Below are 72089 nucleotides of genomic sequence, written 5' to 3'. Positions count from 1 at the left end.
ACCTAAGTTGATCAAGAAGTCTAACTATATTGAATCCGAGATGAAATAAAATTTCAGGGTTGGTGTTGTTGGTAACCGATAAATTATTACTCCTTTTAACCTAAAAGTTGGGTCTGTCGGTGGTATTCATATAGTTGTATAACATCAAGTGACATAATTGTAGTATGTAGTCAACCTGGCAAACAGATCGGGTCATACCGTCGGGTTCTCGGGTCATACTATCGGGTCCGGGTTCGTGTCACGTGTAATAAACGGGTCACGAACCCTTCAACCAAAGTCCGACCCAACTAAATCTCGTGTCGTGTTCTTGACGACCAACTTACATATATGAGTTATCAAGTCTCAATTCAAATCCGTTAATTTTATGTTGAGTCGTGTCGTGTTTTAGTATCATGTTAATTTTTGGAAAGTTTAAATATATTTATGTAATAGTGTAACACCCCCATACTCCAAGTGCCTTACCCAGACCACTTAAAGCATGGAAGTGTTACCATCTCAGTTACCCGAGGCAATGTATATCAAATAGACAATAACGAAACGTACTTTATTAAATATATTTCAGGCGATACAAGTCCAAAACCAAAACTGTTAAAATGAAATACAACTGTTCCAAAAAGCTAACTCAAATGAAATAAATAAATGTTTAAGACACAGCGGAAGACTTTTAGACATCTCGTGGCAACTCAACCCATCTATCCCATGCGCATCATCTAATACCTGCTCAATAACTGCTCACCATCCTCGAATGGATCACCACAGTTTTCAAAACATTTAAACGGGGTCAGTTACTGATTACACAAAAACAATACAAAAGAAACAATACACAATCATCCAATCCTCCAATCATAACTCCACACACCTGACTACACACTAAGTGTGTAGTCCTGCCAGAATACCCGTCGCAACAAGTATTCCACACCGCTAGTGGGGGACCGCAGCCGTTCCCACCTAAGCTCCGCTCATCTCATCCGAGCGATAACCCATGTTCCTTAATGTGCACATCCCCTTATGTGGCGGGTTCCACAGAGGGCGAATCAAGGGCGTGAAGCCACTCCCGCAAATGACTCCACTCAGCCGAGGGCGCACCTCGCGAACCACAGACAAACAATCACAACCAACTATACAATCAACAATCACCAATTCCAATTCCAATATGATATGAATCAACAACAATACACAACATTATGTAATCAATAACCGAGTAGGGAAACCCTACGTCCCTACCTGAAATAGCAACCACAAGACCGTCACAACAGCTAATCAGTAATGCTCCTCTACGAAACCTCCTCCTATATTCACATATTCATACAATTATCACCTAATCAACATAATCCTCCCAAAACCCCCAATTCTACCCAATTAGGGTTTTAATGAAACTCAATGAAACAGTATAAAAATTATACAAGAATCTTACCCTTGACACGACGAACTCAACGGCGTAAAGAACAAGACAATCCGACGATCCTAGCCCTTGGGATTTGCTAATAACGCGAAGAACAATGCAACGTAACTCTTTTCTCTCTTTGAAAGGTTTTAGAAAGGTGAAAAGTGATTAAGAAAGATGACGAAACCCTTAAATATTAATCACGCGTTATTAACAAAACCCGGCTAAAACATCACGTATTGCCAACTTACTCGATCGAGTGTCACACATACTCGATCGAGTACCCGTCAGGTATCCTACTGTTTCGTATAAAAACATACTTACTCGACAGAGTAAGCCCCACTCGATAGAGTACCCATAGACATAGAAAACCGTATTATTACAGTCTTCCCTCCTTAAAAAGAACTTCGTCCCCGAAGTTCAGCCCAAACACAAAAACAAAACATACTAACTCAACACACGACACAACAACGCAACTAAAACTCAAAACAAAACTCCCAACCACAAATCAACCCGACTCAAAACAACTACTAACTATGCAAAACCAACATAAATCATACCAAAACCTTATGCGATCACTTCCTACCCCCCCTAAAAGAAACATGGTTACGTCCCCATAACCACACATACCTGATAAAAAAGAGACGGATACCGCTCCCTCACAGCCTCTTCCGCCTCCCAAGTAGCTTCCTAAACCTCATGGTTAGACCATAGAACCTTAAGCAACACTGTTTCCCCGTTCCTAGTTTTTCGAACCATGCGATCAAGAATCTGTTTTGGCACCTCAAGATAAGACAAGGACTCATCCAACTCTATGTTCTCCACCTCTAACATATGTGAGGGATCTCTCACATACTTCCGTAACTGAGACACATGAAACACATTATGCACCCTATCCAAAACCACTAGTAACGCTAACTGGTAAGCAACCTCACCCACACGATCCTAAATCTCATATGGTCCGATAAACTTCTGGCTCAGCTTCCATTTCTTACCAAACCTCATAACCCCACGCATAGGAGACACTTTCAAAAGAACCTTGTCCCCAACCTGAAACTCTATGTCACGACGATGTAAGTCTGCATTAACAAAACGAAGGTAAAAACACCATTAACAAGAAAAGTACCCGTGATTACGTGAGCATCATCTTAAGCAACTTTCTTGTCCATCGTGAAGAGCTTGCCACCGGTCTTCTGTCCACCTCCCTGGATAGTACTAGCAGAAGTAGACGGCTTGGCAGCCGACCCCTGGTTGTTGTTCGTTGCCGCTCTGATATGAGTTACCGCCATTGCGGTTAGCCCCACCGTTGTTGTTACTCTGACCACCCTGATTGTTCTACGACCCAGCCGGCCTGTTACTAGCATAACTCTGAGACGGACCCTGAGAGAAACTCCCCTGTGATGGTCTCTGAAAACCCCTGCCCATAGCACTGGTGCACTCATGTCTCTTGTGGCCCATACCGCCACAGTTAAAGCAAGATATCCCCCAGCTGCTACTACCACCACCTCGGCCACGCCCAAAGGAAGCTCCACCACTGAACCCCGATCCCGACGAATAAGCCCTTGCCTGTTTATGGCCACCCCTCTTGTAACTGGACTGACCACCACCCTCACTCTCAGCCTTCCTCTTCTCGGAACCCCTCTCCCTATTCTCCTTAGCCATCTCTACCAATCTCTCAACTCTTCCCGCTCTCTCATACACCTCCTTAACATCTGTAAGGACCCCAGCCGGTAACTTCTCCATAATCTTATATGTCAGACCCTTATCAAACCTCAACGCTAAGTTCTCCTGACTCAGCCCCATATCCTCTGCGTACCTAGACTTCTCATTGAACTTGTGATAGTACTCAGCCACTGTCATATCCGGAGCCATCTTGAAATCATCAAACTCCTCTCTCAACTTACTACGGACATGTTCCGGCACAAACTCTCGACGCATAGCTCTCTTGAACTCATCCCAAGATATAGCTGACTTCCCCTGTCTCACATACATATCTAAGGCACTCTCCCTCATCTTATCCCACCATTCTCCGGCCGCATCTCTCAAGTAGAACGCAGCTTATTCTACTCTAAAATCCTCAGGGCAATGCACCACATTCAGAATATTCTCCATCTCTCTGTGCCAATTATCAAGCAAGATTGGCGCACCTGTACCCATATACTCCTTTGGGTTGAAATGAGCGATGTTGATGCTCATCTTAGCAAAATCCACCTCAGCCTCCTTATCCTTCCCAAACTTCTTTAAGGTATCTGTAAGCGCGTCTTGATGCTCTAGCATCTTAGCTATCTCATCAATACTCATCATCTCAGCCCTAACATACAACGCAGTTCTCTTCGGCGACATCTTTGAACTATATAAGAGAAGAGGTAAACATAAACACACATCCCATAACTTAAACACGTAAACGACCTGAGCTGCTCACACTCGACCGAGCACATAACCCACTCGATCGAGTTGCCACCTTACTCGATCGAGTGCCTTGACTCCAGAACCTGACCAGAAGACATCAAAAACCTCACTCGATCGAGTAGACCTCGCTCGATCGAGTCTCCCATCTTACTCGATCGAGTGCCCAAAAACAGCATACTGTCCAGAAACGATATACACCCCACTCGATCGAGCTCCTCACCTACTCGATCGAGTTCCCCCCACTCGATCGAGGCATGCTGACTCGTACACTACCCGCATGCTCAAATCAACTACTTCCACAACAATTATATATGAAACGATATGTATAGTATATATACCATAAACAACATCCTATTTCACATGTTTCTATTAAGCCACATCATAAATCAATTACCATGCAATTACGTTTTCATATCAACATATAATCATGCTACTTACTCACCTTTCGCCACCACATTCTCATTCTCCACATTCAATTATCCACCGATTCATACCACACATTTCAACATAGATATGCAACACAACATAAATAGACACATAGCGACCCCCAAGACACACCCCATAGTGATCGGTTCAAAGTTGTAGGGCGAGATCGCGACTTTAGGACGTCTCCCAAGCCTTTGCATTAGCTCCTAACAACTCCTACCCGGGTTCATTTAATTTTGACTCCCTAGATTCATTAGGTTCATTAGTTACAGGTTCCAAATCGTCGCTCTGATACCACTTTGTAACACCCCCATACTCCAAGTGCCTTAACAGGAACACTTAAGGCATGGAAGTGCTACCATCTCAGTTACCCGAGGCAATGTATATCAAATAGACAATAACGAAACGTACTTTATTAAATATATTTAAGGCGATACAAGTCCAAAACCAAAACTATTAAAATGAAATACAACTGTTCCAAAAAGCTAACTCAAATGAAATAAATAAATGTTTAAGACACAGCGGAAGACTTCTAGACATCTCGTGGCAACTCAACCCAGCTATCCCATGCGCATCATCTCATACCTGCTCAATAACTGCTCACCATCTCTGAATGGATCCCCACAATTTTCAAATCATTTAAACAGGGTCAGTTACTGATTAAACAAAAATAATACAAAAGAAACAATACACAATCATCCAATCCTTCAATCATAAGTCCACACACCTGACTACACACTAAGGAGGTGTTTGGTTCGAAGGGAAGGAATGGAATGGATTGGAATCTCATACCATTGTGGTATGGATTCTAAATCCCATACTTGGTTTATATTGTTTGGTTGAACCTTGGAATGGAATGAAATGTTAAACATTATGGAATGGAGTTAGAATCTTGGATTAAAGGTTGGGTATGAGATTAGAGGGGGTTGGAATGGATTTAGAATCCATCCGGATTCTAACTCCATTCCAAAATAGCTCAAACAAACACTAGAATGGATTAAATCCATTCCATTCTATTCCAACTCCCCCAACCAAACACCCCATAAGTGTGTAGTCCTTCCAGAATACCCGTCGCAACAAGTATTCCACACCGCCAGTGGGGGATCGCAGCCGTTCCCACCTAAGCCCCGCTCATCTCATCCGAGCGATAACCCATGTTCCTTAATGTGCACATCCCCTTCTGTGGCGGGTTCCACAGAGGGCAAATCAAGGGCGTGAAGCCACTCCCTCAAGTGACTCCACTCAGCCGAGGGTGCACCTCGCGAACCACAGGCAAACAATCACAACCAACTATACAATCAACAATCACCAATTCCAATTACAATATGATATGAATCAACAACAATATATAACATTATGTAATCAATAACCGAGTAGGGAAACCTACCTGGAATAGCAACCACAAGACCGTCACAGCAGCTAACCAGTAATGCTCTTCTACGAAACCTCCTCCTATATTCACATATTCATACAATTATCACCTAATCAACATAATCCTCCCAAAACCCCCAATTCTACCCAATTAGGGTTTTAAACAAACTCAATGAAATAGTATAAAAATTATACAAGAATCTTACCTTTGACACGACGAACTCAACGACGTAAAGAACAAGACAATCCGACGATCCTAGCCCTTGGGATTTGCTAATAACGCGAAGAACAACGCAACGTAACTCTTTTCTCTCTTTGAAAGGTTTTAGAAAGGTGAAAAGTGATTAAGAAGATGACGAAACCCTTAAATATTAATCACGCGTTATTAATAAATCCCGGCTAACCCGTATTACCAACTTACTCGATCGAGTGCCCCTTACTTGATCGAGTGCCCCTTACTCGATCGAGTGTCACACATACTCGATCGAGTACCCGTCAGGTATCCTACTGTTTCGTATAAAAACATACTTACTCAACAGAGTAAGCCCCACTCGATAGAGTACCCATAGACATAGAAAATCGTAGTATTACAAATAGATTAAGAAAAAATAAGGTTAATATAGTAAACCGGATATTCGTGTCGGGTTTGTATTTAGAGAGTTCAACCCAAACCCGACCCAATTAAATCTCCTTCATATTCGTGTAAACCCACTTGCATAAATGGGTCATTAACCCTCAACCCAAGCCCGTTAATTTCGTATCATGTCATTTTTTCGTGTCGTGTGATTGTTTGCCAGGTCTAGTTACAGGCTCCACCATTCTCGTAAAGGTGGTGTAGTTCCCAAAATTAATCCTTGATAACCAAGACAACCCTTTGTGAGAATAACAAATTAAATTAATCTACAACAATAAGTAAAATTGAACAGTGTTAAGTAAAAATATGTATCGTAATTATATGTTTAGTGTGTTTGGAGAAAATGTTAAATCTTTACAACAAAATTTTGCCTTAACTATCTACAATTAAGAGTTTTTTCTCCCTATAAGCTTCTCGCAAATATATATTATCATAGCTAATTTAGTAAATTTGTGAAAATTTATTTGTAAATAATATTTCTTATATGGCCCTAATACACTTGTTTTCTATCATCAATGTAAAATCCCTCTGATTATTCCTTGACGCAGCTAAATAAAGCTAGAGTTGACTGTGACAAAGTTAAAGATGATATATTTTCCATAATAATATATCATAATAATACTCGTTTAGCTTCTGTTTTTTTGCTTGTCATCTTGGATTAGATATGGACACTCTTCTAGAGTTGCATTTTTTTCTTATAATTTCACAATGTAATTTGACAAATTTAGCACGTGAATGGATTCAAACCCTTCAACCAAATATCTCTTAATTGTTGCTACTAAGTATGAGTAGAATTAATCCTGTAAATATAGTTATTTGTTGTTTATCTTATTCAAACCTAAATTAATTGAATAGTGATAATGAAAAATACAATCCTTCGTACTCTACTCTTTGAAGCTAGAGTATGAATTTTTCAAAAGTAATAAGTATGGGATATTGGTATAGTACTAATCGAACTCTATTACTTTGTCTAATTGTTCAATGCGTGAGATCAAGCCCCTTAAATTCCAATTGGAGTGATTGGACCCCTTAACTTATATAAAAAGTGAAAACCAACCCCTTACTCATCAAAATCTCTTAATAAATTGAATATCTCATAAAAAAAATACAAATATCTAATCCAAAACATAATTAAATTAGGGAAAAAAATATAGTATAAGTTATTTTAATTGAAAAATTGATAATTTAGACGAAAATAAAATAGACTGTATAACTTAAAACGAATTTAAAACCTAAGAATTTTTCACAAAAATTAAGAAAAACATAAAAATATTAAAGAAAATGCCCTATTCTTAAAAAAATATTTTGTAACTAATGAGCTTTTTTTTTATTTGGTAGAAAGTACGAATTTCATTAATAATAGAAAGACCACATACATTTTTATCAATCTACACAACAGATTTTCGAATTGGTGCAAAAAAATAAAAATAAAAAGGGATATGCAGGTAGTTGGATTTGAACCCGGGTCACTAGGCTGGAAACCAAAGCCTTTACCATTGAACCACAATGTATATTGTACACTTAATGAGATAACATTTACTTATTAGCTATTCAGCAATATTTGGGGTAGCAAAAATCCGTCTTCTAAACCAATTTTTTAAAGTTTGGGGTAGCGACCGCCACCCCTTACTACTAGGTGGCTTCGCCCCTGACCAAGTATTAAGCTACAAGCCATTCTAATGCTCTCCTATAATTTTCCTGACATTTCTTACTTACTCGAAAAATTACATCGTTCTTAATCCTCTTGTATATAACTTCAGGAGTCCACATCACTTGGTTAACTCGGCAATTGTTCCGAGCCCACCAAATGTGGTAAATCAGGGCCAATAAAACAGCTGCCAACATATCCGTGCTCCTATTTTTGCCTTGTCTACTCCACCATTCCAAAGCATGCTGCTGGGTGATGCGTGTATTTTATATAAGGTTTTTTGTAACACCCCCTCATACCAAGGTGCCTTACCAGGACCACCCTACTATGAAAGTGTGTTACCGTCTCGATTGCCCGAGGTTAGTACATATCAAAAGCGTCTGAACTGAGCACATTTATTAAAGTACTGTAAAGTATAAAGTTTACAACATCCAAATCCAAATACTGATTCAACAAAATACAACTCCAATGTCCGACAATAAAAGAAATCAAACTAAGACTCGAGACGGTGATGCTATGATGGTGATGACAACACTCCCATATTTGTCCCCAAGCTCACACTAGCAATACCTGTCAAGCCTGCTCACCATCCCCGAATGGATCACCGCAGATTCCACAAACAACAACGGGGTCAGTATTACTCAAATAATAAGACAAACAAACAAAGTAATCAACTGATCATCTCCAATTCCAATCTTTCGTTCTCGCACAGTAACCGACTACACACCGAAGTGTGTAGCCCTGCCACATTACCCATCGCAACAGGTAATCTTCGCCGCCAGTGGGTGACCGCAGCCGATCCCACCTAGTCCAGCTCCTCAACGAGCGACAAACAATCCCTGTCCCTTAATGTGCACATCCCCTCCCGTGGCGGGTTCCACGGAGGGCGAACTAGGGTGTGAAGCCACTCCCGCAAGTGACTCCACCATAATCACAATCACACGACATCACAGCCGTCACAACACCCTCACACCAACATCGTCACGACAATCTCCATACTTCGATGATCAACAGATACCAATAATCACACAACAAACATGTCTTAACAAAGAACAGTAAACTGAGTAGGGAAACCCTACCTTAGCAATCAACAGTGGAATGAACTCGAACAATCAGAAAGGCTCCTCTACGAAGTCTTCTCCTATACCATAATCACATAACACAATTACACATTGCACAACCCCCATATTCCCAATTCCGTAAATGTACACAGTAACCCCAACGAATACGAATAACATAGAGATAGAACTTACCAACAGTAGAATGAGGAATTATACGCAAGAACTCCGACGATTACACACACAACAATGCTATGGGATGATTAGGAAGTGATTAAGGAGAGATTAGGGTTAACGTAGAAATGATGAAGTTTGAAATGATGTTTAGAAACTGACGCGGGATATAAAAATAATCTTAAACACTCCCTAATCAAACCGTCAAAATAACACTCGCCAGACCGGATACTCGGTCGAGTAAAGTTATACTCGGCCGAGTATCCTCTACTCGGTCGAGTATCCACTATACTCGGCCGAGTATTCCTCGGCAGAACCAAAACAACCCACGACAACAGCACTACTCGGCCGAGTAGGCTCTACTCGGTCGAGTAGTCACCAAAGAAAATCCGTAGTATTACAGTCTTCCCCCCTTAAAAAGAACTTCGTCCCGAAGTTCACACTCCACTCTGAAACAAGGCACAACACAACGCAACAAGACTATACTAACCACATGTAACAACACCAAAGAACTACACAAGTCACCACAAAATTCACTACCCCGACTCAAAGCAAAACAACCAAACAAGACAAAACACGACCCCGTAACCAAACATACCTGATCAAAAAGGTTAGGAAAACGTTCTCGCATAGCTTCCTCGGGTTCCCATGTGGCTTCCTCCACATTATGATTAGACCAAAGGACCTTGAGTAAGACCGTCTCACCATTCCGGGTCTTACGAACCTTGCGATCAAGAATCTCCTTAGGAATCTCGGCGTAGGACAAGGATTCATCAAGCTCGATGTTCTCCATTTCAAGGATATGCGACGGATCGCTCACATACTTCCGAAGTTGAGATACATGAAAAACATTGTGTACCCTATCCAAAGCTGGTGGTAACGCTAACCTGTAAGCTACTTCGCCAACACGGTCCAAAATCTCATAAGGACCTATAAACTTTTGGCTTAGCTTACCCTTTTTCTCAAACCTCATAACACCTCGCATAGGTGACACTTTCAAAAGGACCTTGTCACCTACCGCAAACTCAATGTCCTTGCGGTGTAAATCGGCATAGCTCTTCTGACGATCTTGAGCTGCTCTCATCTTTTGCCAAATTAATTGGACTTGCTCAACCATCTCTTGTACCAGCTGTGGCCCTAAAACCACTGTCTCAGAATTATCATCCCAACAAACTGGACTTCGGCATTTCCGGCCATACAAAGCTTCAAAAGGTGCCATCCCGATGCTTGTATGATAACTGTTATTGTATGAAAACTCGATCAGATCAAGCCTATCTTCCCAATCGCCCCCAAACTCCATAACACATGCCCTCAACATGTCCTCTAAGGTCTTGATGGTCCGTTCGTCCCGACCATCGGTTCTTTGGATGAAAGGCTGTACTCATCTTCAAAGTTGTACCCATCAACTCTTGCAGTTCTTGCCAAAACTTGGATATGAACCTCGCATCACGATCAGAAACGATATCTTTAGGTATACCATGTAACCGAACCACATGCCTTCTGTAACCCAATGCCAGCTGCATCTTAGACCAAGTATCTTTCATGGGAACGAAATGGGCTGACTTGGTTAACCGATCAACAATCACCCAAATCATGTTGTTACCTTGCTGTGACCTAGGCAACCCCACAATGAAGTCCATGGAGATCGACTCCCACTTCCACTCGGGTACTTCCAAAGACTGTATTTTACCTTGTGGTCTCCTTTGTTCACCCTTGACCCTTTGACAGGTCAAACATCTGGCTACAAACTCAGCTACATCTCTTTTCATGTTTGGCCACCAAAAAGTCTTCTTAAGGTCTTTGTAAAGCTTGTCACCACCCGGATGAACTGAATAAGGAGTGCAATGAGCCTCCGTAAAGATCGCTCTCCGCAACTCTGCATCCTCAGGAACACACCATCTCCCATCAAAACGAACACTCCCATCTGTATGGATAGAAAACCTGGAAACCGTTCCACTCTCTACCCTTGACTTCCACTCCTGAATCTTAGGATCAAGCTCTTGCTTACTCTTGATGTTTTCATACAACTCTGGCTCGATCGTCAAATCTCCGATGGTATCCCCCTTTCATATCATAAAGATCCCCATCCTAGACATCTCATCCCTCAACTTCAGCAAGGACATAGCTGTACATAGCGAATGAACGCTCTTCCTACTCAGTGCATCTGCAACAACATTAGCCTTACCCTCGTGATAGATGATCTCCATATCATAATCTCCGATCAGCTCCATCCACCGTCTCTGTCGCATGTTAAGCTCCTTCTGAGTGTAGATATATTTTAGACTCTTATGATCAGAGAACACCTTAAAAGTTGCTCCATAAAGGTAGTGCCTCCAAATATTAAGAGCGAAAACAACTGCACCAGCTCCAGGTCATGAGTAGGGTAGTTCTCCTCATATTGCTTCAGCTGTCTCGAAGCATAAGCTATGATTTTCCCTTCCTGCATCAAAACACAACCAAGACCATTCTTTGAAGCATCGGTATATACCTCAAAGTTTTCACATCCCTCTGACAAGGCTAGGATAGGGGCTGTGGTCAAGCGTTCCTTTAAGGTCTGAAACGCCGTCTCACAACTCTCATCCCAAACAAACCTAACTTCCTTCCTCATCAAAGATGTCGTAGGCCGCGCTATGGTAGAGAAATCTTTCACGAATCTCCTGTAGTAGCCAACAAGGCCTAAGAAACTCCGAATCTCAGCAACGTTCTTCGGCGATTCCCACTTGGTTACGGCCTCAATCTTACTAGGATCCACAGAGACCCCCTTCTTAGATATCACATGGCCTAGAAAAGCTACCTCCTCTAACCAGAACTCGCACTTAGATAGCTTGGCATAAAGCTGATTCTCTCTCAAGGTCTGCAAGACTATCCTCAAGTGCTCCTCATGCTCTTCCTTAGTCTTAGAATAGACTAAGATATCGTCCATGAAAACAACCACAAACCTATCCTAGAACGGTGTAAAGATCCGATTCATCAAATCCATAAAAGCTGTTGGTGCATTGGTCAACCCAAAAGGCATCACCACGTACTCGTAATGACCATATCGAGATCGGAGTATTTGTCTTAGGAATATCCTCATCTGCTATCCTCGGTGGTGATATCCCGACCTCGATCAATCTTGGAAAACACACCTGCTCCACTTAGCTGATCAAACAAATCATCAATCCTAGGCAACGGATACTTGTTCTTCACTGTGACACGATTGAGCTCTCTATAATCGATGCACAGTCTCATACTCCCATCTTTCTTCTTTACAAAAAGAACTGGAGCTCCCCACGGTGACACACTAGGCCTGATGTAACCCTTGCCTAGCAACTCATGTATCTGCTTTTTCAACTCTGCCAACTCTTTAGGTGCCATACGGTAAGGTGCTTTAGATATAGGACCCGTTCCCGGCTTAAGCTCCACGCTGAAATCAACATCCCTCTTGGGAGGCAAACTCGGTATCTCCTCAAGAAAAACATCTTCGAACTCTCTCACCACAGATATCTCAGAAGCTGTCGGCGGCTCTACTCGGTGGTCTCTCACATGACAGAGAATCAAGGGACACTTCTTCCTCAAACACGACTTTAAAGTCATCACAGCTATGAACCTACACTTAGGCTTTACCACAAACCCTCTATAGGACACCCTAACACCCTTGAGACCCTTTAAGGACACCCTCTTTTGCCGACAATCTATCCTGGCATCATACTTACCCAGCCAATCCATCCCGACAATCACCTCGAACCCATCCATAGGAAACTCTAACAGGTCTACTGGTAAATCTACCCCTCCAACTACCATGGATACTCCCTTATACAACTTGAGACACGACACAGACTCCCCCGAAGGTATGAACACATCATCTTTTACAACCTCAAACCTTCCCAAACCCATAGACACAGTATGACTCTTAGACACAAAAGAGTGTGTAGCCCCTGAATCAAACAAAACAAAGGACGGTACATTATGAACAAGAAAGGTACCGGTAATTACATGAGCATCATTCTGTGCTTCCTGCTTGTCCATCATGAAAAGCTTCCCACTGTTTTTCTGTCCTCCACCCTGAACTGAAGCATTGGAGGTACTTGGCTTGGCTGCCGAATCTTGGGTGGTGCTGTTGTTCTGGCGCTGATATGATCCACCACCACTGCGGTTGTAATCGCCCTGGTTGCCCTGTCCAACTCTGTTGCCCCATGAACCTCCCGGTCGGTTACTAGCAAAACTCCGAGTCGGCCCCTGAGAAAAATTCCCTGACCGAGCTCCTAAACCAGTGCCGGGCTTGTAGCTCGTGCATTCCCGTCTTTTGTGGCCTATCCCACCACAGTTGAAGCATGTAAGGTTAGAGTTGTCACTCACACTCCGACCTCCATTCTTTCCCCAGCCACGAGATCCTCCCGAGAAACCAGCTCCACCAGAAAAAGCCTTAGCATGGTTGAAGTTCCTCTTCTTGTTGGCCGACTGACTGTTGCTTCCACTGTCAGCCTTCCTCTTTTCCGCAGCAGTCCTCTCATCGATCTCTCTTGAGAGATCTACCATTCTCTCAGCTTGACCCGCTCTCAGATACACTTCCTTGAGGTCAGTAGCAACCCCGGCTGGCATACGACTCACGATCTTAGCAGATAAACCCCTCTCAAAACGGAGAGCCAACCCTCTCTGTCCTAGCTGCATGTCCTCAAAATAACGAGATAGCTCCAGGAACCGATGATAGTAGTCGGTTTTGTCATCTCATCGTCATGGTAAAGGAATCAAAGTCGGATCTCATCTTGTGTCGGATATGCTCCGTCACAAACCGCTCTCCTCATAGCACTCTTCAACCTGGACAAAGAATAGCTCCTTCACTGGTAAAAAGCTCTAGCATCTTCCTTGACGTTTTGCCACCAAACTGCAGCTTCACCTCTTAGGTAGTACACTACTTGCTCGACGATCATGTCTTCGGGGCACTTAACCATTTCCATGAGAGCTTCGATCTCACGGTGCCACTTCTCGAGTAGCTTTGGTTCACCTACCCCATCATATGTGGGAGGGTTGAAGCGAGCAATGATGATCTTTGAGTGAGTAGCATCCATCGACTTCTCGTTCCCCTTTCCCACATTTTTGAGAGCTTCAAGGAGAGCCTCTTGTTGCTCAATCATGCGAGCAACCTCATCAAGAGTCATCTCAGAAGCTTGGATCTGCGCGGGAGTTCTTTTGGGCGGCATTTTGAGCTGACAAGAAACAAGGAAACGTAAACACAAAAGCCTACAGCTCCAAATGTAACAACCTTCCGCCAAAAGAACACTCGGCCGAGTATACAACCATACTCGGTCGAGTAACGACTACTCGGTCGAGTATCCTAGATACTCGGTCGAGTATTCGACTCCAGAAGCAAACGTCAAAAACTCAGAAACAACACTCGGTCGAGTAAAACAACACTCGGCCGAGTAGTCACTACTCGGTCGAGTATACTTACTTACTCGGTCGAGTTATCACATCTGAGTAGCCACGCTACTCACCGCCAAACAATACTCGGTCGAGTGCTTGGTTACTCGGCCGAGTGCTCCTACTCGGCCGAGTACCCCCGCTTCGGCCGAGTCACACAATAGACGGGTATACAGTATAAAGTTCTCTATCATGCTCACTATTCCCGCAGCAAACACATAACATCAAGGACTTAAACGCCACGTTATAATCATACCAACATACAATTCATGCATATTCTAATTCCAACATAACAAACATTCACAAACCCGTCACCTCCACCATTTCTCCAATCACCACACTTACAAATTTCAACACATACCCTTTCAATTATCAACTATTACCAACATGCATCTTCACATACATGTACATACAAAACCTAACTCTCATCACACTTCCCCATGTTACCGGCTCGAGTTAATGAGGGCCAATTTGCGACTCCGGACGTCTCCGAGTCTTTGCGGTAGCTCCAAACAACTCTCCCCGGGTTCATTTTATTTAGACTCCCTAGGTTCATTAAATTCATTTGTTTAGGTGCCGGAATCTTGGCTCGATACCACTTTGTAACACCCCTCATACCAAGGTGCCTTACCGGGACCACCCTACCATGAAAGTGTGTTACCGTCTCGGTTGCCCGAGGTTAGTACATATCAAAAGCGTCCGAACTCAAGACATTTATTAAAGTATCTTGTAAAGTATAAAGTTTACAACATCCAAATCCAAATACTGATTCAACAAAATACAACTCCAATGTCTGACAATAAAAGAAATCAAACTAAGACTCAGACGATGATGCTATGACTGGTTATGACAACACTCCCATGACTGTCCCCAAGCTCACACTAGCAATACCTGTCAAGCCTGCTCACCATCCCCGAATGGATCACCGCAGATTCCACAAACAACAACGGGTCGAGATACTCAAATAATAAGACAAACAAACGAAGTAATCAACTGATCATCTCCAATTCCAATCTTTCGTTCTCACACAGTAACCGACTACACACCGAAGTGTGTAGCCCTGTTAGATTACCCATCGCAACAGGTAATCCTCGCCGCCAGTGGGTGACCGCAGCCGATCCTACCTAGTCCAGCTCCTCAACGAGCGACAAACAATCCCTGTCCCTTAATGTGCACATCCCCTTCCGTGGCGGGTTCCACGGAGGGCGAACTAGGGTGTGAAGCCACTTTCGCAAGTGACTCCACTACAATCACAAACACACGACATCACAGCCGTCACAACACCCTCACACCAATATCGTCACGACAATCTCCATACTCCGATGATCAACAGATACCAATAATCACACAACAAACATGTCTTAACAAAGAACAGTAAACTGAGTAGGGAAACCCTACCTTAGCAATCAACAGTGGAATGAACTCGAACAATCAGAAAGGCTCCTCTACGAAGTCCTCTCCTATACCATAATCACATAACACAATTACACATTGCACAACCCCCATATTTCCAATTCCGTAAATGTACACAATAACCCCAACGAATACGAATAACATAGAGATAGAACTTACCAACAGTAGAATGAGGAATTATACGCAAGAACTCCGACGATTACACACACAACAATGCTATGGGATGATTAGGAAGTGATTAAGGAGAGATTAGGGTTAACGTAGAAATGATGAAGTTTGAAATGATGTTTAGAAACTGACGCGGGATATAAAAATAATCTTAAACACTCCCTAATCAAACCGTCAAAATAACACTCGCCAGACCGGATACTCGGTCGAGTAAAGTTATACTCGGCCGAGTATCCTCTACTCGGTCGAGTATCCACTATACTCGGCCGAGTATTCCTCGGCAGAACCAAAACAACCCACGACAACAGCACTACTCGGCCGAGTAGGCTCTACTCGGTCGAGTAGTCACCAAAGAAAATCCGTAGTATTACATTTTTACCCTATATTTATACGCATTTCTATGTTATTTATGTGGCATCTAACTACAAATGTCCCCCGAATAGTCCACTTTGGTTTGTCTTGCATTATTTGCAGGTATGAACCAGAAAGGAGCAAAATCGAGCCTGAACCTGTCCCAGTTGCAGGCATTTGGAGAAAGAAGAATCGGAGCTTGGAATCTGTCACTTAGAGATATGTGAAGTGGCTTCGGAATGTGTTTTGAGTTCATCCACGCTAACTCAGCTCGATCGACTAAGTTGGCTGCTGAAGACTGGTCGATCGAATGCTTTTTCTGCTAAAGATTCTCGATCGATTAACTACTGTAGTCGATCGAGAAGGGCGTTTTCTAGGTTCCTCGATCGAGTACTTATTGTCCTCGATTGAGTTGTTTGATCTTGATTTTACTCGATCGAGTGGTTTCATTTTACTCGATCGAGTAGTTTCTGCCGTGAGAATATTTTTACCCAAGGATATTTTTTTTTCTATCTTAGAATAAATAGGACGACGACAGTAGAACAAGATATCTCTTCTTTTATCTCTTACTTTTGGATCTGAAACTTTCATCTCTCATCTTTATTCTCTATTCTTGAGATCTAGAACTTGGCACTTTTGGAACTCATTGTATTCGGTATTTTCGTTCTTTAAATTAGATCTTTATTCTATTGCACTTATTTCTTATTTATTATCTCTTCTATCGTCTACATTAATTGTTGTTTCTATTAGTAATTAGAATGTTCAATTTAATTGTCTCTTTTATCGTTATTAATTTCCCAAATCTCTTTATGCGTAACTAATCTTTTATGCTAGGACATAGGGGACCCATGGTAATTAGGGAGATTATGAATAGGTGATTAGGGCTTGGTACAAATTGGGTCTGTGTTGTTAATCATTGCATTTAATAGCGATTAGTTGCTTGAGTCGACGCATTTAGCTAATTGATTTGGTACATCTTGACCTAGATCGAAAGATTGGAAGGGGTAAAACTTGCAATAAACATTAGGGCATTCTAATGAGGGTGAAAGTTAAGTTAGTAATGCTTTAGGGCCAATAGCGGACCGAAAGGACCTTTTCATTAACCTGCGCACCAAGTTTATGCTGACCTATGACCCTGCTTTGAACTCCTAGAAAACCATGGTGAACCGACTGTCCTAGCTATTTCTCTCTATTTGTCAATTTCCTTAAAGTTTAGTCCTTTTTCCCTCTCTGCTCTCCTCCCTTATATCTTCGTAGTTTAGAACCAAAATAATCAAAACCCCAAGAAACGGTTACTTAGACAGACTTAGTTAGCATACAAAATTCCCATCTCCCTGTGGATTCGATACCCGACTGCCTCTGCTACATTTTATAGAGACCGGTTGGTTTTATTTTTGATAGGGTTGCGACAGCCGTGTCAAATTTTGGCGCCGTTGCCAGGGAGGTGGTGTCATTTTGTTTGCTTTACATTTAGTTTGTCTCTCGTCTCAAGGAATTTATTCCTTGAGACTGATCTCATATTTTTCTCTAACGCTATAATTGTGTTGCAGGTAATCTGTCCTAGAAGAGGGCACTATTATATCTGCTGTTCTTACAACTTCGTTTGCTAAAAATGCCGAACATCGCCAGTCACTCAGAACCTACCATAGATTCTCTGCCCAAAGGTTTCTTGCTTCCCACTATAGATTCGGGCACCTTTGGAATTCATCCATCCTACATTCAGTTGGTTGAGAGAAATCTCTTCAAGGGGGTAGCTGGCGAGGATCCGTGTAAGCATATGGAGTTGTTTACTGAGTATTGCTCTACCATTCCTTTAGCTTCTGGGGTGACACAGGATATGGTCAAGGGAGTTCTTTTTCCTTTTTCTTTGACTGATGACGCCCGGGAGTGGTTGAGAGATTTGGACAGGGAAGCTGCTGGTGTTACTGACTGGAATTCCCTAGCTTTAGCCTTTTACAGAAGGTACTTCCCACCACAGCGCACTAATGCACTAAGAGGCCAAATCACTACTTTCACACAATTGGCCACTGAAGATTTGAGTGAATCTTGGACTAGGTTCAAGAATCTAGTTCGCTCTGTACCTCATCATGATTTCCAACCATGGTTCTTATGCACCGAATTTTACAATGGGTTGTATGCAGATCAAAGAGCCATATTGGATAATGCAGCTAAAGGGAGATTCCAGAAAAATGTTGAAGATAATAAGGGATAGCATCTGATTGAAGATATGGCCATTCATGTAGCTGAGTATGGGAATCCCAGAGGAGGTAGGCGAGTGATTGAAATAGAAGGTGAATCACTTGTAGCCGAGGTGGAAATACTTGATGCCGGTTGTGACAAATCAGAGAGCCCGACGATGGGTGAACATGAGCAGGTCCGTGCTATGATTGAGCAAAAGGTGATTTGTGGTAGATGTGGTGCGGAAGGACATGATCCTATCACTTGTATGGCAGAAGTAGAGCGAGTCCGTGCTTATCAACAATACAAGCAAGGAATCTCATTCTCTCAATTCTATGAAGATGTAGCCGTATCAAGTACTTCTAGTCCTATTGATCCAATGCCGCAACAAGATGGATCTTCTTCTACAAATATAGAAATAGTAGAGCTGAAATCCTTGGCACTCCAAGTCCAGAAAAATGCAGAAGAAAATGAAGGTTCTATGAAGAAGTTGCAGGATCAATTCACACAATTTGCATCTGAGCAAATGAACCAAGCAAGTCAATTACCTCCTTGTGATCTGATTAACGCGATTAACCTTCGAAGTGGTCTTACTTATGATGGACTAGAAATGCCGGAAAATGCTGATTTATCTGTTAATGAAATTATGGAGACTGTTTTGGAAGAACAAATTGACGACGTCGCTGCAGAACATCGTCCAAGTCCTCGATCGAGTGAATCTGGTCCTCGATCGAGTGGCTTTTTCTCTGAAAGTCCTCGATCAAGTGATCTATATTCTCGATCGTGGAGTGCCCAAATTGATGATCTCGATCGAGAGGTTTGTGTTCCTCGATCGAGCATATCCCACGAGAAAAGCTCTCGATCGAGTGAAAATTGTGCTCGATCGAGTACATGCAACAGTGGAGACGCTGTTTCGAAGTCTAAACACGCTGCTGGGTCATCTTCCTCTGCTGCGGAGATGCCACGTTTAGACAAAGGTAAAGAGAAAGTCACAACCCCACTTACTGTTACCATAATTCCTTATCTAGGACGTCTGAAAGATGCTAAGGTTGAGCGACAGTACGGTAAGTTTGTGGATATGGTCAAGTGTAATACCCCGTATTTTATATAATCAATTAAAACGGATATTATTATATATTAATTAGTATGTATTTTATATCACTAATTATGTCGGGATAATAGTTGAGTCGATAATTACATTAAGCTATCGTAAGTTATTTGAGACGGGTTTATATGGAATTCGAAATGTGAGCTGACCCATTTGAGTTGGCCCATTAGCTGTTTAGCCCAATTAAACCCTAAAGCCCAACTAACCCTAAACCCTAACCCTAATTATAACCTAAACACTACCCTTAACCCTTCCCTCACCCGCCTCCCTCACGCCTCCCTCCTTCATCAACACCAAACCTCAGCTTTTCACACATAGAGAGAGAGAGAGAGAGTGAGCTTGGTTGTCGTCAGTACTGCAAGGAAGTGCTAGGGGCGGTTGTCGACGTTCATAGGCGGCTATGGTGGCGGTGACGGAAAGGTAAGGATTCAACCTCCCTCCTCTGTTTTCGCATTTATGTCGGGTTTTGTGGGTGGTTGCGTGTCTGATAGGGGCATTTCTGGTGGTTGTTGACGGGGTATATGGGTAGGGTGGTTAGTGACGAGTGTAGTGGTGGTGGTTAGGGTGGTTATAGGTGGTGTTAGTGGCTGTGCAAGGCGGCATCGACGGGGGGGGGGGGGGGGGGGTAGTAAACGTGTTTAAGCAGGGGTTTTCAGGCGGTTTAGATGGTTAGGTTGGGGTGGCACCACCGTGGACTCGGGGAGGTCGAAATGGTGGTGCCACGGTGTCCTGGGTTCGTGGGGTGACGGCGAGGGGACTGTGGTGGTGTGGGAGTTATAGGTGTTGGTGCGGTGGTAGTAAGGAGAGAACAGAGGGTGTTTGGTGAGGCTTGGCGGTGAACCAGGCTAAATGGCAGCCCTGGTTCGACTCGCTCACGGTGCGCATCGATCGACTAGGGCTGGTGGTGGTTTTTGGTGGTGGGGTCGAAGTGGGGAGCATGGTTGGTGGTTGTCGTGGTGGTGTAGGTGGCGCGGGAATGGTGGGGGTGAGAGTGAAGGCGTGGGTTGTGTTTAATCGGGTTATTCAAATTGTTTTGAGTTTTGAAACGGGTTTGTCGGAGATTTAATCGTTATATTTCGTAATGGGTCGTATTCTTAATTAATTAATTAATTTAATTCCGAGTTATTTAAATAATTAAAGACGAGTTTAAGTCTGGTCGTTGAGTTGTTCAATATTTGATTCGGGTTTTCTTAAGCGTATAATTCGTTTAATCTTTATTTATCATATTAGTTATTTAACTTAAATTCCCGAGTCTTTTAAAATATTTCAAGTCGGGTTTTGAGTCGGGTTTGTTAAAAGAGAAAAATTACTATATCGGGAAAGTTTCCATTTTAAGAAATTCTACTTTAGTAACCTTCTATTTTGGGAAGTTAGGTCAAATACTAATCGGGTTATTTTAGTTATCAGTTGGGCATAAGTTTGGTGTCGGGATTGTATTTCGGGAAAGCTTCTATTTTGGGAGATTCCTATATTTAGTAGTTAGTAATTATAAATATCATAATTGTTTTAGGTGACGGATTCGTGAAGGATCGATAATCGATTCGTTGCTTTATTTTTCGGATCGCTTGAACTACTTAATTGGATTTGCTGGCACTTTGAGGTAGGGAAATACACTTGATCTATTATCGTTGTTGTTGAATTGTGTTGATTTGATTCGTGGTTGTTGATTTACGTTATGATTCATATACGGGAAGGTGATTAACTGAATTGATCGTGTTGAGTTTGTTATCACAACATTCGGTAGCTGGCATGATTTCATTCATTAATATATATATTGTGTTGCATTAATTTCTGTTGAGCATTTCATATGCATTGGAGTTGGAGGATGGTGTAGAAGTGACGATGTTGAGATACGATGTGAGTTGTGATAAGGCCCGAGCGGGTTGCGCAGACTTGCCCTGGTGTCCTCGGTGCGGAAAGCGCAGATCGGCTACGGTCGATATATATAGTCTACCGGGGATCGGTATGGCTGGGTTGTCCGGGGTATGAGATATGAGATATGAGTTGAGATGGAGATGGAGGTGACGGAGGAGCATGCATATCATATCTTGTTGTTTCATTGTTTTCCCTACTCAACCTCGTGGTTGACCCTGTGTATTCGTGAACACCTGTGATGACCCAAATATTGGCGAGCAGACTTGACAGGTTAAGAGATAGAACGGGAGCTGGATGGGCGTGAGACACTGGATCAGACAACTTAGTAGCTAGATCATCATCTAGAAGACTTTCACTTTTATTTATGTTAGTTCTTGTAATTTGACGTAAAGAGGTTTTGTAATAATTAAGTTAAAAATAATTATATAAATTGCTTTGGAGTTTAATTTGTTATTCACTACCTCGGGAAACCGAGATGGTAACAGTCCGGTTTATTAGGGAATGTCTTGACGAAGGCTTCTTTTATAAACCGGGGTGTTACAAAGTGGTATCAGAGCGAACGATCCTCAGGCCTAAACCAATGAACCCAATGAACATAGGAAGAGTCTAAATAAAATGAACCCCGGGATAGAACTGTTAGGAGCACACTAAGGTAAGGTATGAGTTAGGGGCCCCCTCACACCGAAACGGCCCTCTCGGTTTGACCCGGAAACCCTGAGTGTATATGAGAGAAAGGGTAGAAAAGTTGCTTGAGGTTGAACATGAAATTCAAATATCGTTGCCTAAGTATTAACTGATTGATACATTGATTATTGCATAATCGAGTTGATGTATACCTTGAGACCCATATATTCTAACCATTCTGCAGGACAACGCTACGGTAAGTATTTTGTATGAATGATGACGTGATCATATAATGTTGTGGAAATGAGAAATAAAATTTCGAGTTCTGGTTAATAATCAATGAAGTGTTGTACTAGTCGTGAGCATGAAAATAATTGCGAGTCGATGATAGTTACCTAGGTGGATGTTGAATGATGTGCTGATAGTACTATTATGTCTAGTAATATGCGGTTATGTGATCCCAAAGCCATGCTAGTATAGTCTTGTGATAGTAATAAGAAACACTATTGAATTGCATGTTTTAGTCATAGCAATCGTGATTAGATGTAAGGAGTAGATCGAGATGCGAAGGGATTCTATGGGATAGATGTTCACGTAAGTACAGTGTGAGATTTAAGTTAGGATGAGTTAGTATCGATAGTATGGTTGTAAGAGTTTGGAACATAGAAAATGAATGACATAGTGCTGAAACTCGTGTAGTTTGATGTTACTCTTTAATTGACCTTACTGCCATTTTTTTTTCTGTCTATTGCCTATGGATGAACATTATATGAGAGATAGCCTTTTGAGTTAGTGTTCATTTGGCGTTGGTTTCATGCTTATATGATATACGGATTAGGAGTAATAAATATTTTAGTGAGCTGTGGTTAGGAAGTTCCTGTGCAGTGATGTTTGATATTAATAAATTTTGCATAATTCCAACTCCATCGATCAAAAGAGTCGCATAGGCTTTCAAATTGATAAGCCACGAAAATTCTTGATGTCTCTATATTAAACGGTAGGTTTTGCAAACTGACCCAAGTTTTGGACCAATTGCTGTCACATGTTTGTTTGGACCAACTGAGTTGTAAAATTCTTTAAAAATGAAATTCTTGTGCTTTAGACCTAATTCTTTTTCCCCTGTGTTTTTAACTCTCTGTGTTTTATAAAAATAATATGAATCAAGTTTTAATCGAACGGTTATTTATTCGTGATCTTTGAAAGTTACAACGTGAAACATGACTTGTAAAATGTGTGTTCTAGGTTGAGTTTCATACAGTTGTTTGATTAATTCATGAGCCTTAGTAATGTGAATTTATAATGCTTTATATGACGATAGTAGCACGCATGTTCAGTAGTTATGTATCTTAACAAGTGATAAAATTTAAAACTTAGTTGATAACATTGTTGGCATGATAGCATGAGTAAAATTGGATAGCTTAATTTGATTCTTAATCGAGGGTGAAATGTTTATACGGGTCCAGTTGTTTGCATACTTTATGTACATTTGGCATGTTGTAATGTCTCTGGTGTGTTCATCATATCTGCATAGTGGTCGGATATAAATAAATATAAAACTCTATTGACATATCTTGGTAAAGTTGATGGCATTAAAAGTTAATTTGATGGTTCTAATATACTCGCATGAATAATTATAATAATTATGTTTAAATGTTTACACATGGATGGTAATAATGAGTATGTCTAAATGTTCACACATGTAGGATGCATCTGAGTTCTAATGTCTTTCATATGAGTTGTGTGCCCATAGTTATATTTATTACCTTCATCGCATTAAATTATTTCAGTTAAACCTAAACCTATGACATGATAATAAACAGTGTGTTCTTTCTTATTGAATATGTTCGTTATCATATTGTCATTAAATGCTAAAATGATTTCTGCAATTGTATGGGCGTGATATAAAAGGGAACTGTTTGATATAACACGACATTTGGCATATCTATATTCCCGAGTCGTTACTATCAATTATTTAAAAAAAAAAAAATTGTTGTTCATGATAACTATGTTGGCAATTATAATGGGATAACCCTTTGATGATTCACATGATATGCATTGGTTTAAATGATAGTCGTTATAGTTACGTTTAATTGAGCCTACGAGTTGCCTAATTATTCAAACCCTACAAATCAGAGAAGTTGTTCAAGTTGCTAATCTTTTATCATAGCTAGTGTTCTACAAAGTATATGATGGCAAATGTATATGTTAAACTATTTATACAATATCTTTTGTTTTGCTGAAAATGAATTATACTAAGTTGCTGGACACAATTGAATGATATGGTTTCTAAGATGCTAAACACATGAGGGATATGGAAGTAATGTTGTCGTTGTCATAGATCATATGTTGTTACTTTTATTGGGAAACATGTTTTCAGATTTGATATCGTGCAAACAATCTTGATAATTTAAAATATGAATGATGAGTATGTTGTTGATTGCTTAAATTCATCGGCCTAATTCGTGACCTAAATCAGTGAGTGAGTAAATGGTTGTACGAACATGTCAATAAGATCCTGTGATTGTGAGGGATAGCAGTGGTAGATCTGTTTTCTGTGATATGTTTACAAATGTGAGAAGTTCTTAAATTGTTTTGTTGATTTTGCTCTCTCTCGTTCATAGTCTATAATTGATCATCAAATTTGTTTAGTTGTGAAACTGTGTAAACCTTGGTTCCTTTCTAGTTGTTCTTTTAGTTTGATGTTGTGTTTTTAAGTTAAGCATGAGCTAGTAATAAATGATACTTGTTGACAATCAGTTAATTCCTTAATAAAACCTTGTTTCGACCTTAATGTTAATGCGCAATCTCTTATCACGTGTTCTTTCCTGTCACATGTGATTGATAATGATTTTTTTTGCATAGGTATATGAAAATTGAAAAGAGGTTACGAGGACGTAACCATGTTTCTAGTCGGGTAGGATTGTAAAATCTTAATGTTTATATTGCACTTGTTTGTAGATGGTGGTTTTGATCAAGTAGATGTTTCGTTGTGGGGTACCTATGCAAATGAGTTCTATATGTTTTATTCATACTTCTGTTAGTTGGTTGAGGTGTAAAAGGAGAGTATAAGTTAAACTACTTGTATTGAGTAATAAGTTATGGGGCCTTTGTGCCGAGTTACATTTGCGGTCCAGTGAGACCATGGTTATGGAGTTACTTGAGTTTGAGATCGGAATTTAGATGGAAGATGACGGTGTTCTCAAGTGATTATTTAGTTGTTATACATTTGTGTTCTCAGGTAATCATTAGTCGTAGTTAGTTGGGTTAAGTGAAGACGAGTTAAACTTCGGGACGAAGTTTATGTTTAGGAGGGCAGAATGTAACATTTCGTATTTGTTATGTTTAATTGATGTGTCAAAAGTGTGTGTTAACCGTGTTAGAAATGCGTGACGTCCGTAAGTACGATATGCAATACCCTTCTGAGGTTTGGGTACGGGAGCGAACTTCGGGACGAAGTTCATTTTAAGGGGGGAAGACTGTAATACCCCGCATTTTATATAATCAATTAAAACGGATATTATTATATATTAATTAGTATGTATTTTATATTACTAATTATGTCGGGATAATAGATGAGTCGATAATTACATTAAGCTATCGTAAGTTATTTGAGACGGGTTTATATGGAATTCGAAATGTGAGCTGACCCATTTGAGTTGGCCCATTAGCTGTTTAGCCCAATTAAACCCTAAAGCCCAACTAACCCTAAACCCTAACCCTAATTATAACCTTAACACTACCCTTAACCCTTCCCTCACCCGCCTCCCTCACGCCTCCCTCCTTCATCAACACCAAACCTCAGCTTTTCACACATAGAGAGAGAGAGAGAGAGAGAGAGTGAGCTTGGTTGTCGTCAGTGCTGCAAGGAAGAGCTAGGGGCGGTTGTCGACGTTCATAGGCGGCTATGGTGGCGGTGGTGGTGACGGAAAGGTAAGGATTCAAACTCCCTCCTCTGTTTTCGCATTTATGTCGGGTTTTGTGGGTGGTTGCGTGTCTGATAGGGGCATTTCTGGTGGTTGTTGACGGGGTATATGGGTAGGGTGGTTAGTGACGAGTGTAGTGGTGGTGGTTAAGGTGGTTATAGGTGGTGTTAGTGGTCGTGCAAGGCGGCATCGACGGGGGGGGGGGGGTAGTAAACGTGTTTAGCGGGGGTTTTCGGGCGGTTTAGATGGTTAGGTTGGGGTGGCACCACCGTGGACTCGGGGAGGTCGAAATGGTGGTGCCACGGTGTCCGGGTTCGTGGGCGACGGCGAGCGGGATCGTGGTGGTGTGGCGAGGTTATAGGTGTTGGCTGCGGTGGTAGTAAGGAGAGAACAGAGGGTGTTTGGTGAGGCTTGGCGGTGAACCAGGCCAAATGGCAACCCTGGTTTGACTCGCCGTGGCGATCGATCAGCCGGTGGTGGTGGTTGTTGGTGGTGGGGTCGAAGTGGGGAGCATGGTTGGTGGTTGTCGTGGTGGTGTAGGTGGCGCGGGAATGGTGGGGGTGAGAGTGAAGGCGTGGGTTGTGTTTAATCGGGTTATTCAAATTGTTTTGAGTTTTAAAACGGGTTTGTCGGAGATTTAATCGTTATAATTCGTAATGGGTCGTATTCTTAATTAATTAATTAATTTAATTCCGAGTTATTTAAATAATTAAAGACGGGTTTAAGTCGGGTCGTTGAGTTGTTCAATATTTGATTCGGGTTTTCTTAAGCGTATAATTCGTTTAATCTTTATTTATCATATTAGTTATTTAACTTAAATTCCCGAGTCTTTTAAAATAATTCAAGTCGGGTTTTGAGTCGGGTTTGTTAAAAGAGAAAAATTACTATATCGGGAAAGTTTCCATTTTAAGAAATTCTACTTTAGTAACCTTCTATTTTAGGAAGTTGGGTCAAATACTAATCGGGTTATTTTAGTTATCAGTTGGGCATAAGTTTGGTGTCGGGATTGTATTTCGGGAAAGCTTCTATTTTGGGAGATTCCTATATTTAGTAGTTAGTAATTATAAATATCATAATTGTTTTAGGTGACGGATTCGTGAAGGATAGATAATCAGATTCGTTGCTTTATTTTCTGGACTGCTTGAACTACTTAATTGGATTTGCTGGCACTTTGAGGTAGGGAAATACACTTGATCTATTATCGTTGTTGTTGAATTGTGTTGACTTGATTCGTGGTTGTTGATTTACGTTATGATTCATATACGGGAAGGTGATTAACTGAATTGATCGTGTTGAGTTTGTTATCACAACATTCGGTAGCTGGCATGATTTCATTCATTAATATATATATTGTGTTGCATTAATTTCTGTTGAGCATTTCATATGCATTGAAGTTGGAGGATGGTGTATGAGTGATGATGTTGAGATACGATGTGAGTTGTGATAAGGCCCAGGCGGGTTCTGCAGGACTTGCCCTGGTGTCCTCAGCTGCGAGCTAGCAGATCGGCTACGGTCGATATATATAGTCTACCGGGGATCGGTATGGCTGGGTTGTCCGGGGTATGAGATATGAGATATGAGTTGAGATGGAGATGGAGGTGACGGAGGAGCATGCATATCATATTTTGTTGTTTCATTGTTTTCCCTACTCAACCTCGTGGTTGACCCTGTGTATTCGTGAACACCTGTGATGACCCAAATATTGGCGAGCAGACTTGACAGGTTAAGAGATAGAACGGGAGCTGGATGGGCGTGAGACACTAGATCAGACAACTTAGTAGCTAGATCATCATCTAGAAGACTTTCACTTTTATTTATGTTAGTTCTTGTAATTTGACGTAAAGAGGTTTTGTAATAATTAAGTTAAAAATAATTATATAAATTGCCTTGGAGTTTAATTTGTTATTCACTACCTCGGAAAACCGAGATGGTAACAGTCCGGTTTATTAGGGAATGTCTTGACGAAGGCTTCTTTTATAAACCGGGGTGTTACATCAAGAATCTTCAGGTGACCGTTCCTTTTACCGAACTAATTACCCAAGTACCTTCTTATGCAAAATTCATGAAAGATATTTTGACGCGTAAGAGAGAGCTTAGTGAGTTCGAGACTGTTGCCTTTATGGAAGAGTCTAGTAACTTAATTCTTAATAAAGCTCCACCTAAAATGAAAGACCCGGGTAGTTTCTCTATTACTTGTATCATAGGAAATAAAGTGATAGATAAGACTCTCTGTGATTTAGGAGCCAGTGTCAGCGTCATGCATTACTATGTCTGCAAGAAGCTTAATATGGGTCACCTTAAAATGACTAATATCACCCTCCAGATGGCTGATAGATCGGTCAGACGACCCTTAGGTATCCTAGAAGACGTGCCTGTCAAAGTAGGCAAGTTCTTTATACCAGTAGATTTTATTGTCTTAGACATAGCTAAGAATACCCGGACCCCGATTATATTGGGAAGACCATTCTTATGTACAGCTGGGGCTGTTATAGATGTCAAACAAGAGCGTTTGACTCTTGCAGTGGGGGATGATGCTATCACTTTCAGTTTGCCTGGTACACTTGCTAGACCAATGATAGAGGATACTTGTTATTCAGTTGATATCGTTGATGAGTCTGTTTATGAGTTCTGGTCGGATTCCTTAATTAAGGATCCACTGGAAGCTTTGATGTTGTTAGATGAGTGTGCAGAAAACCCGGAAAACAATGGCGCTGTGTTGGATCTACTTGAAGCTGCGATAAATGAGCGTGAACTCACCGACGCTGAAGGAGAGATGGTAGAACAATTGGTAAACACTCTTTGCGCTATGGAGGTAAAGGTACCTGAGCGTAAGCCTCTTCCTTCTCATCTCAAATATGCATTTTTAGATGAAACTGAGCAGTATCCAGTCATTGTTAGTGCCAAATTGGATGATAAGCAGTTGACCGCTTTGTTAGCTGTTCTTAAGAAAAACAGGAAAGCGATGGGTTATTCATTGGATGATATTCAGAGAATCAGTCCTGATATCTGTATGCACATGATTGAGCTAGAAGAAGATCACAAACCTTGCAGACAAGGTCGCGCATTTGAATCGAAGACGCAGGATGTTGTCTTTGGCCGAGGTAATGAAGCTACTCGATGCAGGTATTATCTACTCTGTTGGTCATTCTAAATGGGTGAGTCCAGTTCAGGTGGTTCCTAAGAAAGGAGGAACTAGTGTGGTTAAGAATGACAAAAATGAATTGATACCTACTAGAGTTGTGACTGGTTGGCGGATGTGCATAGATTACAGACAGCTGAATGCCGCCACGAAGAAGGATCACTTCCCCCTTCCTTTTATTGATCAGATAGTAGAAAGGTTGAAGCAGGCCTTGATTTCAGCACCGATTATCCAGCCTCCCAACTGGGAGCTGCCATTTGAGATTATGTGTGATGCTAGTGATTATGCACTAGGAGCGGTGTTAGGTCAGCGGAAAGACAAAGCTTTGAGCGCGATTTACTATGCGAGCCGAAATCTGGATGAGGCTCAAGTGAAATATACCACTACTGAGAAGGAGCTGTTAGCTGTGGTTTATGCGCTGGAGAAATTCCGCTCTTACTTGATAGGTTCAGAAGTTACTATTTTTACGGACCATGCAGCGCTGAGACACCTTCTTGCTAAGAAGGATGCTAAGCCACGACTGTTGAGATGGATACTCCTTCTCCAGGAATTTGATCTGAAAATAAAAGACAAGACATGCGCCGAGAATGTAGTAGCTGATCACCTGTCGCGATTACCACAGCAGGAGGGAGAGGATCCTTTACCTATTGATGATTCTTTTCCTGATGACTCTTTATTTGCAGTTTTACTAACACTAACCATGATCCATGGTATGCAGATTTGGCTAACTACGTTGTCAGTAGCGAGCTGCCACTCGACCTGTCTTATCAGCAGAGGAAGCGATTTCTTCATGACGCAAAACGATATTTCTGGGATGATCCTTATTTATTAAAGGAGTGTGCAGACGGTCTTTACAGACGGTGTATTCCGCAGTGGGAGACCAAAGCAATCCTAGAAGGCTGTCATTCGTCCTCTTATGGTGGTCACCACGGTCCGTCGCGAACCGTGGCTAAGGTACTTGAATCTGGTTTTTTCTGGCCTACTTTGTTTCCAGATGCTAAAGTATTTGTTTCAGCCTGTGATGCTTGCCAGCGCTCTGGAAATATCTCTAAGAGACATGAGATGCCTCAAAACGGCATTCTTGAAGTCGAGGTTTTTGATGTCTGGGGCATTGATTTTCAAGGACCCTTCCCGTCTAGTAAAGGTAACAGGTATATATTGGTAGCTGTAGACTATGTGTCTAAATGGGTGGAAGCTATTGCTTCACCTAACTGTGATGCCAAGACCGTGATTAAAATGTTAAAAAAGATTATTTTCCCCGATTTGGTGTCCCTAGTTTCGTCATTAGTGATGGGGAAATGCGTTTTGAAGAGAAGAAACTCACAGCTATACTGTCTAAAGTCGGTGTCCAACTTCGCAGAGGTTTGGGGTACCATCCCCAAACTAGTGGGTAGGTTGAGGTCTCTAATAGGGAACTAAAGGAGATTTTAGCTAAAGTTGTCTCTAAATCACGGAAGGATTGGAGTCTTAAATTGGATGACACATTATAGGCATATCGGACTGCCTTTAAAACACCGATTGGTGCATCACCATATCGGTTGGTTGATGGGAAGTCCTGTCATTGATCTGTTGAACTAGAATGCAAGGTTTGGTGGGCCATTCGTGAATTAAATTATGATCCTAAGTTGTGTGGTCAGAACCATTTACTGCAGCTAGATGAGCTGGAAGAGTTTAGGCTAAATGCCTATGATAGCTCGCGCATCTACAAAGAGAAAATGAAGATATGGCACGACAAAAGAATCATACCGCTAGAATTCCATGTTGGGCAGAAGGTGTTGCTGTTTAATGCCCGACTACGCTTGTTCCCTGGTAAGCTGATGTCCAGGTGGAGTGGCCCTTATACAGTGACTGCTGTCACCAAATTTCGGTCCGTTGAATTAGAGAATTCCGAGGGTGAAAGATTTAAAGTGAATGGCCAATATGTGAAGCATTACTATAGAGCAAATGACTTGGTTGGCAAGGTCAAAGTTTTCTACTTCGACAATCCAGATGAACGAGATAATTGAAGGCAAAAAGGTCGTGCGGGACCTCTTAAACCTGCGCTATCTGGGAGGCAACCCGGCTTGTAATTTGTTGTACTTTTGTTAAAATGTTTAGTTAATTTTGTGTGCTTTAGTTGTTAGTTTTCTAAACAATAGACTGAACGTTTGAACTTGTTTTGTTAGTCCCGTAGGTTGTTTATTGCGTTTTTGCAGGTATCTCATGTGGATCTCTCGATCGAGTACCCTTTGTTCTCGATTGAGAGCTTTCTCTAGCCAATTCACTCGATCAAGAGCCTCTACTCCTCGATCGAACGCTTTCGCAAGTCCCATTTCCTCGATCGAATGACACCTAATTCGATCGAGTGCTGCTGCTTTGACTCGTGTCCTGCGAGGTTATTATGGGACTGTTTACGACCTCCCATGTTACTGGCTGGTTTGGGGAGGTCGTTAATTCGCGATATCTTGTAAGTTTTCCAAGCTTACACTCTTCTCGTCTCTTCAGTTTGCATTCCATTTCCCCATTTTGGGGTACAATGAGGGCATTGTACGGTTTGGTTTGGGGAGGGTATGCATCCATATCTGTGTTTGCATGTTGTTTTTATTGCATTTCAGTTTGCACGTTTATTTTCGTATGCACTGTTGTTTTATTCCAAAATCTCATAAAAAAATTCAAAAATTCCACGTTAAATTTTGCATATAGGTTGAGTCGGAACGTTGAGACTTCTGTGCTACTTTTAGTCCTTTAACCTTGCCTTGCACATATTTGACATTTTCAGTGGCATAGTCATTTGCATAATCTACGAGTTTTTGTTTAAACTCAACTGAACGAATAGACTTGACTCTAATATTGGCAAGCTACATATACATTCTAAGATTTAGAGCTTGATAAACTGGTGACATTCACGACCAGTTTCATTTAGGATATGAGTAGTACTCTCTATAAGACATGTAACATTAATTTGCACAAACATGACGCTCTTTTCCTGGTACCTGTATGCATTCGGTTTGCGGCGGTGGCACATGTGGAGAGGTAACTTACAACCCTTCCTTCATTACTACCCATAAACTTCACATTAGCCAAATTTGCCTTTTGACCCTCTAACTATACCTAAAATTTAGCCTGCCCTGTCAAGCTAGTTTAATGTTTTTATGTGGGTATGCTATTATCCATGTCAATTTGGCTCGCTTTGAAAGATTTGAATTTGGTAGTATGAATTGAAAAAGAAGAAAAATGAAATGAAAAAGAAATGTGAAAAAAAAGAAGAGAAGATTGAAAGAAGGCAAAAGAAGAAGAAAAAAAAAGAATCATATGAAATGTTACTGATTATGACTCCTATGCTTATCATTATTTCTCATGGGGAGTCTTTTGTTGGTGTGAGTGATTTTTTGCCACAATGGCACGGTTTTACGTTTTGTATTGAGTAGTGAAGCGGAATGAGTTTACTATTTGGTTATGGTTGTACTAGCTTGGCTTTACCTCCACTTATCCAAATTTATTTTGCCCCTTCTTACCCAATTACCTCACCTCACATTATATGTAAGTCCTCGGCGTGTGTCTTGGTCCGGATTGATTGGAATGCATATGTACAGTTAGTAGAAATTGGTTTCATGTTAGCTGCATGCATGTTCTTATAGGTCGAGTTAGGTGAGCGTCTTTACTTCTTTCTATCTCATATAATTATACTCACCTTGTGTTTAATTTGTGTGATGAGCGACCCGTGAGAGTCCGATATATATGAGTCTTGCAAGGTTGACGGTTCAGTAGTTTAAAACATTGATTAACTCGTTTGCACTTGACCTTTTGCTACTTTGTTTTTTGTTGCATTAAATCGGCTTGGGTGGACAATTTGTAGCTGGTAAGTTGGTCTCGTTCCACTAGTTGTTCCTAGTTGCATTTATAGTTTGCTTGGGGGCAAGCAAAGGTTTTGTTTGGGGAGGTTTGATGCGTGTATTTTATATAAGGGTTTTTACTCAATATTTACACGCATTTCTATGTTATTTATGTGGCATCTAGCTACAAATGTCCCCCGAATAGTCCACTTTGGTTTGTCTTGCATTATTTGCAGGTATGAACCGGAAAGGAGCAAAATCGAGCCTGAACTTGTCCCAATTGCATGCATTTGGAGAAATAAGAATCGGAGCTTGGAATCTGTCACTTAGAGATACGTGAAGTGGCTTCGGAAGGTGTTTTGAGTTCATCCACGCTAACTCAGCTCGATCGACTAAGTTGGCTGCTGAAGACTGGTCCATCGAATGCTTTTTCTGCTAAAGATTCTCGATCGAGTAACTACTGTAGTTGATCGAGAAGGGCATTTTCTAGGTTCCTCGATCGAGTACTTATTGTCCTCGATCGAGTTGTTTGATCTTGATTTTACTCGATCGAGTGGTTTCATTTTACTCGATCGAGTAGTTTCTGCCGTGAGGATATTTTTACGCAAGGATATTTTATTTTCTATCTTAGAATAAATAGGACGACGGCAGTAGAACAAGATATCTCTTCTTTTATCTCTTACTTTTAGATCTGAAACTTTCATCTCTCATCTTTATTCTCTATTCTTGAGACCTAGAACTTGGCACTTTTGGAACTCATTGTATTCGGTATTTTTGTTCTTTAAAGTAGATCTTTTTTCTATTGCACTTATTTCTTATTTATTATCTTTTCTCTCTTCTACATTAATTGCTGTTTCTATTAGTAATTAGAATGTTCAATTTAATTGTCTCTTTTATCGTTGTTAATTTCCCAAATATCTTTATGCGTAACTAATCTTCTATGCTAGGACATAGGGGACCCATGGTAATTAGGGAGATTATGAATAGGTGATTAGGGCTTGGTACAAATTGGGTCTGTGTTGTTAATCATTGCATTTAATAGCGATTAGTTGCTTGAGTCGACGCATTTAGCTAATTGATTTGGTACATCTTGACCTAGATCGAAAGATTGGAAGGGGTAAGACTTGCAATGAACATTAGGGCATTCTAATGAGGGTGAAAGCTAAGTTAGTAATGCTTTAGGGCGAATAGCGGACCGAAAGGACCTTTTCATTACCCTGCGGACCAAGTTTATGCTGACCTATGACCCTAGTTTGAACTCCTAGAAAACCATGGTGAACCGACTGTCCTAGCTATTTCTCTCTATTTGTCAATTTCCTTAAAGTTTAGTCCTTGTTCCTTCTCTGCTCTCCTCCCTTATATCTTCGTATTTTAGAACCAAAATAATCAAAACCCCAAGAAATGGTTACTTAGACAGACTTAGTTAGCATACAAAATTCCCATCTCCCTGTGAATTCGATACCCGACTGCCTCTGCTACATTTTATAGAGACCGGTTGGTTTTATTTTTGATAGGGTTGCTACAGCCGTGTCACTGGGGAATGTTACTTTGACACCATTCATTCACCAATTTCAGACACTGACTACTATAGTTACACACTAAGAAAAGATGCTCATGCCCTTCCTCTGCCTCACCACATAACTCACACATAACATCAGTTTCTATGTTCTTACGACATAGCTTGTCTTTTGTTTACAGACGCCCTTGGACAAATACCCATCTATATGTACCCTTTAGCAATAGTGTAGTCCTCTTCCTCAGACTGCTATCATGTGCCTACATAGCCCGCAATTAGTCTCTCCTTAACTCTACAAATCCTTCTCCAAGCCCAGCTACTCCGTTGCGAAGGTTTGTAATCTGACCAAGCCACTCCTTTTAAATAGATACAATGTACCCAATTTACCCACACGTGATCCTTCTTTTGCATTAGCCACCACACATATTTCCCCTCTACTGCTACATTTCACCTCCTCAAATCACAAACTCCCAATCCTCCCTGGCTTTTAGGAAGACATACTTTATTCCATGAAACCAAGGCAAGGGACTGAGAGGCAGTATCTCCTTCAAAATAATGAGCATTTAGTCTATATTTTTTTAGCAATTCTTAAAAATGGTAAACAAAAAGTCGGAATTTTTTTTAGATATGACAAAACTTAAAAAACCCAAATAATATACTTCATTTTGCTATGAAAAGTTTTCTTTTAAAGTTTAAAATATTTTGGGGAAAAATAATAATCTTCCTAACAAAATAAAATTGAAACTATGGAAATATAGCATGCTACGAAAAGTTTTCTTTCATATGTTTTGAAAATTTCTTTTTTTTTTTTTTATTTTTTTAGTATTTTTTTCTAAAAGAAACATCCTAATTTTATTATCTATATTTTTTCCCCTAATTTAATTATGTTATAGATTAAATGTTTGTATTTTTCTATATGAAATTTTCAATTTCTCGTGAGAATTTGAGTAAGGGATTAAAAGTTCACTTTTTATACGATGATCAAGCCATCATATGGGTTTCAATTTTTATGTTATAGAATTTGAGTAAAGGGCCTAATAAGTCCAATCAAAATTTAAGAGGCTTAATGGAAGGGTTCTGTAACGATTTTCAACAGATTTGAATTACAAAATTCTCAAGACCTCATGCATGTTAAGTATTAAGATTAAACAAAAGGGTGATTAGCAAACTTACTTGGATGCGGAAGAATTCCAATAAGATGCTAATAATAAGAAGTATATAAACCCAAATTGCAGTTGCTGGAATAATAGTATAATCTATGAGACCGTCTCACAATAATGCACTAAGTGTTGCGCCTCTACCGGTATCCACACAATATGAGCATGTATGCTAGTACAAATTTAAGGACAATTTTCTTCCCTCTTTCTCCCTTGAGATTTTTGTCTTTTTGAAAAACTGATCATAAAACATCTCCCCTTATATCTTTATATATAGGGAGTTCAAAGAGAATCCTAGACTATCTAGGATATAGAAAGTCTAATAGAATAATCTTTTATTATTCTTATTACCTTTATAATAATTAATCTATATTAATTATAATTGCCCAAAACTCATCTAATGTGTGACTCTGTAAGACCGATTAATACTACCCGAATCCTAACTCATTTAGGACTTAGACTACAAGCGGCTCCTAGCAGAATATTGTAGCCACATAGAATTAATCGGTTATACAATATTCCGGACATATGGGCACACTAACTCTTTCAGTCTCCCACTTGCACTTATGTCCTATAAGGCACTATAATCTCTTTGCTTCTATCTCTTCAGATGAGAATAGGGTAGGAGAAGTGTCATCCCTATAAATCTCTATCTCTTTTCTCGAATCTCTGAGTTGAATTGTTACAACAGACGACTGACTTTCACCTCGTCTGGGCATGACCATGCACTTATACAATTCCCACTCTTCGAGAGGCCGAAGATGATAAACTCCTTTCTCAAAGGAGGAGCAAATCCCATTTTGTCTAACCACATTCTGTCACACATTCCATGACAAGTTCAACCGTCACCTTTATAGCCATCAGTCACGGTTGACGTTTGATGATGTCAAAACTAGCACTTCATATGTACTGAATAGTTAAAGACTCAGGTCTAAAGACTACCAAACGGTGAAAGGAACTTTGTTGACACTAAGCGAAACCTTAACAAAGTTCTTTGACGGGTCAGTCTAATACACATTCCAAACATGTATCCATGTGCCTGGTTTGATATCTCAATATCATGACTTACGGAACGTAGTCATCAACCAACTCACAACTAATCATTATGAGGCATAAGTGTCCCTTTCACTATGCCATGATTAGAGACTTATATAAATACATTATCTTACAAAACAGAGTTCCATAACCAAGTCACGCACTTGGTGATCTGTTTAAATAATGTATACTATTTTAAGACAAACATTCAATTATACGATAATTAAATGCAAAATCAACCTTTTATCATATAAAAGAACATGTCATACAAACGTATCAATCATAACGAACATAACCTCCCACTAAAATAAAGACCTCTTGGTAGTATCAAGACCAATCGCTAATGCGTCTTATACAAATCGCAATGCTATGAATTTTCATATTATAATTGCGAAAGAGGTTTTCTACGGGACATGCAGCCATTGCATCAATTACTATCTTACATATGTTTAATTTACCTTATCTGAATAAAGTAAAATCAATAGCACACGATTGATTCTTAAATCAAATGTACTCTTTGTTTTTTCATAAGCAACAAAGTATATAGTTGTGTATATGTTTGATTTCCAAGCCACACACTCTATTCGATGCTTCATAAGCAACAAAGTACTCATTTTAGTTGTAAAATTAGTCATAGTGTCGTACTTGAAACCATTTCAGCACACAATTATTTTCATTTAAACAAAATGTGTCCAGATTACAATCAGGAACCATACTTGTCTATTTGAAATTGATATCAATGTAACCAACTTACAATGATTATTTCTCATGTTGTCCATAATAGTCATCAAGACTAGATTGGTATCCACTTGTCATACGAGTACATAAACAACATCTTTGCAAGTCTCATTGAGACAACAAAATGTCATTTCCTTACTATGTATGTCATTAACATACCAAACCATAAAAGCGAATTATACTCCCATAACTTTCGTGTACATATAAAATTATCCTTATCTTAAATAATTCAAAACACTTCTGAATTATTTTATTGAGATCGAAAATTCCAACCTCTAGATACTCGTTTCAAACACTTTCTCACCTGCCTAGCACACTCTGATAACGTGAATCTCAAGGTGTGTCTGACACAACTTATTGCATATTTCCATTAAGGAAAACTACATTATTCACGTATACCTGTCAAATATCATTTCATGTGTGTTGGCATGTGCTAGGAGAATCCAAACTCTATATGGTTACAACACCATCGGGGTATCAACCTAAGTCCAAAACTTTGTAATGATACATGAAACCATTTTGGATTCATGGCCTCTAGCCACTTTACAGTTTTTTTGAGTTGGAGCTCATTATTGCTTCCTTAAAAGTCAAACTTATGCGGGCTTATTCATAGGTGGTACATTGACTTTTCATGGATCTTAGCCATCTCCATCAACATTTGATGAGAATTCCTATGAATCTTGATCTTTTCAAAAATATTCTACTCCGTTTCTTTGGAGACAATATTCTCATTGAGAATCATTTCAAGAACAAACTCTTTGTACTTGAATGAGGCATAAAATTAATATCCTACCTTAGGATAATCCCACAAAGTACATGTCAAATTTGAGTCTAAATTTCAGAAAACTATATTTTTTTTTATTTTAAAATGTTTTAAAGATCTCAAATGTTAAGAAAACACTATATAGGAACAATTCCCTTACATATCTTATATGTAATGTATATTCATTGACTTAGATGGAAACAATTTTTAAATTGTGTACCTAGATAATTTCGAGCGTATAAAATAGCGAGATCTGCATGACTCATCATAGACAGAACCATATCAAAATAGGGCTCTTCTTATCTTATAAGACATAACATTCCACAATTATTTAGAAAAAGACCACCATCAAAATAAAATTAGTATGATATTTCCCATTTGGGACGAACCCGCACAGTTATATCTTTGTGACATTCCCAAAATACCACATACCAATTTTAGTTAGTGATATCCTTTAAGAAAAATCTTTTTCTCTAATATTCTTACTATGAAACTAAGATTGTCTTCTTAAGACTAGTAGTGAAACAATTTCATTACTATTATGATGATCGTAAACATTTGCTTCAAGTTTCCCTATCTCGATCAAATCGAGCGATGCTGATTGTCTTCCTAAATTGACCTTTACTTCAGTCCGAGTCTATTTCAAGTAAACCTTTTAAAAAGTCAGACTAATGTTCATCGTATGAACATATGCATAATTACTGAAAATAGTAATTATGATGAAGTATTAGAATCTCATTCCTTAACAACATAACTTAATTAATCCACACATATCTGAATATGTGTGACCAAACTAGTCGGTTACCCTCCTAACAAGTTAGAGGCACATTATAGTTTTTCCACCATTTAAACAAAATCCACTTGCCGTAGTTGATCCAAATCAACAAGGCCTAGAGTTCCATCATCATGGAACTTCTTTGAAGGTTTCTTGTTTCTTGGCTCATAAGACAATGTTGTAAGCACGTGAAACTCGAGTCATAAGACTTGAACCGTTTTTGTATTTCATGTCATAGATGAGATTGAACAAAACTAAAATTGTCTTAACAAGAAAGAGAACAACAATTGTTCTTTATAAAATATTAATTCAATTTATGTCCAAACATGAAAGAATTAACATTTTTGTAACGACAAGTAATGTAAGAATAACTATTATTCAAATAAATCTAATTTTGAACAATACAACATTCAAATGAATAACTTCTACGCATAATGCATTTCTTCATTATAAACGTAGATCTATTTCATTCTTTACCATTATCCTACTCCACATGGCATTACATTCACAATATAAATACCATCTTTGGTATCTTATACCTTATAGTAGAATATTCGTAGTAACTTTTACTTCTATAACATGCATACTTCATTTAGAAGTCATACTTCAATAGCTTTCGCAGATCTTCGAGACATTTCTAAAAGCTATCTTTCCAATGCTATCTGTCATTGCAATAATGACGTTAATCACTAAATGATTTCCATATATGTTTAGACATTGATCTTCAGGTTGGACTTGACAACGATTGTCCATTCCACCATTACCAGTGTCTAAACTCATATCTCAAAGTCTCTTTACTGATGAACTCAAAGAATATTAGTTTTTGATTCTTCTTGATATGAAACTTAATTGTCACTAAATGAGAAATTCGCTTAAGTTACATGCTTCATTCACAATGAATTGAATATAACTTAAGGTAGAACCGAAACAATTTCAATCATCAACCTTTGATGAGAAGGATATCCAATTAATTCAAATTATCAATATAATTATGTCATAACAATGACAAGTGGACTAAGTGGATCATTCCACATATTTTTCTCACTAAGCGGGAACAATTCCATTATTTTAAACAATTGACACATATGGTACGAATAGTCATCTTTATGACTTTCGGTATATAGTCTAAACTATACACCAACATTAAGTATGGTTTGATAAAATTTCTTTTGAAGACAAACTTCACTTTGCCTAATTGAGAACAATTCTCAATGAAACCAATCTATGAATTTGAACGATTCAAACTCACTTGAAAAACATGACAACAATGATAAATTACAACTATCAACATATGCAAAACTAAATCGATATATTAATACACTGTGATTATCTTAACCAATTTAAGACACACAATTTGTACAACATTCTTAAACAATTTTAAGATTCACTACACACACAACCCTCATATGTGCATAGTATCCTAGAATCCCCAATCATATATAACTTGAGTGAGCTTTGGCTCATCGCCCAAATTACACATATCAAGGTAGACATCATATGTCAATCGCACCAAATGCGACTCCTAGTCATCAGGTAACATTTTATGTGACTTGACTATTTGCCCCAAAGTCCAAAACTATTTTGATGACTTTGTTAAGTGAACCAAATCTCACGTGTGGGTAACTGTTACCTATCTGTTCACCTTATATAGAAGGAGTACTCTACTTTGGCAGACAATACTTCCAACTATATAAGTATTTTACAGTCATTAATTTGGAAGGGCATTACATATTATTTTAATTGAGGGAATATCGAGTCATACATGACACGGGTCCTAAACATGGCGCTAGTTCTCTTAGAAAAAGGGTATAAGGGAACCTAGCCGTTCTAATCAACACATCAGGCTTTAATTAATATTTAAACATCATATGTAAAAAGTAATAGAAAAACATTTGTAAATTAGAACAAGTCAAGTTAAGAACCCAAAAACGATTCATAATCGTCTACAATTCATAATTGTTTGTTTTTAAACATCTTATACAAAAACATAATAACATGGGTAGATAATTGTATCATTCAGGGTATATGAAGAGTTTAGGATCACGAAGTACCTAAGAGGGGGAGGGGGTGAATTAGGTACCTTTTAAAATTTTTAACTTAACTTAATTGATTTAAGTTAGTCAAATGAAATGATATCTCAAATACCTAACACAACCTCTTTTAAATGGAGATTAAAAGAAGTGTCGTTGGTTATGATGAAGGCAACAGTGTAACAGACTGTAACTTGTTGTCTTTGTATAAACTGTAAACAACAGACCAACGTGACACTATAGTAGACTGTTGCTGAAGATAATAAAAACGACAAGCTAAGAATTGCAGCGGAAATGAATAAACAAAATAAGTTCAACACAATCGGTTTTGAATTGGTTCGGCCTACACTCTATAGGCCTACGTCCAATCTACTTCTCATTAATAATTTGATAACGTAATTAACTCTAATTACAATTATTCTATAACAACGAGATTCCCCACAATCTACTCTGATCGTGCTACTCAAGAAACAACTCCGTTTCTTTAAGCGCTATCTAGTTCTCAAATAGTTATAGGATCAAATATCTCTAAGTTGTTCACTTAAGAACGGGAGAGATCAATTTTCGATCAACTAAGAGAAGAAAGACATTAGCTAAGCCATACTTAAATAAATGAACCATTTTTGAGACTTGTAAGAAATATGAAAAACTTGCAATTTAAAAGATTTTAAATACTTGAAAGCATTAAGGGTTTTGCAAAGGTTTTCAATTTCTTTCTCAGATTTTATAAGCTATGAAAGTGTGTGTAATGCAAAGAAGGAGCATCTCTTTATATAGAGGAAGAAGGGTGGAGTTTACTTTAGATTAAATTAATATAAAGTAAATCAAGTTTAGTAAGCCAAAAGTTTTCAGTCAAAAGCATCTTCCTTGCACCAAAATGCGTAGTCAAAAAATCAAGCAAGAAAGGTTTTCTTTCCTTCTTTGCTAAGAGTCACACATGTGACTTGGGTAAATAGGGAAAGTCTTTAAAAAGCTTTCAAAAACACAAACTTGGAATCTTAACTTGTTTAGGCAAAACTTACATCTTACTAACTAATCTAATTACTTAAATTAGTTAGATGAGATGCCACAATTAAATAAAAGAGAAATGTATTCCTTTTGAAAATAATGGTTCATCTGTCCAGGAAGGTAACAGTGGGCGATACTGTTACCTTAGTATAGCAAAGTTAATATTTTTCTAACTCGAACCTATGGACCCTTAAACAATACAAGACGATCTTCATCCTTGGCTTCATTCTACTTTGATCATCATCAATCTTTGTAAATCCTATTAAGAAAACTTAAGAGAAACATTAGTAACATTTGGTTTGTCATCATCAACACAATAAGCTCAACAATATATATAAAATAAATAAAGATATAAATATAAATCAATAAAAACATTGTAACAATCAATCAATCAAATTGATTAAAACCCAAAACCAAATTATGAAAAATCGAAATCATAATTTTTAATCAAAAACGACCTGAAAGTCTATCAAGACGTCAGAATTTGGCTTAAAAACGCCGACCCTGCTATACAATCTTGTTTAGAATGCCGTTTACACTCGAAAAACACTATTGTAAAATCAAAATCCAACACTCGGAACTGATGAACACTAACATTCCGCGAACAGTACCCATGCGTGAATATTGTTTCGCGAACAGTAATTTTTTTTTTCTTTAATCAAAATTAAAAAACTGATTAAACAATTTAATCATCTAATCAAATCAGGGTTTATTACATATCTAATCTAATTAGATCCAATCAAATTAGAAATTTTAAGACACTCTTAAAATAGGCATCTAACAACAAATTAGGGCTTTGTTAAAATCAATTAAATTAGGGTTCTTTTAATCGAATTAAAGGAATACATCATAATATCAAATATTACGATACAAGTCAACATCTATTATGATACAATCCTAAATTTAATGTTTAACAACATACAACAATTGCATTAATTGAACTAATTCAATTTAAAAGCCCTAATCTTGAAACTCTAGTACAAAAACATAGATACAACAATTATATCTAAAGGCGCAACCTTTTAATCTAATACTTAGACTATGTTTAACGCAGTATGAGTGAGCGTCTGAGGGAAAGTCTTAGCATGAGACTTGCAACCTTTTCATGCATTTAAGGGATAAAGTAGTGCGTTTGAGCCAAGAGTCTGAGCATCCGTCTTGGATTTTCAAGACGCTTGTTGAGACTGATGAATAGTAATGATGTGTTGGAATATGTGTCCTCCGACAATAATGCGATCACGACTGTTGATCATGATGATCACATGTTTAAGTCTCGTTTTAAAGAATACAATTGGGAAGTATTTTTACTGTCAACTGATCAACATATATCGGTAATGATTGGCTGACTAGAGTTTGACATTCGTCGTCGTGCGACGGTGGTGATCAGTTGATCCCCTAGGTCATACCTATAGGGCAGCACTCTTAATTGATAATTTAATTAATCGTATAATGTTACGAGTTAATTAAATTACTTGAAAATTGACGGACGATTTTGGAAGTAAAATTTACGTATCACATTGAAATGTGATTAAATGAGATACGGTCTGAGTAATCGAATTTTATCATTACTCGGATGAAATTATTGTTTAAAGAAACAATTGAAATTGAATGAATTATTATAAATACAATCTGTTGTGATTTATAAATGGTAAAATATTTTGGTACAAGTAATTATGAAATTACTAAGTCAATTTTTGTATGTGACGTATTTTTAATAATACGTTGATTTTTAATATGTTAAAAATACACAACAAATTTATGTTACATATGACATGTGACATATTGACAAAATTGACAAAATAAAATGGATCCCATATTATCTAATGTGCCGAAAATGGGAGGAGTTTTAAGCTAAATATTGTGTTTATATTATTAGTGGTAAACATAATGATTGTTTGCTTTAGTAGCCATGCAACCCTAGTTTACCTTGTGAAGATAAACAAGTGCATGTATTGGCTCCCTCCACCCCCTACTCCACCCGGTTTTTGAGAGAGGAAAAACCAATTGGTTTTTCCTCTTATTTTATCTTATATACACAAAAATATTTTTGTGTGTTATTCATTCTTCATATTTCTAATTCTTTGAGTTTTAGAGAGATAAAAAGCTCCCATTCTTCCTCCTCATTAAACCGAAAATATTAAGTGTTATATAATATTTTTGGGTCATTTTTCTACAAGATTAATATTGTACTAGTTCATATAATATTAATTTTAATTAAGAGTAAGCCTTGGGTATAAAGCTTTGGGAGAGATCCTACACTTGGATCTTAGTTCTTCCATTAAAGGAAAGCACAAGAACAAGAGAGAAAGGTGATCTCTCTTGTGCCCTATTAACCGAAAATCCCATTGTAAGAACAATGTTTCTTCCTTATTTTGTTTTATTGTTTGCATGCATAAGATCCATCTTTAATTTTATGACAAATTAAATTAAAACATATATGAATATGTAAGTATATAGATCTACTTTTCCTTCATGATGTATTATTTTATTAAAATAAGTTGTAAATTTTATTGATATAGTCCATCTTGCTCCAGACGCTCTAAAATAAGACGGATTAAATGTCACAATTTTTTAAAAGAATGTAACCATTTAGTGACAAAATATTATAACTAAAATTCTCACTTTTTACCCTGAAAATGATGGTAACATTTTATCGTAAAATGACAACATTATGTCCGTCTTATTTCAGACGGGAGAATTTGCGTTTTATATATATATATATATAGTAGATTATGTATTGTTTTTCTCAATATAGATAAGATAAAAATCTACTTGACCAATTGAAATGTAGGAAAATCTAATTATAAAATTATATTTATTAAAAAAAATCTGTGTAAAAAAAAAAACAATTAGGCTTGTAAAAAAGGTTTATAAATAGCTTGTTATCTTGTATGCTAGTCACATATATTTCTCAACTTAAACTTATATTATAATTCTCAACTACAAAAAACACATTATAAATCATTTTATAATTATTTGTTACTTATGGATCCAAATCAGAATATTGATATGAATTCCTTTATGCATATGTATAATGATCCTCGTTTTAAATATTTGTTATCCCAACAAACCCAAAATCAAGGTACTCCTCAAAATTTCCCAAATACTCAACATCCAAATAGATCTTCTATGAACACATCTTTTACGAGGACTTTGCAAATGCAAAGTTCCCAATTTTCTCAACCAGTTACGAATGAAACTCCTATAACTCCAATTAGTGTTGGGTCAAACTCGGACACCATTCATGAAAATTTAACCTTTCATGGGTTAGAAAATATTAATATTAGTGACCCTGTTGCTCCAACGACAAATCAACGTACTACCACACGTAGAAGAGCGGTATCTTGGACGATAAAAGATGAGTGTCTCCTTGCTGTTTCTTTTTTAAATATTAGTAAGGATAAAATTGTTGGTAATGCGCAAAAAAAAAGTCAATTATTGGAACAGAATATTAACTTTTTATAATGAAAATAAAAGGGTTGAACAAGCAGAGAGAGGGGGAAACCAATGTAAGCAACATTGGCACCCAATTAATCAAGCGTTTGGTAAATTTAAAGGTTGTTATGCTAAATATGCTGATAGGAGTGGATTTAATGAGTCCATGAAGCTCACAGAAGCCAAGTCATTGTATGAGGAAATGTATGGAAATACATTCAATTTCATGCATGTATGGGATTTGGTGGGCAAGGCAGAAAAATGGAGTGAGGAAAATAGGAAAAATAAGGATATAAGTGGTCACTCATCTAAGAGAAACAAGACATCTGTAAGCGGGGAGTATACATCTTCCGATGGAGATGTTAGTGTCATAAAAGAGCGTAGTGAGATACGTCCTACAAGGAGGGATGCAACAAAGAAAGCACAAGCTAGAAATGGGGAAAGAGAAAATGAGCGAAAATGATTATAGTGAGACTATGTCAATGGCAAAAAATATAAAGGAAACAAGAGCAATGTCCGCAAGTCGTTTGGTAGATATAAAAGAACAAGAGATAGAAGAAAGACTCATATGTGCTGATGTTAGTAGAATGACACTCCTTCAAAGGAAACTTCATCAAAAGAAATTGGAGGAAATTGCTGCAAAACGCGGAATTAATATTGATGATTTCATAGAATAACTTTTAGAGTTAAGTTATTATTAATTATGTATTGTATTATTATGTTGCTTGAGTTTATTATATCATTATGTAATGTCTAATTATGTTAAATATGCTTTTCTTATTTTTTGCAGTATACATGTGCTACTCTCAATTATCATGTCTTGTCATATCAACATTTCTATTGCATTATTGTACAAAATGACAAAACATTTCAATTATTTTGCAAAAAGTAATTCAATCAAACTCCTTTAAATTCTGAAACAGATGTTTCAAATTTCTCATCCCATTTTCTCCCTTTCTCTCATAAATTTATCAAACTTAAATCAATTAAATCAAAATTATATATGTCGGATAATCTTTCCTTTGACGACATCTATAATGAGACGTTAAATTCATATGTGGAACCTAATGACACTATGAATATAGTATCAAATATAATGAGTGATATAGAGGAAGCAACATCATCCTCTAACAATAAAAGTAGAAAGAAAAGGTGTTATATAGAAAGAGGGTGTGAAGAAGGTCATGCTCGTATATGGAATGATTATTTCTCAAATGATCCTATTTATACAAATAATCAATTTCGTAGGAGGTTTATGATGCGTAAGGAGTTATTTCTTCGTATCGTAAATGCTCTTGAAAATCATGACTCTTATTTTGAAAACGATGTTGATGGCATTGGGAGAAATAAAATATCTTCAATTCAAAAATGGACGGCTGCCATTCATATGATTGCTTATGGGATAACAGGTGATGCTGTGGATGACTATGTACGTATAGCAGGAAATACTGCTATCCAATGTTTGAAAAAATTTAATGATTGCGTAATTGATGTATTTGGAGGTCAATATTTGAGAAAACCTACAAGAGATGACATCGAACGATTACTTCAGGTTGGAGAAAATCACTTTCCCGGTATGCTTGGTAGTATTGACTGCATGCATTGGCGATGGGAAAAATGCCCAACAGCTTGGCAGGGCATGTTCACTTCGGTGCACCAAGGTAAGCCGACTAGGATTCTTGAAGTTGTCGCCTCGTATGATTTATGGATTTGGCATGCGTATTTTGGAATTGCAAGTTCAAACAATGATATAAATGTATTAGACCGTTCTCCGATTTTTGATGAATTTCTCGAGGGTCGAGGTCCAAATGTCCAATTTACAGTAAATGGGTCACAATACAATATGAGATACTATCTTGGTGATGGTATCTATCCAGAGTGGCCTGTATTTGTAAAAACAATCCCACGAGCGCACATGTTATCCGAGAAAAGACAGTTATTTGCAAAACATCAAGAAAGTGCGAGAAAAGATGTTGAAAGAGCTTTTGGGGTGTTAAAAAAAAGGTTCGCAATTGTTGCTAACCCATCACGTTTCTGGAATAGAAGCGAAGTTGGAGATATAATTAAAACATGTATTATATTACACAATATGATAATCGAAGATGAGAGAGATGAAAATGATCTTTCCAGTGATTTTCAGTATGACGTCGCTCAAAATCAGGAAAAGGAGCCTGAAATTATAAATGGTATTCTTCCCAGTTATTACTCTCATCGTGAACAGTACTTTGAAAATCATCATTGAATTCGTAATCGAGCCCATCATCATCAACTTCAAGCTGACTTGGTTGAACACATATGGCATCGTTCAGGGGATATTTAATCATTTTATCTCGTATTTCTATTTATTTTGTTCAATTTTTTATTATGTGTTTATGTAATTTTCTTTCGTATCTTGGAATTTAGTTTGTAATATAATTTCTTTTATTTATATATCGGTAGTAAAAAAAAATATGTCAAAAGGTTTATTTAATATTTGATTTATTTAAGTGAAAAATATGTCATCATAAAATAAGTGAAGATAATGATGTAATGAAATATAAAAGTAAAATAAGTTGAGTGGAAAGTTGAGGTGGCAAAGTCTGAAATGAGTATGAGGATAAAGTGTATTTTTTAAGTGAGTCTGAGAGTGTCTAAGTCTACGTCTGAAGAATGAAAAGTTAGTGGAAAGCTGAGGTGACACAGTCTGAAGTCTGAAGATGAGTATGTGGATAAACTTAGTATTAACAATACATGTTCGCTCTGATACCACTGAAGGGTTCTGTAACGATTTTCAACAGATTTGAATTACAGAATTCCCAAGACTTCATGCATGTTAAGTATTAAGATTAAACAAAAGGGTGATTAGTAAACTTACTTGGATGCGGAAGAACTCCAATAAGATGCTAATAATAAGAAGTATATAAACCCAAATTGCAGTTGCTTGAATAATAGTATAATCTATGAGACCGTCTCACAATAACGCACCAAGTGTTGCGCCTCTACCGGTATCCACACAATATGAGCATGTATGCTAGTACAAATTTAAGGGCAATTTTCTTCCCTCTTTCTCCCTTGAGATTTTTGTCTTTTTGAAAAACTGATCATAAAACATCTCTCCTTATATCTCTATATATAGCGAGTTCAAGGAGAATTCTACACTATCTAGGATATGGAAAGTCTAATAGAATAATCTTTTATTATTCTTATTACCTTTATAATAATTAATCTATATTAATTATAATTGCCCAAAACTCATCTAGTGTGTGACCCTGTAGGACCGATTAATACTACCCGAATCCTAACTCATTTAGGACTCAGACTACAAGCGGCTCCTAGCAGAATATTGTAGCCACATAAAATTAATCGGTTATACAATATTCTGGACATATGGGCACACTAACGCTTTCATTAATCTCACAATTTGACAAAGTAATGAGGTTTAATTACTACTTTCTCGGTTGTGGATGGGTGAGGAATAAGGATGTAAGCTTCTCTTGCCATACCTATGGCACACTAAAGCTTCTCTTTTAAAATAATAGAAGTATAATGTAGACATCCGCTTAGAGACAACTTGTTTTTGAACACCTCTTATTCTTATTGGTTAGGGAAAAAGAAACAGCCTTTCTTTGATTTCAATAGTTGTCTAAGACCTTTTTTAAAAGTAAATAAAGGGGCTTATAAGAGGTATAACAACTTATTCATGGTATTCTTTAGATTTGTTAAATACTTCATTTTAGTATAAGGTTAGGAAGTTTATAATAAATAATCGGGATGAAGGGAGTATATCACAATATAATAAAATCGACTAAAGTCTAACTCTTGTGTAAATTGTTATCCAATATATATAACTCTGAGGAGAATTACAATTTCGGAATACGATGATCAAGCCATCCAATACACATATTCGTGGGGGAAGTAATATCATGGCTCATTAGTACTTTAATGCTCGGATCATCGTTCAAGAATGTCGATCATTATTCTAAAACTTCAACTATCTTAATACAACTTAGAATTTTATTAATTTTCTAGGGTAAACTATAAATAGCATCTTAATTATCCTAAAAGGCATAAATAGCAATTTATGCAAGCACGGCGAGTATCCCTTATATAAAACCGACAACAGTTAAGGAATGAAGCATTTGCGTGACTTTGTTGTGGATAATACTGAGTAAAATGAAAAATTGATACCTGCACTATTTATGATAGTGTACTTGCATTGGGACTATAGTACTATATATACTACTCAATATTAGAATCGGGCTAAGATTTTATGTGAAGTAATCCACTTAAATAATTAGGACATTACCAGTTAACACAAATTCGTTTGTTTAGTTTGCAAAGAATTCTCTTGCCATGATCAAATAACAACGAAATATGTAATATTGAGTTGAGTGGTTTAAACTGGATAACATAGCATTTTTATGGGCGGTGCAATGAGTACTTTTACACGAGTTAAAACTCTCTCCATTTCCTAAAAAGAAATGGAGAGTCCATTTCCTCTTAACAGTTCAGATTGCATCCTGGCAATATCAAACGGTTGTACATTTATGCATAGAAATAAAAGGTTAATAGTGTTCAAAGGGGTAAATATTATTAAATGGGTTTGTGAGAGTAAATGGAGAGAAAGAAATGGAGATCCACAGTGCAGTTACACTAACAAATACTACCTCATTTCAAAAAAAAATTAATCTTATATATATTAAACAAATGTATGAAACTTATTTAAATTGGGGAAGTAGTCTTTTAGTCGAGTCTTAGCTTCTGCATTTTTATGCAAGTTCGTATTTGAGAGAGGAAAAATAAAAGCATGCAAAAGCTCATAACTCATAAGTGGCCAGGGATAGTTAAAGCATCAAGTGTTCACTGTAAGTAGTTAAGAGCGTTTCTAGCGATTAGTCATACATAAGTGATTAATGCCTTTGTTTCTACTTATATTAGGACAATTTACTAAATTTCTTTTAAATCTTCATAAATCTACTTTTATTAGGAGAATTTTTTTATTAGCATAATTTTACTAAAAACCTTGGACTCTCTAATTTCGCTAGAAAAGTTCCTGTTATATATATATACTAGATTTAATGCCCGTGCGATGCACGGGCCTATTTGTAACGTTCTACCGTGTATATTGTCACAAATAACATTATACCTTCAGTGGTATAATAGTACCGTACAACCAACCTACATCTAATTGAGCTTATGTGTAATTTTATGTTTAAATAGGTGAGTTCAGAAACTTTATAATATAGCTCGGATTCTTTAAACAAAACTCGATAACTTTAAGTCTAATTAGCATGCTGGTAATAATAATAATAATCCCATTTTTCAAATTGGACACCCGAGTTTTGAGCCCTTATAAAGTCTTGGTCAAACATAAAAACCATATTAAATTGGCATGCATCAATTAACCTAATACCAAGAAATTAAATTAAGAACAATAGTTAATAGTTAAAATTAATAAGATTTATGTACCAAGAATAATGACTCTTATTAAATGACATTATTAGTACAATTGTAACCTCTCAAAATCACAAAATTAAAAATGCTATTTATAAATCACATATAAGAACTCTAAACTAAACACCCACATTATGTCTTTTATTTTTTTTATTTTTAAATGAGCGAATTATGTCGCGGGTAAGACTCGAATCTCCAATCTCACTGTTGAACTAAAAGAGCTATTACCACTTGACCTAACTCTTTTTCTTATTACCCACATATATGTGAGTATATAATTGTCTTAATTGATAGAACCGATTTTGAGTTAGAGAGTAAAAATATATAGATTGAAAAAGTTAGGGGTACCATTAATTAGTAAATCATAAAGCATCTATAATATTAAAGTGTTTAGTATTTAGGGGGAGAACCGTTGTTATTAACCCCTCCTTCCGATCCACAACTCAAATGTACACAAAAGTTATTTGTGTTGCATTAACATTATTAGGATTCTTATATTGCTTGAATACTTGGGAGTTGTTTCAGTGAACTCTAAGGGCTTGCTTGGGATGTGAGTAATTATTAAGGGAGTAATGAGAGCTAAAATAAGAAGAAATGGGAGGAGATTGATGGTTAGTGGTGGTTGTGGAGGGTGGAAAGAGGAGGTGGGGGAGGAATTATTACCTCTAGATGGAGGTAATTATTACTTGGAGGGGGAGGTGGGTAACAATTATTCCCGTAATGGAGGGAACTACACTATATTTCCCCATTTCTATCCATTTCTATCTCCAACCCCCATCCCTTCCCTCCATTTTTTAGTTCATTTTAGCTCTATTACTCCCTTAATCATTACTGACATCCCAAGCAAGCCCTAAAAGATAAAAGTTCATCACTTCGGTATCAAATTAAGCAAAATTATTTGAGATGTTGGGACGGATGCTACTTCAATCTAGCTAATTCAAGGCAATTATGTACTTCAGTGTTTCTATAAATAAGTCAACTCAGTTTCTTATATACTGCTTAAATTAATAAAGTATGCTTATCAATAGAGTTTTAACCATAATCAAATCTTAAGATATCTTTTTTCACTTATCTATTTATATCATCTATTCATCTCAGTCATATAACACTACTTATCTTAACATGGAGTAGTCCATAAAGTGAAAACTTAAATATCGCTCAAGATTATGTAAAACTATATTACCTATATTAGAGTTTTACGTAATACAGTACTTCTTATGAATGACTACCATATAGAATCATGTCATCATGGCAATGTTTGTTTGGAGTCTAGATGGTAATATATACTAATGAATGAAATACTTTAGATCAAAAGTCGAAACCATTTACTATATATCTTAAATTGCTATGCGCCGGCCTATGCCATACGATATCTCGATTAATCTCGATCAAAGTTAAGTTGACCATATAATTTGCAAATAAATCTGCCAACAAATTTAGTTACATAAAATAAACTAAAAATTAAGCAAAAACAGATAAATCTTCTTATATAAACAAACTTATTACAAATGTTAATGCAAATAGTACACTCATATTGCTGTATACAACTGTACGTTTTCCCTTCTAACAATATGTACGATGATTTTTCCTACACAAAAAAAGGGCAGTTTGTTAAGTACTCCGTACTTGATTAACTTAATTGTAATGCATAAAAATAATGGTTATCTTCTAGCAATAATTTGCTACAACAATTTTCTACAATTTGTTTACTGTAATTAAGTTAAGAAAACTAAATAAACGGATAAAAAAAACTGAATTTGTTACCTAATGGTATTATTGGCTTTTGTCAATTCATATCTATGTATCCTGCAAATAAACAAAATAGACGATTAGCTCTCAAATCTATAATTATTAACACAATAACCAATGACAACAATATTACATAAAATCAATCAATCAATGGCAATAATTCAAATCAATATTACGGAGTATTTATATAGGTTAGTTTGTGTTTCCATCCTAGTCCTAGTTAAATTTTGGTACCCCCTCAAACTCCTCTTCTCCTCGTTTTTTTTTTCTGGCCAAGTGACCAAGACCCAATAAGACTCAACTATCTTGATTTTAAATGTTAGTTACAGATTTCAATTATATCTTAATTGTATAGCTATTTATATATAATCTATTATATAAGTATTAGGTAGTTCGTTAAAGTTGGACTCTCTATAATCGCTCGAAAAAAGCTTCCTTTATTAATATAGATAGATACTAGATTTAATGCCCGTGCGATGCACGGGCCTAAGTGTAAGTTTCTATAGAATGAATATTTGAATGATATCTTTTGGGTAAACAACTTAGTGACAAACTTTCGTCCATCACAAATTCTCATTTAACACAGCTTGATAATGATCATTAATGATCTATGATTCATTGGTATATTACGGGTTATGCAATTATGCAAACTAACTGCTTCAATATTATGTTCTTATAACACTTTTTTATAAAATCTCCTATAGACTAAAAATCTATTGTAATCGGATAGTTTGTCGTATATAAACAATAGTTTTCTTGGATCAGTCGTAGAATATATATAATCCATTGTGTCATGAGTCTTGAAAAGGAAATAAGCTAAAACGGAAAATATAATTGAATGTCCTTTTGTGTTATTCGTACGTAATTACATGTCAAGCTTATGAGTGAATCAAATTTCAAATATCACACTTTCGATAAACAAATAATAGAGTGTTGGATAGAGAACTAAATATAATAGAGTTTGCATTTCGAGTAGCAGGGGAGGTAAATAAAATACTTTTGCTTAGAGTAGTAAATTCTACTTCTTTCGTCGTAATTATTTATTACCATTTTTATTATTTGCGAGGAGTATTTTAATCAAATAAAACAAAAAATTGGAACAGGAGTACTTCATAATAAAATAGTTTTGTATTTTAAGTAGGGTATGGAGTTGAGGTTTTTAAACTGTAATAAAATGTATGCACGCTGTATTGCTAACAACTATAACACCGTATTTGCCAACAACTATAACACCGTATCTGGCATACATGTAACACATACGTATAACGTACTAAATTTAAACTCTTCAATATCTTTTGAAAACTTTTAGCTTCCATCTCTAACACAATTCATAAGAGGAAATAAATAAATTTAGTGGGTCCCTCAGCCATTATGTGAGAGGTCTCTCAATAACGCTATTGAGAGACCGTCTCTCTGGAGTACTCTGTTCCAATTCATTTTGTGCCAACACAGAAATTTGTTATTGTATTTATAAATGCAATTAGGATCCTCTATATTTCCTCTCTCCATTTTTCTCAAAAACCCATTTAATATTATTATCCCCTCTATACTCTATTAACCTCATATTTTTATGCATAAAACGTAAACCGTTCGATGTTGATAGAATACAATCTCGCCCGTGGAAAGGAAATGGCATCTTCATTTCTTTTGAGAAAAGAGAGGATTTTGACTCTTACAAATGTAGTCTGAACGTGATATGGAACCTAGAAAGAACCCTATTTCAAATTTGTACCTACAAAAAAACCAGATTACATGCACATTATTCATGAACATAGTATATATATAGCCTTGAAATAATAATGTGATAATAAAGACTATTTTATTTGTACGCTAGCTAAGAAAAGAAAAAATCAATCTCAAATGCTGATTAACTACTACAAATTCAAGCAAATATATATGACACTCTTTAGAAAAGGGTTGAACACGAAACCGTCTTCCAATGTGCATATAGTTTTGGTGCCCTTCCTGATTAAATATTCAACACGATTAATAAAAGATTAGAGAACCCTTCGTCTAAACTGGTTTCTTAGATGAAAATAAAGAGAACGGTTTACAAACTTGTTTGTAATATATGTTTCGAAAACATGTCTTTAAATTACGTAGTAGGGTATACTTTAGATACCGACTTCAATTATGCTTCATCAATATCTTTAATAAGATGAATGCACATCCCTTCATCTAACCAAAAGAACGAAAAAGATACTTGGAGTTACATATTACTCTTCTACATACCATTCGAAATCATGATATTATGGAAACACAATTACAAAACGCTATGAATATCACAAATTATAGTATAGCTAGACAGTCTTACACAATAACTACTGTATAAATATATTCAAAAATCTACCTTGAAATAACACGACATATACCGAGGGTTGTAAATATGATGAATCCAACATACTTTAGTAGAGTCCGTTTCAAATCCAAAGCGTGCAAAACACCTGCGTAAGAAAACAACAAAAAGTTAAATTTGTGATAAATAGTATTATAGAACAGACAATTATGTTTTATAGGATACTCCGTACTAATTTAAAGAAGTCAATCACACGATGAATAATGCATAATAACATAGAAAAGAAACTACAAAAGTGAAAGAAAAAGACAAATATGACACATACAGCAAAGCATGAAATAAATTCTCTTTAATAGTGATGCAATGTAGAACACAAATACAACTCAAACACTATTAACAATCAATATATACTTGGCAGTTTTAGTGGATTGTGGATTTTAATTGTAGTCAAATTCATTAATCGGTATATGGTATATGCTCTGCTTGATTAACTTTAATTTCATTGACACACAAACACTCCTCACTTTAATAAGCACACAATTATTTTAGAGGTCTTTAATGTATTATACGGATTTTATATATTTATATTTAACAGTATTTATTTTATTTAAGTGTTTCATCAAAATTGGACTCTCTGTAATCGCTCGAAAAAAGCTTCCTTTATTAATATAGATATATATATATATATATATATATATACATACATATATATATATATATATGTATATATATATACATATATATATATGTATATATATATATATTTAGAGGCCGAATCCGGTGAGGCCGTTAATTATGGCGAGGCGGCCGGACTCACCAAATTCCTTCATTAATCCTTCATTTATGGACTAACTTTGTATTGGCCTGAAAATTAAGGGGTCATTCCAAATCTTTTCATTTAGCCCAAAATACTTTCTCTCACTAAAATATTAAATCATACAATAGCCCAATTACACACTCTCTCTCTAAAATATACAAACAAAATTATTTTCCTGAAAATTCTTCAACAAGCAACCTCTCGTACGTTCAACGGAAATTCTTCAGCAAAGCTCATCAATTTGTTTATCGATTGTTCGTGGATTTCATCAAAACAACATTCAACAACGTTGATTCAAGTAATTTCAGAAGAAAAATCGATTAATTTCCAGGTAATTTCATAATTTTGATGAAAATTGATAAATTCATACAATTATGTCAATTCACTCATAAATTCATGATATCAGGTTCGAATTTGATCAAATTGAACAATTTTGTAAATAGAACGTTCGAATTTGACCAATATTTTGAGCGATTTCCTTTTTCTCGCGATTTCGTACTACTTACTAAATTGTTTTTGACGATTTTGCAGCTCTAATTGCTATGGAGATTGTAGATATCACAATGACTGATGATAACAGTGTTATTGAATCAGGTATATCATTTTTTATGTAATTTTTATAAAATCAGGTATTTCATTTTTTTTGCAAGGTTTAGTTTATGAATTGAGTTGAATTTGTGAATCTTACGACCTAATTGAGTGACTGTAAGAGTTGGTTGAATTGTTACTGTAAAGAGTTTATGAATTGAGTGGATTTTGCTGTTTGGTGAATCTCAGACCTTATTTTCTGAATCTCAGACCTAGTTTAGTGAATCTTAGAGCTTGTTTTATGAAACTTGGTCATCATAAGTTGTTAGAATCACCTTTGCTGCTCTTTTACTTATTTTGTGAATCTTAGACCTTATTTTGTGAATCTCAGACCTTACTTAGTGAATCTTAGCAAATGATGATAGTGTGATAATTAAATAAAACTTAAAAATCTTCACCAAAATTTTTTTAAATTATTTGAACTAATAATCTGATACTTTATTTAGTGAATCTCGGACTTTATTTGGTGAATCTCAGCCTTTATTTAGTGAATCTTGGGCCTTATTTTGTGAATCTCTGTTGTTAAACGTTACTGATGCAATCTGAACCAAAAAGTGAACTTGTGAATCTCAGTCCTTGTATTTGTGAATCCTAGAGCTCTTTTTGTGAACCCTTTAGAGGAATGACCTATTCTGCTCTCTTCCTTGCTCATATAATATCTTCAGACTTTATTTGTGAATCACATACCTTATTTAGTGAATCTTAAACCTTGTTTTATGAATGTGAGATGTGACTTTGTGAACCTTTTATCTTCTTAGGTATTGATTCAAATGTCAACAACAACTCACAGTGTAGTGTGACGCCTCGTGTCGGTTGTGGTGAGGTTCCTTGCTCTAATGTTGGTTCTCGTCAGGATGGTGAGGGTTCTACTGCTGTCTTAACAACCCCTACAATGCCAACTATTTCCACACCTACTACTTTGGTAACTTACACACCGGGTGACACTGAGCAATGGATAAGTAGGATTGAAGAGAAGTTTACACCCGTGCTTGGCAAAACATTTGTGGACTTAGAGTCAGCAATGTTGTTCTATAAAATTTATGCTATTGCTTGTGGGTTTGAAGCAAGGAAGTCTTCAACTAAGAGGTTTAAAGATGGTATTATTCGAACAAAATGCATGGTTTGTCATCGTCAAGGTTTTAATAACAGGAAAAATCGTCCTCCCAAAGCTGATGCAAAAACAACAACTGTTGAAACTGCTGACAAAACAAAAGCTGGTGCAATAAGTGCAAATAGAAAAAACAAAAACTGCTAAAACCAGTACGAAAAAGGGTGGAGTTGCAGGTGCAGGTGAAGCTGAGAGTTCCAATAAGCAAAGTGGTACAAGAATAACTAAAATTAAAAGGTGGGGATGTGAAGCAATGATAAAATTCATGTTCCATGAAAAGATGTACAAGATTGAACAATTCCGTGAGGGTCACAATCACCCAGTGACGCCTGTCAAAAATAGAGAATTTGAGAAACTTGCTCTTAATATAAATCAACTGAACAAATATCATAAGAAATTGATTATCCAAAATTCGAGATTGAATGTCGGGGCTAGTTTAACATACAAATTATGCAAGGAACAAGCTGATACCCGTCGTTGTGAGTACCAAAAATAAATTTATAATTCCAACTACTACTAATGACAGTGGCAGTCGGGTCGAACCACATGGAGGCGAATGTAATCAATAGTTGTCTGATATTTAGTCTAAGGTAACAAGTGTGGGGGTTGATTTAATTTGGTCTATAGCTAATAGCAATGAAAGATAATAAACTAAATAAACGGATAGAACAGATAAAAGAAGGGGGTACTAGGATGGTCGGTTCACTATAGTTTCGGCGGCAGCGTACTAAGCAGGTCTAAATCGAACACATGAGGCGGGAAAACAAGAGGTCCTCTCGGTCCACTCTTAACATATAGCATCTTTCGATCTCGCTATAAGTCCCTAATATCACTAATACTGACTCTCGTCCTGAGAAGTGACTAAAAATCTAAACTTTACCTATCTTTCGATCTCAGCATAGTTTAGTCATTTTAATTGGTGATCTAACAACTGCCCCTATCTCTCGATCTAATGGGTCAGTCAAATCTTAAACATTCAACTAGTCGTGTGCACTCGATTCGTCGAATAAAGAATTAAAACAATTAAAACGAAGGTAAAACCTCACGTGGCCAGTCGATCGACCAGGTATGGCGGTCGATCGACTGACACGCGATTTCAGTCCATGTTAATTCTACGCCGCCTAATCTATAGTTCCCCTACATCCTAGCACAAGCAATTTAGCTATTCATACTGAAATTAAAGGCAACAATAAAATTTGCTAAATAAACTACAGAATTCATGATTAATACGGAGAAATAAACAATTAACATAAGACGGCAATTCGGCTTTGGGGAAACTGATCTAGCAATTCTACAACTACGAATGAATGCAAAATAACTGAATAAAACCAGAGAATACCGTGTGAATTGCGAAGGAAAAGAACAAAGTCGAATGCCAAAGTGAATTGTATTTAATACCGAAATAATCCTTGAACCCTAATTAATATTCTAAAAACTGATGAAACTCAATGTAAAACTTGATAATTTTCTGAATGTTCTAGGTTACGTTATATAGAAAATATACGTAACACTTATTATCAAAACCTAAACACAATGGGCTTGCCTTTCCTCGATCTTCTTATTTACGTCTGATTAGCGTCTTGGTCGATCGACTGCTGGGACCGGTCGATCGATCGCTTGCTCTTGATGTCTGATAGCTTCGTAGTCGTGGGTTGGTCGATCGACTAAGGGGGCCAGTCGATCGACTGCTTTAGCTGGTAATCCGCTTTTAACTTCTCGTGGATTTGTCTTTTGGGCCTTGGAATGCGCACCAAGCTCGTTCCTTGAGTAAGTACTTCACGTCAAATGCTATGCAAGATACTCGGGGACGGATTTAGCTTGATTTCCGCTGAATTCTTCACATTTCTGCAATAATGTACAAAAACACGAAAGTAGACGGAAATAGGGAGAATAGTAGCATAAACTACTAAAATGAGCTCTAAAATGCGTGTAAAATGAGGCATAAAACATCATATAAATGACACGCATCAAACTTCCCCAAACCAAACCCTTGCTTGTCCCCAAGCAAGAACTAGACTCGATCTAATGACCTAATGGAACGGGTTCAATCTCAGAGCGAATTGCAAACTGTAAAGCCTAAACCATTTTAATGCAACAACCAACAATCAATTTAGCGTATGAATCATGCAAACGAATTATAAGGTCGTTAAGAACTGCTGAACTGTCAACCATAGAGACTTATCAAATTGGACTCTCACGGGTCGCTCATATCACACATAAGCACAGGTGAATATATAAGAGGATAAAAAGAATTCATTTTGTAGAGACTCTCACCTAACTACGACCTATAAGAACATGCCTGCAGTATAATATGAAAGTAATCTCTATGACCGTACATATGCATTCCAACCAACAAATGACCATGACACATGCCGAGGTATATATGGGATATGTGAGGTATGGGTAAGAAGAGGCAATACATTTATGGGAAAGTGGAGGTACAGGTGATCAAGCTAGTACCAAAACGGAACCATGTGGCAACATCCTTCTTCTTGCTCAAAATTCAATCGATACGGTGCTATAGCAAGCACAAAACTCACAACCTCCTGTATAACAGTAATCAACCAACTCCCCATAAGATACTAATGCAACATGGGAGCAAAAATCGCCATAAGATAAGGATTTTGAATTATGCGAATTGATTTTCTTTTTCGGACCCCAGTCGATCGACCAGAATTGGCAGTCGATCGACCGTAATGAACAGTACATAACTCTTTTCTTTTTTTTTTTCTTTTTCGAATCATTTTTTTATATCTTTTTTTTTTCTTTTCTATTTCTTTCTTTCGTTCTTTTCATTTTCCCAACAACATCTCGATCGAGCCAATACCACCAAAAACGAAGTAACAATCCCAAAAACGTAAACTACTAGCTTGACAAGGGCAGGCTAAATGTAGGATGTAGTAAACGGGACAAAAGGCTATTTTTGGCAGTGTGAAGCTTATGGGCAAAACGAATAAAGGGAAACCTCTACCACATGTGTCAACAAACCACAAACCGAATGCATACAGGTATTAAGAAGATTAAGTTCATATTTATGCAAATTTATGTAACATGTCTCATAAGGAGTACTACTCACAATCCTAGATAAACTGGTCATGAATGACACCAGTTATAAGCTCTAAAACTCAGAAATATGATGTAGTTTGCCAAAAATCTAAGTCAAGTCTCAAGCTCAGCAAATAATTTAACGAAAACTCGTAGATTATGCATATGATTCTACTAATAACATGTTAATTTGCAAGGCTTAGGCGTAAACAAATGCAAATGCAATGTCATCATGGAAATACTACCGTTCCGACTCAACCTATATGCTAAAATAAACGTGCATTTTTGTTTGAATTTTTGAAATTTTTTCAAATTTTTTTGGATTTTCTGTATATATAAGAGAAATGAAATAACAAATGCAAACTGAAGTGCAATAAACGTGAAACAGAAATGCAATAAAATATGTGAATGCAATGCAAAACCCTTTCCCAAACCAAATCACACAATGTCCCCATTGTACAAAATCATGTAATGAAAGAAAAGAGAAACGGGAATTTGCGTAAAATGAAAACGACATGAAGTGGAAATCGGGAACTCACAAGACTTGAAGCGCAGCAAAGGAAACCTCCCCAAACCAGCGTAAGCTAGGAGGTTTAAGTAGCCAGCAGTGCTACCAATAAGTACCTGAAAGACAAACAAATACCACGCATAAAATCGAGAAAGCAATAAAGAAGCGATATTTTGTGCATAATTGAGAAAAATAGAAGAAATAAATAATGATGGAAAATAATGGTGGAGTAGAAAACTCCCTCGATTCCGCAAATCGACCAAACACAGCAGGGGAGAGGTCGTGAATAAGTACAGCAGTGCAGGGCGGTCGATCGACCACATCACTCAGTCGATCGACCAAGGTGAAAGGAACAGTAGCTCCTGGAAACTGCAGACCAGTCGATCGACCACATAGCCCGATCGATCGATCAAAAAATCTTCTTTGTAACTTCTGATTTCTTCGTATTTGCTCAATTACTTGAGCTAATGAGGTCTAAAAACCTGCAATTGCACAATAATACGCGCCCAAAAAAATTGCGCAAAACCCAAAGTAACCATCTAAAGAGTTTAAAATCCTAAGCAAACGTAAACGGCGAAGTTTCGCGCACAAAAAACAATAAATAAAAAGTTTCAACGAAAGCAAATAAAATGTAAATGTTTTAAATAAGTCTCAATCAACTAATAGTTGATCAAGAACGGCCACGGAATGGCCCACTTGACTGGCTTCTGGCTACAAGAAGTAGCCTCAATAGTGCTCATCTTCTCGTTTTGCACTCTCACTTCCATCGCCGCAAGACTCAACGGGTCAACATGTCGGACGTCATCCCAAGCAATCACCTCTTCGGACTCGTCGGAATCCAGATCAGACTCCGTTGCTTTGACCGGCTCGTCATCAACTTCCTCATCAGTGCCATAGCTAAGGTAACCAAGACCGCCTCGTGAAATGATTGGCTCCTTCACAGCTGGAGCAACATGCGTCTCTTTCTTCCCCAAACCAGCTCCTGCAATATCAGAAATAGACAAATCTTCCTCCAATTTGCTCCCAATCTGGGGCGGAGGGGTTACGACAGGAATAGGAATAGAGACATGCATATCAGGAAGCACAAAGTAGGATTTCTTTTCAGAAACCGTATTGCAAGTCACAGGCCACATGGGGTCTTTCTTCTTAGCAGGTTGGGCAAAAACAATGGAATGCTTCCCTACTTTGAAGGTCAAGGTTCCTGAGCCTACATCTATGATCGCACAAAAAGCAGTGTGCAGAAATGGTCTACCTAGTATGATAGGAATATGGGCATCCTCAGGCATATCAAGTATAACGAAGTCTACAGGGAAGAAGAACTTTCCTATTTGCACGGGAATGTCTTCTAAGACTCCTATAGGCTGGACCGCAGATCGGTCAGCCATCTGTACTGTCATGTCGGTCACTGCGAACCTAGTTAATTTGAGCTTTCTAGCAAGACTCAAGGGCATTACACTTATACTGGCTCCTAAGTCACATAATGCCTTCTCAATAGAAAAGGTACCAATGCTACAAGGAACGGAGAAGCTACCTGGGTCTTCTAGCTTATGGGGTGCAGTGTGGGTTAGATAAGAACATGACTCTTTAGTAAGTGCGACAGTATGCACAGTTTCAAGTGACCGCTTTTTAGATAAAAGTTGTTTCATGAATTTAGTATAAGCAGGCACTTGGTTTACTAACTCGAGGAAAGGAACTTGTACATTCAAGCTACGAATAACTTTTTCAAATTTATTGAAAGATACCTGTTTCTTCGTCGGCACTAATCTTTCTGGATATGGGGCTGTAAGAAGTAACTTAGCCCTCTCCTCTAAATTTCGCATGCCGGCATCCGTGGACTTAGGCTGAAAGTCCACCACCTTCTCCTTGTTGAAGCGTGAGCCCTCTTCAGACCGTCTCAAATGTGAGCCATTGACCGACATTGGGTCGAACTTCGGAACCGGGACTGACCCATCAGCACTCGGGTCTTGCCCTAATATTTTCGGGACTGTCGTACCCCGAAACAAATGATCCCTCAAGTTGTCGGGCATTGGAGGACGAAAAGGCTCACTATCAGCAGCGTCCTCAGTCGATCGACCATGTTGCTCAGTCGATCGACTGAGTTCTACAGTTCCAGAAGCTGTTTCTTTGTGCGCTTCAGTCGATCGACCGGGTATGTCAGTCGATTGACTGATATACCTGGTAGACGCCTTTTTCTTTCCTTTGTTCGTTCCAGCTTTGTTTTGACTCGGTTCCGGCTTATCTTTTTCAGGGGCATCCTCAATCATAGCAGGCCCTCCCAGGGTAGACCCGCTCCTTAAAGTGATGGCACTAAGGGTCTCCTTTTTGTCAGTTTGAGTCGGTAAGTGTCCTGGAGCTCGAGTGGTATTCTTGCTAGCCAATTGAGTAATTTGGCTCTCTAGCAGTTTCATCCCGGCCTCTCTAGCTTGGGACTCCTTTTGCAACATATTCTTCAACTCAGCAAACACAGAATTTTGGGATTGTTGTTGCTGTGGCACATAGGGAGGCTTTTGAAACTGTTGTTGCTTATGAGGAGGCACATAAGTCTGCTGCTGCTACTGCTGTGGAGGTTGAGTCGGATTCAGGACATTCTGGCTACTCCACCTCAATTTGGGATGGACATTCGGCTCATAGTACGTGTTTGTCTGCCTGTAATGTTGAAAGGCAACACAAGACTCGAAGGGACTAGGACAATTTTCTGAAACATGTCCCTCAGCTCCACATCTTCTACAGACGAAAGGACCGTCTAAAACAGCATTCACATGATACATCCCTCCTTTTGAAGCTCCTCCCAACTTGTATTTGTCAAACCTCGCCGTGAGAGCCTCTAATGCAGCTACAGAAGGGGATTCAGCACTCCTCCTCTGATTGCCTCTCGAATTCCCATATTCAGCTTTATGGGTGGCTAAGTCATCAATGATCTTCCACCCCTTAGTCTCTCCCATATTCTCAAAGAAATCGGCCATTGGTCGCAAAGATCCAAAATAGCCCTCTGATCGTCATACAGCCCGTTATAGAACTGATTGCAAAGACTCCATTTTTCGAACCCATGGTGCGGAATGGTTCGCACCAGCTTCTTGAAACGGACCCATGCTTCATGAAAGTTCTCATCAGGTCCCTGTTTAAAGCTCGTGATCTGAGCTCTAATGGCATTCGTTTTCGAGGCAGAGAAATATTTCTTGTAGAATGCCAAGGCCAATGAACTCCAATCGGTGATCCCATGAGCAGCTCGATCCAGGTCTCTATACCATTCCCTTGCAGCATCACGAAGGGAGAAAATAAACATGGTCTCCTTTATCTGGTCCTGGGTCACACCGGTCGGTGGGGGTATAGAGCAACAATAATCGATAAATATCTCCATATGCTTGGCTGCATCTTCATTTGCAGCACCCCCGAACTGGTTCCTCTCAACTAAGTTGATATAGGAAGGCTTCGGTTCGAATTTTCTATCGGCTCCAGGTAATTCGAACCCCTTGTATAGATTTATAGCCGTCGGCTCAGAATGACTTGCTATAGTTGCTTCTTCAGCCATGGCTGGAATTTCCGGAGATGTGACTGTCTCAGCTGAAGAAGTAGAAGCAGGAGATGTAGGTGGATCCTCTTCGAACAGCTCGTTCTCGTAGTAACTAGACAGAGTACTCAGCTCTTCCTCTGTCGGCAATACCCTTGATGATCGTCTCAACTCACGCAAGGATTTCTCAATCTCAGGATTGAACGGTACTAGTTCACCACCCTGTGACCTGCGCATAAGAAGAAACTACAAAAAGAATATAAGAAAAGTTTAAGGAACGGATGTCCCTTAAACTAAGAAAGACTAAATAAAAAAAACAACTAAAAATTAGAACAATTGCCTCCCCGGCAACGGCGCTAAAATTTGATACCCGTCGTTCTGAGTACCAAAAATAAATTTATAATTCCAACTACTACTAATGACAGTGGCAGTCGGGTCGAACCACAGGGAGGCGAATGTAATCAATAGTTATCTGATATTTAGTCTAAGGTAACAAGTGTGGGGGTTGATTTGATTTGGTCTATAGCTAATAGGAATGAAAGACAATAAACTAAATAAACGGATAAAATAGATAAAAGAAGGGGGTACTAGGATGGTCGGTTCACTATAGTTTCGGCGACAGCGTACTAAGCAGGTCTAAATCAAACACATGAGGCGGGAAAACAAGAGGTCCTCTCGGTCCACTCTTAACAGATAGCATCTTTCGATCTCGCTATAAGTCCCTAATATCACTAATACTGACTCTCGTCCTTAGAAGTGACTAAAAATCTAAACTTTACCTATCTTTCTATATCAGCATAGTTTAGTCATTTTAAAAGGTGATCTAACAACTGCCCCTATCTCTCGATCTAATGGGTCAGTCAAATCTTAAACATTCAACTAGTCGTGTGCACTCGATTCGTCGAATAAAGAATTAAAACAATTAAAACGAAGGTAAAACCTCACGTGGCCAGTCGATCGACCAGGTATGGTGGTCGATCGACTGACACGCGATTTCAGTCCATGTTAATTCTACGCCGCCTAATCTATAGTTCCCCTACATCCTAGCACAAGCAATTTAGCTACTCATACTGAAATTAAAGGCAACAATAAAATTTGCTAAATAAAGTACAGAATTCATGATTAATACGGAGAAATAAACAATTGACATAAGACGGCAATTCGGCTTTGGGGAAACTGATCTAGCAATTCTATAACTACGAATGAATGCAAAATAACTGAATAAAACCAGAGAATACCGTGTGAATTGCGAAGGAAAAGAACAAAGTCGAATGCCAAAGTGAATTGTATTTAATACCGAAATAATCCTTGAACCCTAATTAATATTCTAAAAACTGATGAAACTCAATGTAAAACTTGATAATTTTCTGAATGTTCTAGGTTACGTTATATAGAAAATATACCTAACACTTATTATCAAAACCTAAACACAATGGGCTTGCCTTTCCTCGATCTTCTTATTTACGTCTGATTAGCGTCTTGGTCGATCGACTGCTGAGACCGGTCGATCGATCGCTTGCTCTTGATGTCTGAGCTTTCAGTAGTCGTGGGTTGGTCGATCGACTAAGGGGGCCAGTCGATCGACTGCTTTAGCTGGTAATCCGCTTTTAACTTCTCGTGGATTTGTCTTTTGGGCCTTGGAATGCGCACCAAGCTCGTTCCTTGAGTAAGTACTTCACGTCAAATGCTATGCAAGATACTCGGGGACGGATTTAGCTTGATTTCCGCTGAATTCTTCACATTTCTGCAATAATGTACAAAAACACGAAAGTAGACGGAAATAGGGAGAATAGTAGCATAAACTACTAAAATGAGCTCTGAAATGCGTGTAAAATGAGGCATAAAACATCATATAAATGACACGCATCACAAGCAGAGGGTTTCGAAAATGTTGGAGCTACCCTTACGCAGTTCAAGAATTTCCAAAGGGAAGTAAAATGTCTACTTAATGGCAAGGATGGACATATGTTCATCTCTCGTTTAGAAACCCTCTGAGAAACAAAAGGGTTGGTATTTTCATATGAAACAGATCTTGTGAAGTGCTTTGACAAGAATTTTTTTGGACAAATGCGGATTCCATCAGATGTTACGCATTGTTTGGTGATGCTATTTCATTCGATCCAACCTATGGAACGAACAAATATAACATGAAATTTGCACCTTTCACTGGCATTGACAATCACAAAAAGTCAATAACATTTGGATGCGTGCTTTTAGATCATGAAGACGATGACTCGTTTATTTGGGCATTTCAGCAGTTCCTGAAAGCAATGGGTGGCAAAGAACCCAATTACATCATCAGTGACCAAGATGCCGGAATAATAAATGCGTTCAGTGTGTTTGGAATATCTTACTTTTGTGAAACGGTTATTTATTTGGTGAATCTAGGAACATTATTCGTGAATCTTGAAGTTTATTTTGTGAATCATAGAGCGTGTTTTGTGAAAGTTAGATCTTGATTTGTAAAACACAAAGCTAATATTCTTAAACTTGGTCATAAGTTGTTGAAATTGCCTATTTTGTTATTTCTCTTATCTTGTGAATCTGAGACCTTGTTTTGTGAATCTCAGACCTTATCTTGAGAATCTCAGACCTTATCTTGTGAATCTCAGACCTTGTTCAGTGAATCTTTGGGCTTGTTATGTGAAACTTGGTCGTGGTTTAAAATCATCTATCAGTCTCTTAATTTTGTGAATCTCAGACCTTATCTTGTGAATGTCAGACCTTGTTCAGTGAATCTTAGGGCTTGTTATGTGAAACTTGGTCGTGGTTTAAAATCATCTATTTTGCTCTTAATTTTGTGAATCTCAGACGTTATCTTGTGAATCTCAGACCTTGTTCAGTGAGTCTCAGGGCTTGTTATGTGAAACTTGGTCGTGGTTTAAAATCATCTATTTTGCTCTTAATTTTGTGAATCTCAGACCTTATCTTCTGAATCCCAGACCTTGTTCAGTGAATCTTTGGGCTTGTTATGTGACACACAAAGCTAATATTCTTAAACTTGGTCATAAGTTGTTGAAATTGCCTATATTGTTATTTCTCTTATCTTGTGAATCTTGAGACCTTGTTTAGTGAATCTTAGAGCTTGATTTATGACCAAAGATCTCTGACAATAGATAATGTGGATTTTGTGACTTGCAGCCGTGTTCAAAAAAGCAAGACATCGATTTTGCATGTGGCACATTATGAAGAAAGTAACAGACAAGGTTGGGAGCACAATTTACAAAGAGACTGATTTCTTAAGTCGTCTGAACAATGTTGTCTGGAGCGAGGACTTGGAGCCTGAGGAATTTGAAGAGAATTGGGCTAAGGTCATTAGCGAGTTTTCGTTAGAAGAGAATAAATGGTTGACTGACAAGTTTGCGGAACGAGATCAGTGGATACCTGCTTATTTCAGGAATGTGCCGATGGGCAACATTTTAAAAACCACACAAAGATTAGAGAGTTCGAATAGCTTCTTCAAGAGATTTGAAAATAAATATGGGACTCTTGTAGAATTTTTGATGAGATTTGAGAGTGCCATGGACCAACAAAGGCACAATCTAAAGCTTCTTGAAGCACAGAGCAACAACTCAATGCCTGAAACCCTATTCGGGTCAAACTGGGAGGCCCATGCAGTGAAGGTCTATACACATGAAGTGTTCTTTGATTTCCAAGAGGAGGTTAAATTTTTAGTAAATGCGTGTAGTGTTTGTGGATACACCCCACCAGATCCAGTAACTAACTTTGAAATTTCAATTGTTGAGGACGCAAACAAGCGAAAGAGATATGCAGTTGAGTACAATAGGAGAACAATGGATGTCCGTTGTGCATGTAAATTGTTTGAAAGGAAAGGTATCTTATGCAACCACATCATTTGGATTTGCTCGGGAAAGTTTAAGGAAATTCCTGAGAAACACATTTTGCGTAGGTGGAGTAAGAATGCGCTCAGAAACCCAGTTTATGATTTGAATGGAAATCTATTGGAAAACAATGATCTTACTGGTAATAGTAAGTTTGGAATGTCTCGGGTGTGGTCTGAGATTTACGCAACTGTTGGCATGCTCAAAAGAAAAGAAGAAGAGTCAGATATGAGAGAGTTTGCCAAGCTAATAAAAGAATTCCGAGAGAAGTTGGAGCCAAACCCAAAGCCTTTGACCAAAGAACAAGAATTGGAGGCCCTTCTCAACTGCAAGGCTCCAAAAGAAATCAAGATCTTACCACCTAAAGTCTCTAGAAACAAAGGTAGTGGTAAAAGGATGGTGAGCAGCAAAAATAAGGCAATTATGAAGGCAAAAAAACCAAAAAGGTTGTGTGCTAAGTGTAAACGCATGTCACACCACGATAACAGAAATTGTCCAAATGAGTTTGTAGAGCATCCTCCTGAGAATCAAGTATGTATAATTCTACTCTTATCTTTCCATTTTAGTGTTGCTTGAAAACGCAACTACTATTGTCTACTAATTCTTTTTTTTCTAAAAAAAAGTATCTAATAAAGGTTTGATTCTTCACATAGGGAGACACATCAGAAGAAGAGGAAGAGGTCGAGAATGAAGAATGATGTAATGGAGTATTCTTAAGCAACGAGAATAGAGATGACGATTGAAGAAGACAAGTTTTAAGCTCGTTTTATTTTTGTCAATGTTGTGAATCCTGAACCTTATTTTGTGAAACTGGAACGTAGAATTGTGAAACTTGGTTCTGAATCTAGCATCAAGCGTTTTTATCATTTCAGACCTTGTTCAGTGACTCTTGTGAATCTCAGACCTTGTTCAGTGAATCTTAGGGCTTGTTCTGTGAAACTTGGTCGTATTTAAAATCATCTATTTTGCTCTTAATTTTGTGAATCTCAGACCTTATCTTGTGAATCTCAGACCTTGTTCAGTGAATCTTAGGGCTTGATCTGTGAAACTTGGTCATGGTTTAAAATCATCTATTTTGCTCTTAATTTTGTGAATCTCAGACCTTATCTTGTGAATCTCAGACCTTGATCAGTGAATCTTAGGGCTTGTTCTGTGAAACTTGGTCTCAGACCTTATATTGTGAATCTCAGACCTTGTTCAGTGAATCTTAGGGCTTGTTCTATGAAACTTGGTCGTGGTTTAAAATAATCTATTTTGCTCTTAATTTTGTGAATCTCAGACCTTATCTTGTGAATCTCAGACCTTTTGCTCAACTCATTGACAATGTCAATGTCAAACTTGGCTGTGGTTTAAAATCATCTACTTTACAAATATCAAATATCTTTACAAGAGTTGATGAAGGCAACAATCTTTACAACTATCAAATATCTTTACAAGAGTTGAAATATCTTGCCTCGACCCATTTTTGCTCAACTCAATGTCAATGTCAATGTCAATGTCAATGTCAAATTAGCTCAAATTGCTCAACTCAATGTCAAATTAGCTACATAAGTCACATAAGTGACCCTGAAAAATTATTACGACTTTACAAATATCAAATATCTTTACAAGAGTTGATGAAGGCAACAATCTTTACAGGAGCCTCGACCCACTTTTGCATATTATGTGACTTCGCGGACAATTGTCTTCTTTAATTAAACACCTATACAACCAAAAACAAGTACAATCGACTTATTTACGAAATATTCGCCAAAGTTATGAAGAAATGAACTTCACATCATTTTTAAGACAATGAAGTGTACCTTTTTAGTATTTTTATCCCATCTAAGTAGTTCCAATATGATCGATCTTCGATATTGTGTCAATTTCTGCCAAGAACGACATATATTAATGAAGTATATAGACAACTAACCTATCTTTATTTGGTGAATATCAAACCTTATTTTGTGATTCTCAAACCTTGTTCAGTGAATCTCAGAGCTTGTTCAGTGAATCTCAGACCTTGTTGATTTTAAACCACTTATAATGACCAACTTTCACAAAAAAAGCTCTGAGATTCACTGAACAATGTCTGAGATTCACAAGATAAGCCTTTATTTTCGTATACTAATGAACTTACCTCAAAATATTCACTTTTGGTCCATAAACTATCATCGTCCAAGGCACTCAACCACTTCAACAGAAAAACTTCACAATCATAACTAGACAAAAAAAACAGTAAATGGTTTAAAATCAACAAGCTCAAAATAATAACTATTGATCTGTTAACAAAAGGAAAAAGATACATGCTTACATACCTTGTTGTTTGTTGAGGGACTTTGAGATTGACAAATTCGTTCGTGTGCATGAACTCCAAAGATTTATATGACTCTCCCAAAATAGCTGAAACATGATGTACCTGAAAAAGAAAAGGCAATAACAGGATCAAAATATATTTTGGAGTATACTTTTAAAAGAAAAGGCAATAACAATATTTTGGAAAAAAAAAATCATACAATCTCTTTGGCATGCTTGTTGTCAGGATCCACATTAACAGCCACGCATGAGTCAAGGATGAAATTTTTTCCCTGTTTTATATCACAGACACAAGCCCACCAATGCAGCGGCTCCGTGTTACTATGGAAAGGGATAAACACCTGAGATAGTAAATGTCCAGGATTCACAAAATAAGGTCAATGATTCACAAAACAAGGTCAAGGATTCACAAAATAAGGTCAAGGATTCACAAAACAAGTTCACAAACTAAGGTCAAGGAGTTCACAAAAGAAGGTCCAGGATTCACAAAAGAAGGTCCAGGATTCACGAATTAAGTTCCAGGATTCACAAAATAAGTTCACAAAATAATCTCTAAGATTCACAAAATAAGGTCCACGATTCACAAAATAAGGTCCAGGATTCACAAAATAAGGTCCAGGATTCACAAAATAAGGTCCAAGATTCACAAAATAAGTTCACAAAATAAGCTCCAGGATTCACAAAACAAGTTCCAGGATTCACGAAATAAGGTACATGATTCACAAATAAGTTCACAAAATAAGTTCCAAGATTCACAAAATAAGCTCCAAGATTCACAAAACAAGTACAAAAAATAAGCTCCAAGATTCACAAAATAAGGTCCAGGATTCACAAAATAAGTTCACAAAATAAGGTCCAGGATTCACAAAACAAGTTCCAGGATTCACGAAATAAGGTCCAGAATTCACAAATAAGGTCCAGGATTCACAAATATCTGACCTTGTCGATATGGCTAGCAGCAAGTGGAGTGTAACTGTCCTTTATGTGTGCACCCCAAATTTCGGGGTTGTTTTCTCGATGAAGACCCTACAAGTCACAAGAAGGCAATTTTAGAAACAAAGCAACTTTAAGAACGCAAAATACTGGAATATAACCATATAAAGGATTTGAGACTGACAAATATTATTGTTGGCAAGTAGAGTAAATTTCTTCTACTGAATGTGCACTTAATTCCAAATATATCAATGACCTACAAAAATAAATTTGTTAGGAAACATACACATCGAGTGACGTGAACAAAATGAAAACATGGGGAGGAAAAGGAAAATAATACTCAGGGGTTACTTACCTCATCCATAATAAGGCCTTTCGGTCCAAGGCTATGCAAAGCTTCTCTTGTGACTTCCAT

At 37.7% G+C, this 72089-nt stretch overlaps 1 protein-coding gene and 1 non-coding gene across 2 annotated transcripts; both read left to right on the top strand.

The window, feature by feature from the left end:
- Positions 1-46555: 46555 nt before the first annotated feature.
- On the top strand, positions 46556-47794 carry LOC141647587 (uncharacterized). Its single transcript, XM_074455838.1, has one exon. It carries the CDS (start codon positions 46556-46558, stop codon positions 47792-47794), a length of 1239 nt encoding a protein of 412 aa, XP_074311939.1.
- Positions 47795-64137: 16343 nt separating this feature from the next.
- LOC141620843 (small nucleolar RNA R71) lies at positions 64138-64244 on the top strand. Its single transcript, XR_012532050.1, has one exon. It is a non-coding gene; the product is annotated as a small nucleolar RNA R71 (small nucleolar RNA).
- Positions 64245-72089: the final 7845 nt, after the last annotated feature.

Source organism: Silene latifolia, chromosome 1 (assembly GCF_048544455.1).
Source record: "Silene latifolia isolate original U9 population chromosome 1, ASM4854445v1, whole genome shotgun sequence".
Classification (NCBI taxonomy): Eukaryota; Viridiplantae; Streptophyta; class Magnoliopsida; order Caryophyllales; family Caryophyllaceae; genus Silene; species Silene latifolia.
The sequence above is the reverse complement of the archived record's forward strand: the minus strand, read 5'-3'. Positions and strand labels throughout refer to the sequence as shown.

Excerpts from the sequence above, each read along its gene's own strand:
- LOC141647587 (XM_074455838.1), top strand. The coding sequence starts at position 46,556 with ATGTCGGATAATCTTTCCTTTGACGACATCTATAATGAGACGTTAAAT.